Source organism: Bos indicus x Bos taurus, chromosome 5 (genome assembly GCF_003369695.1).
Source record: "Bos indicus x Bos taurus breed Angus x Brahman F1 hybrid chromosome 5, Bos_hybrid_MaternalHap_v2.0, whole genome shotgun sequence".
In the NCBI taxonomy this organism is placed as follows: Eukaryota; Metazoa; Chordata; class Mammalia; order Artiodactyla; family Bovidae; genus Bos; species Bos indicus x Bos taurus.
The window spans coordinates 76,160,380-76,232,468 of NC_040080.1; the positions used below are offsets into that span (position 1 = coordinate 76,160,380).

At 40.0% G+C, this 72,089-nt stretch overlaps 1 protein-coding gene across 1 annotated transcript; it reads left to right on the plus strand.

Annotated features, from left to right (window-relative positions):
* Window positions 1-3,987: 3,987 nt before the first annotated feature.
* On the plus strand, window positions 3,988-28,635 carry YEATS4 (YEATS domain containing 4). The gene is made up of 7 exons (XM_027542522.1): window positions 3,988-4,300; window positions 7,753-7,872; window positions 10,239-10,305; window positions 10,408-10,502; window positions 14,894-14,986; window positions 15,076-15,163; window positions 27,982-28,635. The coding sequence occupies exons 1-7, from the start codon at window positions 4,250-4,252 to the stop codon at window positions 28,149-28,151; spliced, it is 684 nt and encodes a 227-aa protein (XP_027398323.1). The 5' UTR covers window positions 3,988-4,249; the 3' UTR covers window positions 28,152-28,635.
* Window positions 28,636-72,089: the final 43,454 nt, after the last annotated feature.

Here is a 72,089-nt window from a genome sequence, read left to right on the forward strand (position 1 = left end):
CCAGAGAAAGCCCCTGAGCAGCTCCAAGACCCAGCGCAGCCAATGAAGAAATTTAATTAAATTTAAAAACGAATCCTAGGAAGTTCCCTGGTGGCCTGTTAGGTCGGTACTTTCAGTGCCATTGCCTGGATTCAATCCCTGGTCTGGAAACTGAGGTCTCAGAAGCTATGAGATATGACCGAAAAAAGAAAAAATTTATATTTTCTCCCATGGTTTAAAGTGTCAGACTTGTATTGTTCCTGATGCTGCTTCCTACAGTGGAAGTTAAGGATTAAGTTCTATTTCCTCCTTCTGTATCTCATCACACATGGCACCTTTCCCTAAAACCCATCCTTCCAATGTAATTACATATACTTTTTAAGATCAATACTCAGTATTTACATAGCAATGGCACCCCACTCCAGTACTCTTGCTTGGAAAATCCCATGGATGGAGGAGCCTGGTAGGCTGCAGTCCATGGGGTTGCTAAGAGTCGGACACAACTGAGGGACTTCACTTTCACTTTTCACTTTCATGCATTGGAGAAGGAAATGGCAACCCACTCCAGTGTCCTTGCCTGGAGAATCCCAGACACAGGGTAGCCTGGTGGGCTGCCGTCTATGGGATCGCACAGAGTCAGACACGACTGAAGCGACTTAGCAGTAGCAGCAGTAAATACAATTACTTTCTTCTCTTATGCAAGATTTTATTTTCCCTAGAGCCAGTAACTACATAATTGTTATACTAGCTTACCTTTATTTGTATCTATCATTAGTTCAATTCCCAAACTCTAGGTCTCTTTTTTCTTTATTGAGGTATGGCTCATGTACAATACTACTAAGTTTGAGGTGTACGACATAGTGATTCACATTTTTATAGGTTATATTTCATTTAATTATAAAATATTGGGTATATTCCCTGTATGGTACAATATATCCTTGTAACTTATTTATTTTGGACTGTGCTGCATGGCTTGTGAGATCTTAGTTCCCAAAGCAGGGATCAAACACAGGCACCCTGCTGTAGAAGTGATGAGTCCTAGCCACTGGACGGCCAAGGAAGTCTCAGTTTATTTTATATATGCTAGTTTGTACCTCGAAATCCCCACTGCTCTACGTCTTCCATTTAAATCTCCTCTCAGGTCTTCAGAGGCAGTGAGAACTTCATTAGTCTAACCTTGCTCTGAGGTTTTTTTTTTCCATTTCTGTTATATTTTTAATTTCCAACAACTCCTTTTCATTTTTGAATACTCTTTTCTCCTTGTTTTGTGTCATGCTTGCTATTTCTTATTCTGTATATAGTATTAATATATTTACTATATAGTAATAATATGTAATAAATATATTTACTCTATTTTGGATATAGTATGATAAAGGCTTCCCTGGGAGCTCAGCTGGTAAAGAATCCACCTGCAATGCAGGAGACCCTGGTTCGATTCCTGAGTGAGGATGATCCCCTGGAGAAGGGATAGGCCACCCACTGCAGTATTCTTGGGCTTCCTTGGTGGCCTGGATGGTAAAGAATCTGCCTGCAATGTGGAAGACCTGGGTTCAATCCCTGGGTTAGGAAGATCCCCTGGAGGAGGGTATGGCAGCCCACTCCAGTATACTTGCCTGGAGAATCCCCATGGACAGAGGAGCCTAGTGGGCCACAGTCCATGGGGTCAAAGAGTTGGACATGACTGAGCAACTAAGCACAGCACACAGCATATTAATAATAAGAGTGTGATTGATTTTGATTTTAGTTGACTTCTCTGTTTCCTCTAATCTGCCATTTTGCTTGTTTACTTTGGATTATATCTTTCATACTAGAGGAGTTTCTCTGTTATTTGGCAATCCTTGGTTATCTACTTAAATTTATGATTGGGAAACTTTAAAAGTCCTTTGAGGTTCTGAGGGCCTATGTGGATTTGACCATATGTACTTCACTGAAGGATGACCTGGTGGGTTGAGTCAGTTTCACTGAGGCTCCTTAGATCTCTCCTCTTAGACTGGACACATCCCCCAGGGCAGCCTCTCCCTATTCTCTACTAGAAAAAAAAAGGCCTGGTTGCCAGTATTTTAGAGTTAAGTGACAGATGAAGTCTTGGTACTGCCTATTTTCTGTAGGATATTTCTCAGGTCAAGAAGCAACATATAGAACTGGACATGGAACAATGGACTAGTTCAAAATTGGGAAAGGAGTACATCAAGGCTGTATATTGTCACCCTGCTTATTTAACTTATAGGCAGAATACATCATATGAAATGCCAGATTGGATGAAACTCAAGCTGAAATCAAGATTGCAGGGAGATACATCAATAACCTCAGATATGCAGATGATACTACCCTTAAGGCAGAAAGTGAAGAGGAACTAAAGAGTTTCTTGATGAAGGTTAAAGAAGAGAGTGAAAGAGAAGGCTTAAAACTCAACATTCAAAAAACTAAAAACATGGCATCCGGTCTATCACTTCATGGCAAATAGATGGGGAAAAAATGGAAACAGTAACAGACTTTGTTTTCTTGGACTCCAAAATCATTGTGGATGGTGACTGCAGCCACGAATTAAAGATGCTTGCTCCTTGGAAGAACAGCTAGGACAAAGCTAGACAGCATATTAAAAAGCAGAGACAAAACTTTGCTGACAAAGGTACGCCTAGTCAAAGCTATGGTTTTTCCAGTAGTCATGTACAGATGTGAGAGTTGGACCATAAAGAAATCTAAGCACCGAAGAACTGATGCTTTTCAACTGTGGTGCTGGAGAAGACTCTTGAGAGTCCCTTCAACAGCAGGGAAATCAAACCAGTCAATCCTATAGGAAATCAACCCTGAATATTCATTGGAAGGACTGATGCGGAAGCTGAAGCCCAATACTTTGGCCACATGATGCAAAGAACTGACTCACTGGAAAAGACCCTGATGCTGGGAAAGATTGAGGGCAGGAGGAAAAGAGGGCAACAGAGGACGAGATGGTTGGATGGCATCATCGATTCAATGGACAGACGTTTGAGCAAACTCCAGGAAATAGTGAAGGACAGGGAAACCTGGTGTATGCCACCCCATGCCATGGCATAGAGTCAGTCATGACTGAGCGACTGAACAACAAACAACAAAACTTGCCCAGTAGTTAGTACCACAGGAGGGACAAAGGAGGGGAGGTCTGTTGTCACGTTAGGGATCTTAGAATCGAAACTGAGCAGAAGAAGGAAGGAAAGAGATGAAGAAGGCAGTAAATAAATTATAATAAACAATAAAAATAAATAAATTTAAATAAATAATAAATAAAATATAATAAAAAATAAATTATCGATGCAACCATGGAAGTCTGAGACTGCTCAGTTCAGTCGCTCAGTCGTGTCCGACTCTTTGCGACCCCAAGAACTGCAGCACGCCAGGCCTCCCTGTCCATCACCAACTCCTGGAGTTTACTCAAACTGATATCCATTGAGTCGGTGATGCCATCCAACCATCTCATCCTCTGTCGTCCCCTGAGACGCTTGCTGCTGCTGCCAAGTCGCTTCAGTCGCGTCCGACTCTGTGCGACCCCATAGACGGCAGCCCACCAGGCTCCCCGGTCCCTGGATTCTCCAGGCAAGAACACTGGAGTGGGTTGCCATTTCCTTCTCCAATGCATGAAAGTGAAAAGTGAAAGTGAAGTCGCTGAGTTGTGTCCGACTCTTAGCGACCCCATGGACTGCAGCCCACCAGGCTCCTCCGTCCATGGGATTTTCCAAGCAAGAGTACCATTGGAGTGGGGTGCCATTGCCTTCTCCCCTGAGACGGCTAGTTGAACGCAAAGAAAAGTGGTGAGTAGACGAGATTTCATGAACATAATTTCAGAACTGTAATGCTTTGGCGATGGCAATATATCACCTCCAACAGCCAGTTTTTCTGTCATTGCGAAGCCAAGTGGTCTGGGCCGGCGACATGTTGACTGGAAATTCCCGGCTTCCTCTGACACTGGCAACAGGGATTGGTCCAGCGACACCCCACAGCAACGGCCCTGCGCGTGCGCAGTGTAAGAGAGCTTGTCGCGCCTGCGCACAACGTCGCCGCTGCGCCCACTCCAGATCCGACTTCACCGAGAGCGGAGCTGAATGGGTTTCCGGGACGCCGTCAGCGGCGAGGAGTTGGCGCTTCCTAGGCGACCGGAGTCCCGCTGACTCGTCCTCCTTCCACTAGAAACCCTCCTCCTGGGCCCGCGCGGGAGGAGTGGGGTCTCTGAGGGAGCGGCGAGCCCGCCGGCCCCGGTCTCTTTCCCTGGCGGCGGCGGCTTCTACCGTAAGACAATATGTTCAAGAGAATGGCCGAATTTGGGCCTGACTCCGGCGGGAGAGTGAAGGTCAGTGCGCGGCCGGTGCCTCCCCTCACGGACTATCTTTCTAGTCCCGGCTCTTTCTAGCGCGGCCTGGGGAGGGTCAGCTTGTTCCCTCTCGCTCCTTCTTGCCTCAGGCTGAAACCGGGGTTTTTAGGAGGACGGCGACTCAGAGCCCCAAAGGGAAAATCGTGGTTTCATTGGGCCCCAACTTCAGGTGTAACCCCCTTCCTTCCATCCCAGCCAAAATAAACTGACATAATCCTTGGTGCCTGGGGGAGAGATGGACGTCGTCGCCAAGGAAGAAGCCACTTGGAGGGCTGGCAGATCCTGGCTTGGTGTTCATCCGCTGCCAACCCAGGTCACCTGTAAATCGGGGTCGGGGGGGCACCCACCTATTGTGGGATAACAACAGCCGATTCCGTGCTAAGGAAGCACGTGGGTGAATGCTTTATCGGATTCTCTCAGCCCCTATTGCAGCCTTAAAAAGCAATGTTACTCCCAGTATTTACAAGTGTGATAACGATAGAGCTGGCGGATAGAAAAGTTCCGAAGACTTCCCCAAGTTAGTAGTGTTCATAAAGCTTCAAGGCTACGGCCAGGATACTAATTAATCAAGCAAAGAAGATGCCTGGCACATAGGCAACATTAAGTACGTTAGTTTCTTAGTTGGTAATTAAAGTTATAATCGAGCTTAACATGATGTTTGACACCGTGACAAATTTCCCTCCCACTTTAATGTGTTACCTGGCACATTAACTTTTTATGTCATGACTGGCTGGTTCCTGATATAACATTGGTTTTTACCCCCTTCAGATTTTTATTTACCACAGAAAGAAAAATTTTTTCAAAAAGAAACCACCCAATTTTTGCACCAATCTAGTTGCTCTAGGTTTTAAGAATCCTTCTCCATATCATATTGTTCATATAAATTTATGCTGTATATGCAGTTGTCATACACAGTGCTTTAATGTTTCTTATAATGTGAGAGCTCTTTGAAAGTTTCAAAAGCTACTGAAATTAAATGGAAGGGGAAAGAGATGGCCAGGTAAAATTTATAGTAGCAGGAGTTTCATAAACATATTTTCTCTCTGCTTTGGGGCCAGATTTTGGAATGATAAGAAAGTACTACAGAAAGGAGGATTATAAAAAGATTGAAAAATAATAATAAAAAATAAGGGAAAAAAGAGAAAACAGAAAAGAGGATTATAAAATTAGCTTTCAGAGAACTTACAGAGCTTTCTCAATTTGTAATCATGTTAGGTTCTAAAAGTCTTTTTAAGTCCAAAATGAAGTAAGGAGATTAGACTTGTAGTCCTCAAATGCTTTTCCACCAAAAATGGATGTGAGTTAGTCATTTAAAACTTAAAATTAGGGACTTGTTTCTTCTCCTTGCTGATTATCACCTGATCTTGTAAGCACCTTTTTCCAATTTAGATAAATTTCATCCTAGTAGAAAGTCCACTGGCAAATGAAAGCCCTTTAAATATTTTAAGAACTCTACAAGTTCCTGTCAGCACTGGCGCTGTGGAATCTGTTACCTACTCACCTTGTCAGTGCTCCTTTGTGTTTATTCGTTCAGTCCTTAAAGGTGAGGCCCTATCTTTGTGTGCCCCAAAAGTGCACTTGCTGTGAGTTTTTTTTAATTCCCATACAAACTGCTTGCCTTCTGAATTAATTTTAGGCTAATAGGTATTGAATTTATTTGAGGATTACCTAGTCACAATGAAGTCTTTCTCTTTATGACCAACCTACTGTATAGCAGGTGCCACTTTTGCAGCCTGCATAGGAGGGGAGTTTGGGGGAGAATGGATATATGTGTATGTATGGCTGAGTCCCTTTGCTGTTCACCTGAAACTATCACAACATTGTTAATCGGCTATACAATACAGAATAACAAGTTTGAAAAAAAAAAACGAAAGAAAAAGGTTTTCTATTTGTTCAGCGCTCTTCCTCTTCTTATTACTTCTTGATTACATTGGCCCAACACTTTTTACATATGATATATCTTGGTCTTGACCTTCAGGTACATTCCTACTATTCAACAGTTAGTCTCAAATTCATGTGCAACATTCAGCATTTTCTCCTGAAATTTTTTTCTCTCTCCTTTTCATCAGAATCTGCCTTTATAGTTCTAAGATGTGCGCAGAAACATGTACATGTATCACAGAACTGTGCACAAATGTAGCAAACATGCCATCAGTCAAGTGTTTATCAAGCTTGAGTCCTCCAAGTGCCTCTGCCATTATCTGAATTCAAATGTAATATTTAACTTGTTTGTTTAAATCTAATTTTTAAAGTCCCTTCCTAAGCATTATTCTTGAAATTGTGATTTGAATTGCTAGTTGTAGTTTTGGTTTTTCTAATATAGATTAAGCACAAGTAATAAAAAGAAAATGCTTCCCTTATTCTACCAAAAAATTCTCTTCCAAACTGCCTTTAATTGTTGTACTGTGCTTTGGAAAACCCTGCTGTAAGCTGATTAATAAGGACATTACCATCAGGTGATGACAATCAAAGTTAGTGACTATTAATTGCTGGTTGTTCTTTAAAGTTTGTAAATAAAGAAACTTTTCTGTTTCTTTATTAAAAAAAAAGCAAAAATAGAAAGTCTCAAAGTAATATGAATTAAATAGATGTTTTCAAAGTGGGAACATTGTAATTACTGTGATGTTTAGTTCAGTTCAATTCAGTCACTCAGTCCTGTCTGACTCTTTGAGACCCCACGAATTACAGCACACCAGGCCTCCCTGTCCATCACCAACTCCCGGAGTTCACTCAGACTCAAGTCCATTGAGTCCGTGATGCCATCCAGCCATCCATCCTCTGTTGTCCCCTTCTCCTCCTGCCCCCAATCCCTCCCAGCATCAAAGTCTTTTCCAATGAGTCAACTCTTCGCATGAGGTGGCCAAAGTACTGGAGTTTCAGCTTTAGCATGATTCCTTCCAAAGAAATCCCAGGGCTGATCTCCTTCAGAATGGACTGGTTGGATCTCTTTGCAGTCCAAGGGACTCTGAAGAGTCTTCTCCAACACCACAGTTCAAAAGCATCAATTCTTCGGTTCTCAGCTTTCTTCACAGTCCAACTCTCACATCCATACATGACCACAGGAAAAACCATAGCCTTGACTAGACGAACCTTTGTTGGCAAAGTAATGTGCTATCTAGGTTGGTCATAACTTTCCTTCCAAGGAGTAAGTGTCTTTTAATTTCATGCCTGCAGTCACCATCTGCAGTGATTTTGGAGCCCAGAAAAATAAAGTCTGACACTGTTTCCACTATTTCCCCATCTATTTCCCATGAAGTGATGGGACCAGATGAGGCTAATTGTCTGGAATTGATTTTTAAGGGAAATCCATGGTATATGCAAACCTAGGTTGTTAGGCTGCCTGCCATTTCTTTAATCAGGCTTTCAAAGCTTTCCTTCTGTTTATTTGGGTAATGATACATTAATTTATGTTGAAATTGTTTTTCTTTTAGGGTGTTACTATCGTTAAACCAATAGTTTATGGTAATGTTGCTCGATATTTTGGAAAGAAAAGAGAAGAAGATGGGCACACCCATCAGTGGACAGTATATGTAAAACCATATAGAAATGAGGTAAATATTTATTTTTCCTAAAACCTTTTTGAAGCTATGGTTTGTTTTGCTTGAAGATAAATTGTACTATCATTTTATAGTAACTGATAATAAAATTTTCCCATTGTAGGATAACCAGGGTCCTACTGTGTAGTGCATGGAACTCTGCTGAATGTTATTGGGAGGGGAGTTTGAGGAGAATGGGTACATGTATATGTATGGCTGAGTCCTTTCACTGTTCACCTGAAACTGTCATAGTATTGCTAGTCAGCTTTACTGCAGTAGAGAATAAAAAGTTTTTTTTAAAAAAAAGGTAAAAAAAATTGCCCATTGTAGAATGTTACCCCAAAAGTTGAAAGAATAAAGTAAGAGCTGTCATCTTTGTATACTTGTTAGTAGAACTCAGTTTTCCAAAACTGTTTTCTAATTAAAATTAAGTTATGAGCTTCCCTGCTGGCTCAGTGGTTAAGAATTCACCTGCTAATGCAGAGGAGGTGGGTTCAGTCCCTGGGTCAGGAAGATTCCGTGGGAAGGAATTGGCAACCCACTCCAGTATTCTTGCCTAGGAAAGCCCATGGATAGAGGAGCCTGGCAGGCTGTGGTCTGTAGGGTCGCAAAAGAGCTGGACACAACTTAGCGATTAAATAACAACAATGGTAGCAAGAACTGTCCTGTAAACATAGTATACATAGTATGTCTTCTAATCACCACCTCTTAAGGTAGCCTAGTGTATAATCACATGTTTCAGGAATGACAAATTTAAGTTGTAATTTGATAATCAGAGAAGGTGAAAGACAAAACTGCTACATAATCTGGCTGCTGGTAGTTTGGTTTTGTGGCTGAATCTCTAATGCCTGGAATGTAGTCACTACATAGTAGGTATTCAGTAGGTACTGAATGAATAAATATTCCTCTGTTTAAAACCCTTCATTCTGTATGTCAGCTGTTACTGATCCAATATAGTGGAAGCAATAACGCAAGTGAGAATTTATATTATCATTGTAATCATTTGTTACCATCTGGAAACATCTGAAAAAGCATTTAGAGGCATCATGAAGAGATGTTAACTTCTGAAAAGTTGAAAATGGTGCCAAAAACCACAGGATAGATTCATAGCTTGATAATGATAAAGATATCCTGCTTCAAATATTTTTACCACATGTAATCGAGAAGAATTTTGGACTTATACTTTATCAAGGAGAGGGCACATTTTGTGAAGTAATCTAGTAACTATTCAAAATAACTTTATAGAGTCAGTTTTAAGGGTAGTCTTCCCATGTAACCCCACACTGTGTTCAGTCATGTTTAATAAATTAAGAGATGACCAATTTAGAAGTAAACAAAACACAATATGCCACACATTAAACTGCCATGTAGGACCGTTTATAGTGACTCAGCTCAGTGCGTGCATGCTAACTTGATTCTGTCGTGTCCGACTCTTTGCAGCCCTATGGACTGTAGCTGTCCAGGCTCCTCTGTCTGTGGGATTCTTCAGGCAAGAATACCAGAGTGGGTCGCCATGTCCTTCTCCAGGGGATCTTCCGCATAAGGATCGAACCCACATCTCTTATCTCCTGCACTGGCAGGCAGGTTCTTTACCACTAGCGCCACCAGGGACGCCCACATAGAACTCAGTGCAGCCACAATTTAAAGGTGACTAGTTGAATGTAGGCTGCTGGAGCTGAAATTGAGCAAAATACAGCACAGCAAGTAGTAATGCCACCCAAAGTTATCTTAATTTCAAGGGCAAAGAAGATTCTAGTTGACCTTTGATTTCTATGTATCTTTTCTTGGTATATTTCACCAAAAGACTGAATTAAAATGGTGAAACCAATTAAGCTTGATAATGTTTCTTCTTCAGCATTTATACTATCATGTATTAAACAAAATTAAAAGACAAAAAACTTTGAAAGTCCACACAAAAACTTGTGTGTAAATATTCAGTGACATTATTCATAATTGCCCAAATGTCTCCAAACTGATAAGTGAATAAATAAAATATGGTGTATTCATACAGTGAAATATTATTAAGCAATAAAATGAAGTAATGATACATTCTACTACCACATGGAAAAATGTATTTGTTTTTATGGAAAAATCAGAATCGATTTTGGATGTTGTCAGCAGAGATATATCAAACAATACTCAGAGGTACATAAACATAAGATTTGCAACACAAGTGAATAGAGACATATATATTTATATATATGATGAATTATGAAAGAATCTGGCACAAGCTTCCTTTGTTTAAAATAAAAAACAAACCTCCAGGTTGTAATTCATATTTCTTAGGCATTTCTTGTCTATAAAATTAGTACATATGTTCAATATATTTCCCTCCTAATTTTTATATGTAGATGGCAGAACTAATTAATTCTCTGTTTTAGGATATGTCAGCATATGTGAAGAAAATCCAATTTAAATTACATGAAAGCTATGGCAATCCTTTAAGAGGTACAGTAGTTCTGTGATTCATAACATACAAAATATAAAAGAACTAGGGAACTGTATCAGCAATTTAAAATTCCTAATTGTTTTCTTTTTTCTTTCTTTTAGTTGTTACTAAGCCTCCATATGAGATTACTGAAACAGGATGGGGTGAATTTGAAATAATCATCAAAATATTTTTCATTGATCCTAATGAAAGACCTGTGAGTAATGTTACTCTTTGTAGATATAAAATGGATTTTTTTTAGTAATTGTGAAAATGTAATAGTACATTAGACAACATATACAAGCTGTATGTTGACGTTTTTTTATTCAGGTATAGTTTATATAAGTTTTTGTCTTGCTATATCTTGCCATGCATTAATGTTTTTCTTTTTTAAAGTGCCTTTCAAAAATCTTTTATTTTCTAAGTATAAAAAGAAGGAATACAATACAAACAGTTATTTGAAAGAAATCATGGAAATTATATGATTACTACAGCAAAAAAATGTCTAAAATTCATTAGTATTTTTTGGTTATTAGTAATAAACAAATTGAGTCCATACAGTCTCTGAAATGGGAGTGTCCAGTTTTTTTAGTTAAAAACCCTAGAATGCCTTTTTACTTTTCATACTGTCATCAGTACTAGCAGCTTTATCTTATTCAAGATTCCTTATTATAACTACTGACTTTTTCATCATTTGCTCTCTTCTTCCGATTGTTGCTAGCTAATGTAAAAAGTCCCAAAAGTTTTCACTTTTAGCCCTCAGCAACTTGGTGAGGTTGGTGAGATCCTTTTTTTTAGAGATGAGGATACTAAGGCTCAGAGATAAAGTCTTGTGCTCAAAAATACAGTTAATTGTGGTAGAGCTAGTTTTTGAACCTGTATATTTGCATTCAGATGTCATACTCTTTCCTTTACTCTTTTGACTAAAACCACTAAGCCTGTTGTATTGTTAAACACAAAGAGTTACAACTCAGGCTATTTCATTGCACATTTGTATGGTCAGTGTTTAACTCCACTTTCAGGGTTTTAACATTCATCATCATCAATTTTCTTCTTGACAGATTGAGTTCATTCCTTCAGCACCAAACATTTACACTTTAATTATCTGATTACATTTGTAAAACTGTGCTTGTAAAGGAGTTGAATAGCACCTGGGCCAGTGATAGAATTAGTTCCTAACTAACTATGCCAGAAGTGCCTGAGGTATTTTTTTAGAAGTTCAGACACCTAGTCCCCATTCTCTGGATGGTGATCCATAGGTTTGGAGAGAGGCCAGCACCCCCAGGTAATTTTGATGCACAGTAAGATTTAGGACCAGTTGACGTAGACCACTCCAGAGAAGTTTCCTTTAGCCCCTCCAGCATAGTAAGAAAAGAAGACTAGCTTCCATCATGAAGTGAAACATCCTGTTCAGATTTGGAGAAGTTCTGGTTTTCAGAAAGTTCTACTTTAAATTAAGCTTCCTTGAACTTTTTCCTGATAACTATTCATAGATTAGTTTGTTTTTATTTTTCTCCTGAAGAGCCATCTAAATGGTTAGTTAAATATCTTCCATGTGGTAATGTTTTGGCATCTCCTACCAGTCTTGTCTTTCTGAGATACTCTCACAGATGCTCTATTTGGCAAAAAATTATTAAATATATTTGCAAGATACTTCTCAGAGGGCAGGATACAAAGATCAGACACTACCTATCCTTGATCAAAATAGTCTATTTGGGAATATAGAGCACAGAATATGGCAGATACTGAGATAGGGGAGAGGGAGAAATTGTTAATGTTATTAGAGCTGAGGTTCTTGTTAACTTTGTAAGGTTGCTTTGAATTCATTTTATTTTGAAAATGTGCTGCTTTACCTGTCTGCCGCCTCATCTGTCTCCCCCATCTCACCTCCCTGTCCCTCCTTGGAAAATACATCTCTGAAAGAAATCATTATATCATGTAACCTCATTATGAGACAGTCCTCAAAGTCTACTCTTGGGAAGGGAAGGTAATACATTCTTTTGCACTTCTGCAGTGATTGATGTATTGATAGGTTTTCATGTAGATCTACATGAACCTGAATATTATCCACTCCAAACTATTCTCGTGTTCTTTCAGTGTAATGAAACTATTATAGTTTTTCAGTTGACTCTTATAGAAAATAAGTCATATGAAGATTTATTTAAATTATAAAAGAAAGACATGGGTAACTTGTGATTTGCTTCCATTATCTGGTAAGCTATTACAGGTCAAGCCACTATGTAAAAGGAATGATTGTTTGTAAAAGTAAAATACTAATATTGGAGTTTTATTCCTAGAAATATTGCCAGCAGGTATAGGCATTTTCATTGCTCTAAGAATCTTCAAGCATCAGTGTTAATTAGAGACATATGTCTTGAAATTTTTCATTGTCTGTATCTGCATGCTGCTAAGTTGCTTCAGTCGTGCCCGACTCTGTGTGACCCCATAGACAGCAGCCCACCAGGTTCCCCCGTCCCTGGGATTCTCCAGGCAAGAACACTGGAGTGGGTTGCCATTTCCTTCTCCAATGCATGAAAGTGAAAAGTGAAGTCGCTCAGTCATATCCGACTCTTCACAACACCATGGACTGCAGCCTACCAGGCTCCTCCGTCCATGGGATTTTCCAGGCAAGAGTACTGGAGTGGGGTGCCATCGCCTTCTCCGTGGTATCTGCATGAATGCCTTGCAAAATCTGAATAAGTTTGGGAAAGGACAGTTTTATGATGTAGTTTTCAATACTGCTCAAATTATAAAACACATAATATATAGTTTTTAAAAAGATTAAAAAATAAAATGTGCAAGCTTCCTGTATTAGGTTTCTATGGCTGCCATAACAGTATCACAAACTGAATGGGTGAAAACAACCGTTTATTCTCTTGGTTCTGGAGACTAGAAGTCCAGTTTGAAAGTGTTGGCCATGCTCTCTCCAAAGCCTCTAGGGGAGGATCTTTTCTTGCCTCCTCTAATTTGTGGTAGCCCCAGGCGTTCCTTGGCTGTGGCAGCATAACTCCAGTCTCTGCCTCCACTGTCACATGGCTGTCTCTCCCTCCCCATCTCTGCGTCTCTTCCCTTTTTATGAGGATATCAGTCATATTGGGCTAGGGGGCGCCCCCCGCCCCCCACTGTGACTTCATCTTAACTTGATACATCTACGAAGACTCTGTTTGCAAATATGGTCACATTCACAGGTACTGAGGATAAGTATAGATTCTTCACTATCTTTGGGGGGATATAATTTAACCCCATAACATAGAAGTTACCCCATTTCTGACCCCTTCTTCAGGAAAATGACAGTTACTGTTTTCAGTTCCTCTAGGAATTAACTCCCTTGTATCTGATGTATTTAAATCCCTAAGTTTGGATTTTTCAATTTTAGATAGTGCCTCCCAGCTCCTGAGGATGACACATGATCCTTTATCTTCATATTTCTTTCTTTTTTTCATTTTGCTGGAGGAATTTCTTCAGAAAGGATGCTTAAGAAATAAATTTTCAGAGTAAATGCTCTCTAAAAATATCTTTATTTTTACTTCATACTTGATTGATTGGGTGAAGAATTCTAGGATCCACAGGAGGATATGCTATCTTGTCTGTAAGTAAAAGGAGAAGAAGGAAGATTAACCAACCCAGCCACCCAAAGCATTCTTGATTTCTACACCTGCCATCTTTGAGCTTCCAGTCTCTCTTGGGCTCCACTGGGGCCACCGTCTCTCACCTCTGATGTAGTTTTCTTCCCTAAGTTTTTTGGTTATGGATTTCCCTATTATGGTTTATTTATTGTTGTAGTCTCATCTGCTTTCTGTCATCCTAGAAATTGTCAAATTATCTTTAAATATGATGCCTGCTTTTTATGATGATTTTAGCTGACTTTTTGGGAAAATTCTTCAAGTCCTCTCAGTTGCTTCTCCAACTTCAGCATGAACCCTTGATGTTTTACCTGCTAGAATTTGTTTTGTTCAAATAATCATACCTTGTGCTGCAAAGCTTTTCCATTGATGTCTTATTATATGTTTCCAAGTATTTTGAAGAGAGGTTGCTCTTGCCGAAGTGAATTATCAGTGGCTAACTTTTCGTTTATTATGCTACTTATGTTATAATCTTATAATTAATATTACACCAGAGAAATTAACTTGTCCTCTAAAACTTGAGTATTTTAGTATTGATCGTTCCTTTTGAAATCAAATCTTTTTTCTTCACAGTGAATTTGTAAACCTTATCTGTCACAGTTAAGCAAATTTCATATGTATAAGTAAAAGACTTTTTGTCTTAGTGATTTCCCAGTTTAATTTGCATAGCTGTATCTTGTATTGTTTTTATATATAGTCACTCTCTGGAATGGTTTGTAGCCAGTCTTTACTTACCCTCTTTGTAGCATACATATTGAATAGATAATGGATAGATGTTAATACCTAATAGGAAAATAAAAGTACAGTCAGAGTTTGGATGATCTGCCACTGTAAGTTGTAGTTGTGACAGGATCCTGAATTTGATAGGTTTACTGCTTTACTTTAGTAGTTATTTCTGTAACTGTAAATCAGTTAGAGAAAGGATAATCTCACATGATGATGATAAAAACCATCCACGGATGTCGTATCTGTTTTTGTTTCACAGGTAACACTGTATCATTTATTAAAGCTGTTTCAGTCAGACACCAATGCAATGCTGGGGAAAAAAACAGTGGTTTCAGAGTTTTATGATGAAATGGTAAGATTTTATAATGAGAGTTTTTAAAGCATTTTCAATTTGTAGATTTTGAAGTTACAGGGCTTTTTTTTTCCATTCTGTCCCATTAGATATTTCAAGACCCAACAGCAATGATGCAACAATTATTGACAACATCTCGTCAGCTTACCTTAGGAGCCTATAAGCATGAAACAGAATGTAAGTGCCATGAGTTTATAATTAATCTTGAGTGATAATACTTTGGAAGGAATGATGCTAAAGCTGAAACTCCAGTACTTTGGCCACCTCATGCGAAGAGTTGACTCATTGGAAAAGACTCTGATGCTGGGAGGGATTGGGGGCAGGAGGAGAAGGGGATGACAGAGGATGAGATGGCTAGATGGCATCACCAACTCGATGGACGTGAGTTTGGGTGAACTCTGGGAGTTGGTGATGGACAGGGAGGCCTGGCGTGCTGCGATTCATGGGGTCACAAAGAGTTGGACACACTGAGCGATTGAACTGAACTGAAAAATGTATTCAGTGATGGTGAAAGGATTGTATGATAAGTGACTATTAAATTTTTTTATTATGTATAGGTAAAATTTTTAGGAGGAAACAAAATATGTATTACTAAAGAACAAATAAGAAGGATGTTTTAAATAGTTCTCAGAATAGGCCAACTTTCAAAAAGGTAAAAGACAGCTGCTCACACACTCTGAAATATTGTTTGTCTTTTATTCACTAATTCCATTTAAGTGTAGCTTGTCATTAATCTCGCTTAACCTATCACTCAATCATTTTCTGTATGTACTAGTCTTTGCTAACGATTGGTGTGAAGAACCTTGCAGAACATTATACTTTAGTGTACTGTGGTTAGCGTCTCTTTCTCTCTACACAGCATTTCATGCAGCTGTATCAATCATTTGCATTTGTCATTCAAGATGAAACCTGTTTACCAACCCCATGTTGACATTTATTCAGGTGTTCCTTTGATCTTTCATTTATTTGTTTCCAATATATATTGAGCATCTGTACTATGCCAAGCATTGTTCTAGGTTCAGAAGATAAAGCAGTGTCTAAACCAGACAAAAGCCCTATCCTCATGGAGCTTACATTCTAGTGGAAGGAAGAGAAATATTCAATAAATAGAACAATAAAACATTAGGTAGTGATTGGATGGCATGGAGAAACCTAGAGCAGGTGAGGGAGTGCTTCTGGTGCAAGGAGATTGTTAGAGTTTTAAGTATCAGGTCAGAGAATGCTTCCTGAAATTGTGGCATTCGAGCAAATAACAAAAGGAGTGGGGAAATGAGCCATGCAGCTGCATGAGGGAGGGATGTTATGTGTAGAGAGGCAGCAAGGGCAGGAGCCCTGAGGTAAGAGCAGGCTTGGCGTATCCAAGGAACAACAGAAAAGCCAGTGTGACTGGAGTAGAGGGAACACGGAGTGGGAGACGAGGCCAAAGAAGTAAGTTAATAGAGGACCAGGTCAAACAGGGTCTTAGGGGTAACTTATAAGGACTTTAGATTTTTAAACGGAAGGAGATGTGAAGTTTTTTTGTGGGTTTTGAGCAGCAGAGTGACATTATAAGAGTAACATTTACAAAAGGTCAATCACCCTGGTTGCTATGTTGAGTGTAGACTATAAAGCAGAAAGAGTAGAAGCAGAGTAGTTAGGAGGTTGTTGCAATTGTCCAGATGTGATAGAGTTGTGAGTAGTACCAATGGGACAGCAATGGAGGTTCTGTTTTAAAGATACATACAATAGGATTGCTGATGGTTTAGTAAGATGTGAGAGAAGGAGGTGTGTTAATACAAAGCATGACTCTTAAGGTTTGGAGCCCAAAGAAGGAAACAAACAAACAAAAAATTATTGTTGCTTTTCATAGAGATAGGAAGTCTGGGAGGGGCAGCTTTGAGGGGAACGATTAGGAGTAAGTTTGGACATGATGGGTGTGAAATGCCTGTAAGACATTTAAGTGGAGATGTTGAGAAGGGAATTGTACTCAAAGTCTGGTATTCAAGGAAGGGTCTGGGCATATAGGTGGATTTATAAATTGTGAGGCCATATGGTATCATCAATAGGGTAAGTGAAGATAAACAGAGGTTCAAGGACTGAGCCCTAGGCTTTCCCAAAATTTAGAGATTAAGGAGATGAACGGCTAAGGAAATTAGTTAAAAAAAAAAAGATAAACATGAGTGTGGAGGGAGTAAAGCTAGGTGCACATAATACCCTAGAGCCAAGTGAAGAAGGTTCATCAGGAAGTAGTTGTTAGCTGTGTACCTCTTATACACCAAGTAAGATAAGAGCCAAGAAATAGGCGATGGCAACGTGAAATTCCTTTTCACGGACCTCAGCGGGGCAGTTGAAGGAGAATAGTAAGGACAGAACATCAGTTGAAGTGGATCCAGAGAGAATGAGATGAGACACTGGAGACAGGTGCTATGGATAAGCCTGTCTTAGAGTTTGACCTGTAAAGGGAAAGTAGCTCTTGAAGCAGTAGGAACAGCAGGATTTGGGGTCCAGAGGCCAGTGTTTTCCGGGGGAAGTAGACCAGTAAGTGTAGGTGTAGGCTGAAAGAAGTGATCCAGTGCTGGGGAAAGAGATGGCTGTTTAACCATTAATGGTTATAGGAGTGTTTTGTTTGTGTTTTCATGAAACCCATGACTGGGAGTTAAATGATCTGAATACTGATTAAAATTGCCACTTGGTAGTCGTTATGGCAACCCACTCCAGTGTTCTTGCCTGGAGAATCCCAGAGACGGGGAAGCCTGGGCTGCCGTCTATGGGGTCGCAGAGTCGGACACGACTGAAGCGACTTAGCAGCAGCAGCAGCAGCAGCAGCAGCAGCAGTCATTTAAAATTTCAAATCACACTCATTAAAAGGATTTATGCTTCATTTTCTACATCTGAAAATATGGCCTACTTTTTTGTGAACATAAAACAGAAATGTATATGATCACTTCGAAAAGGTAAAAAGCACAGTAATATGCTGTTTTAATTTGTTAATGGTCATTTTCTCTTCATTATAAATCTTTCTCCCATTTCATATTCATAGAGGAAAATTCTCTTTTAAAATTCAAGTGCCTGCATTTCCGTGTTTTCAACAAGACTAATATCATTAATTCATATGTGTGTAACGGTAAAAACAAATGTGTTTTATAAAAAGACTTTTCCACAAACTACTTTTGCTATATTAAAGCTTATATGTGGAGCTTTATAACCTTGGAAAGTTTCTTTTTTTAATTTATTTAGTTTATTTTTTCAAGGTGGGTGGGTGGCTGACATTATCACCGCTCACCCTGAACGCTTGCTTCGCCAACTGGCGTGCCCTGAAACCCCCCAGGCATGATCCACTCCAACCCCCATCTCCCTGCACGCCTGGCTTTTGTGCAGAGCCCCTGACTCGCGCACATGTTAGACTCCTTGGTCCATGTTTCAAATTTATTTTTGGCTGCACTGGGTCTTTGTTGCTGCAGGAAGTCCTTCTCTAATTCCAGCAAGTGGAGGTTACTTTTCATTGCAGTGCATGGACTTCCCATTGCAGTGACTTCTCTTGTTGGGGAGCAGAGGCTGTAGAGCACAGCCTCAGTAGCTGTGGAGCATGTGCTTAGTTGCCCCACTGCATGTGGACTCTTCCCATACTAGGGGTCTACATGTGTCCCCTGCATCGGCAGCTGAATTAACCACTGGGCCACCAGGGAAGCCCCAACCTTGGGCAGTTTTTATTAGTAAACTGCACTTTTTGTATTATCTTGAGGTTATTTTCTTTTTTTTTAAATACAAATTTATTTATTTTAATTGGAGGCTAATTACAATATTGTATTGGTTTTGCCATACATCAACATGAATCCACCACAGGTGTACACGTGTTCCCCATCCTGAAACCCCTCCCACCTCCCTCCCCGTACCATCCCTCTGGGTCATCCCAGTGCACCAGCCCCAAGCATCCTGTATCCTGCATCGAACCTGGACTGGCGATTCGTTTCATATATGATATTATACATGTTTCAGTGCCATTTTCCCAAATCATCCCACCCTCTCCCTCTTCCACAGAGTCCAAAAGACTGTTCTATACATCTGTGTCTCTTTTGCTGTCTCGCATACAGGGTTATTGTTACCATCTTTCTAAATTCCATATATATGTGTTAGTATAGTGTATTGGTGTTTTTCTTTCTGCCTTCACTCTGTATTATAGGCTCCAGTTTCATCCACCTCATCAGAACTGATTCAAATGTATTCTTTTTAATGGCTGAATAATACTCCATTGTGTATATGTACCACAGCTTTCTTATCCATTCATCTGCTGATGGACATCTAGGTTGCTTCCATGTCCTGGCTATTACAAACAGTGCTGTGATGAACATTGGGGTACATGTGTCTCTTTCAATTCTGGTTTCCTTGGTGTGTATGCCCAGTAGTGGGATTGCTGGGTCATAAGGCAGTTCTATTTCCAGTTTTTTAAGGAATCTCCACACTCTTCTCCATAGTGGCTGTACTAGTTTGCATTCCCACCAACAGTGTAGGAGGGTTCCCTTTTCTTCACACCCTCTCCAGCATTTATTGCTTGTAGACTTTTGGATAGCAGCCATTCTGACTGGCGTGAAATGGTACCTCATTGTGGTTTTGATTTGCATTTCTCTCATAATGAGTGATGTTGAGCATCTTTTCATGTGTTTGTTAGCCATCTGTATGTCTTCTTTGGAGAAATGTCTATTTAGTTCTTTGGCCCATTTTTTGATTGGGTCATTTATTTTTCTGGAATTGAGCTGCAGGAGTTGCTTGTATATTTTTGAGATTAGTTGTTTGTCAGTTGCTTCATTTGCTATTATTTTCTCCCATTCTGAAGGCTGTCTTTTCACCTATCTTGAGGTTATTTTCTTAACAGCATCAAGTCTATAAGGAATAAAAAGATAATTCTGTAAATGGTATTGGCACAGTTGATAACTTTTGAGAAGAAAACTTAATTTAGATCATTGCTTCATGGCACTTAATCAATTCCATTTTAATTAATGGTAGTTAATTGTTTTTTGAGTTTTTTTTCCATACCATATGCATATGGCCAAGCAAGGATCACACCCGTGCCCCTTGTATTGGAAGTGCAGAGTCTTAACAATTGGACCACCAAGGAAGTCCCTAAATTTTTTTTTATATCAATTAACCTGTTTAAAAAATTAGAGAAATGACTGTCTATCCTGGCTATGGAAGACTTTGTAAATTTGAAGTGTTAGAAGAAATTACATTGAAAGACAAAAAGATTTTTTTGCAAAAGATATGTAACTTATGCATTTCAAAAGGGCAAAAAAACAAAAAATAGATTTTTGGAAAATATGACAAAGGATTAAAAGCTGTAAAACTCTAAAATAAAAATAGAATATAGTTTTAAACTTCAGATTATAAATGGACAACGGAGTGGACAGACAGAAGAAAGATGGTTAGTAAATAAAAAGTAAAATATTTGACCCTGCTAGTAATTTTTAAAATGCAAACCAGTAATAATGGATGGCTATATTTGTATCAAATATGCAAAAGAAATCTATCATAGTTGTACCTAGTAAGGATGTGGTGAACACTGTTCTCATGAATTGTTTATGTGAATAGGCCTTTTAGGAAAGCAATTTGGTAATATTAATCAAAGGTGTAAAAAAAGATAGATGCACTTTTACCAGTTTGAGAACATTATACTCAATATTTGGTAATAATATCAGATTTGTTGAGTACTTACCATTTATACTTTTCTAATCTGTACATGTATAAGCTCATTTATATCTATAATAACTTTTTTAGGTAATCCGTTTAGAAAAGGAAACTGAGGCACACATTGGTAAGAAACTTGCCCAATTAATATGAGTTAGTGGTACAGCCCAGTCTCCTAGGCAGTCCTCAGAACTTAGGGTCTAAAAGCATTGTAGATAAGAGTAATAGGATAGAGGTTGCTCATTATAAAGCACATTAAAAGTTTATAAATATATTTGCGAAGAGTTGACTCATTGGAAAAGACTCTGATGCTGGGAGGGATTGGGGACAGGAGGAGAAGGGGACGACAGAGGATGAGATGGCTGGATGGCATCACTGACTCAATGGATGTGAGTCTGGGTGAACTCTGGGAGTTGGTGATGGACAGGGAGGCCTGGTGTGCTACGACTCATGGGGTCGCAAAGACTTGGACACGACTAAGCAACTGAACTGAACTGAAACCTGCAGAAATTGACTTAAGCACTAATGGTCTAGCTTTTAATAGAAGTTGCTTCTACAAGGAATGACTAAACTGATATTGGATACTTAATAGAGCTTACATGTACTAGATAAGTGCTTTACATTTCTAAAGTGAAGTGAAAGTTGCTCAGTCATGTCTGACTCTGCAACCTCATGGACTATATAGTCCATGCAATTCTCCAGGCCAGAATAATGGAGTGGGTAGCCTTTCCCTTCTCCAGGGGATCTTCCCAACCTAGGGATTGAATCCAGGTCTCCTCCATTGCAAGCAGATTCTTTACCAGCTGAGCCACAAAGGAAGACCTTAGGAATTCCCTTGATAGCCCTCAGAGAGAGGTACTACTGTTAACCCCATTTTGCATAGAGAGTTTTGATCTTGCCCCAAATCACTCAGCAGAGCCAGGATTTAAACCCACACGGAGTCTGTGCTGTTAACCAATAAGTTGTTTCTCTTTGTAAAAAGCCTGTGCTTCTAACTGGTGCATTACATTTGCTTTGCAAAACTAATAATTCTTCTTTGGATTAGTTTACTGTAAATTGAGGCTTCATTTGGAATTTAAAATAGAAATTTTATATATATTTATATATGCTATAGCCCATGGAATTTCAAAGAGTTGGACACGACTGAACACACACACACACGTACATACATACGCACACGTGTACATACATACATACACACACGGACACACATATATGCACATGTATATCTTAAATGTATGTGTAAACATTTAATATATAGGAAGCAGAAAACTAGAACAGGCTAAAACAAGTTTTTAAATGTTTTCTTCTAGGATCTCCTCATTAATTAACCCATTTCTCCAATATATGGTACCCTTGGCAGTTTTACGATTTGTCACAAATACAGTATGGTGACTAAATCAAAGAACAAAGATCTATATCTATAATGAATGCTGTCCTCTAACAGATGAGTTAAATTAAGTCTTCCTGACTAGATTTAAAACTACCTGTTACTGTCATAAAGTCCTTGTTGTTTCCCAAATCTTTCTGTACTGTTTCCAAAGCCTGCTGTATCCCACTTCATCTAATTCTTATTTTATTCTTTAAAACTCAGTTCAGATTTTACTTCTGCCAAGAAGCATTCCTTGATACACACACACACACACACACACACACACACACACACACACACACACACACACACACACACACACACACACACACACGTACTCTTTCCCCTTGTTAATGAATCCTGTCTGCTTTATAGCTCCCTAATTACCTCATGACACTGTAATGCATTTTCTTTCTTGTCTATTTCCTACGTCTGTGTCCCAGCCTCTGTCAATGTGCCTTTTACTCTGCTGTTGTTTAGTCGCTCGGTCGTGTCCAACTCTTTGTGGTTCCATGGACTTTAGCCCGCCAGGCTTCTCTGGAAATCCATGTATGTGCTCAGTCACTTCAGTTGTGTCTGATTCTTTGCAGTCCCATGGACTAGCCCACCAGGTTTTTCTGTCCACACGGGTTCTCTAGACAGGAATACTAGAGTGAATTGCCATGCCCTCCCCAGAGGATCTTCCCAACACAGGGATAGAACCCAGATCTCCCTCATTGCAGGCAGATTCTTTGCCGTCTGAGCCACCAGGGAAGCTCAGAAGTCCATGGGATTTCACAGGCAAGAATATTGGAGTGGATTGCCATTTCCTTCTCGAAGGGATCTTCCCAGTCCAGGGATTGAACCTACCTGTCTTACATCTGCTGCATTGCAGACAGAGCCTTTACCATTGAGCCACCAGGAAAGCTTGCTTTCACTCTGTGTATGTCTTTTAATTGATATGAAGAGAGAAGGGGAGCAAGGGGGTAAAAATTTCTGCATTGTCAACCAAGTCTAAAGACAAGCCATGAAAAGAAATATTGTACTTCTATTACAGATGACTTGTTTCTTTTGTATATAAAGAGCTCCTGCACATCATTTTAAAAGGCCAATAACCAGTAATTAAAAAGCTTCAGAGCAAAAGAAACCAACCACAAAATTAAAAGGAAACCTACTGAATGGGAGAAAATATTTGCAAATCATGTATCTGATAAAGAGTTAATTTCCAAAATATATACAGAACTCATACAGCTCAATGACCAAACAAAGCATACAATTCAGTTAAAACTGGACAGAAGAGCTAAATAGATATTTTTTCAAAGAAGACATGCAGATGGCTAACAGATATCAAAAATACGTTCAATATCACTTATCATCCGGGAAATGCAAATCAAAACCACAAAGTATTATTTGATGCCTGTTAGAATGGCTGATCGGAGAAGACACTGGCACCCCACTCCAGTACTCTTGCCTGGAAAATCCATGGACGGAGGAGCCTGGTAGGCTGCAGTCCATGGGGTCGAGAAGAGTCAGACACCACTGAGCGACTTCACTTTCACTTTTCACTTTCATGCATTGGAGAAGGAAATGGCAACCCACTCCAGTGTTCTTGCCTGGAGAATCCCAGGGACGGGGGAGCCTGGTGGGCTGCCGTCTGTGGGGTCACACAGAGTTGAACATGACTGAAACGACTTAGCAGCAGCAGCAGAATGGCTGATATCAAGAAGACTAGAAATAACAAGTGTTGGCAAGGATGTGGAGAAAAGAAAACCATTACTCAATGTTGACTGGTGTAGCCACTATGGAAAACAGTGTGGAGTTTTGTCAAAAAAATAAAAGTAGAACTACCATATGATCCATCAATTCCACTCCTGGATATGGCTCTGAAGGAAAACAAAAACACTAACTTGAAAAGATAATATACACCCCATTTTCATTACAGCTGCTGCTGCTGCTGCTAAGTCACTGCAGTTGTGTCTGACTCTCTGTGACCCCAGAGACGGCACCCCACCAGGCTCCACCATCCTTGGGATTCTCCAGGCAAGAATACTGGAGTGGGTTGCCATTTCCTTCTCCAATGAATGAAAGTGAAAAGTGAAAGTGAAGTCGCTCAGTCATGTCTGACTCCTAGCAACCCCATGGACTGCAGCCCACCAGGCTTCTAGGTCCATGGGATTCTCCAGGCAAGAGTACTGGAGTGGGTTGACATTGCCTTCTCTGGTTCATTTCAGCATTATTTACAATAACCAAGATAGGAAAACAACGTAAGTGTCCATCAATAGACGACTGGATAAAGAAGTGTTTTTTATACACACACATACATACATACATATGTACACATGCACACACAAACATAATGGAATAATATTCAGCCATTAAAAAGAAATCTTTCCATTTGTATCAACATGGATGGACCACAAGGGCATTATGCTAAGTGAAATGAATCAGAAAAAAACAAATACAGTGTAATCTTATTTATGTGTAGACGCTTAAAAACAAAAGCTCAAAAATAACAGAGAACAGATTAGTGGTTGCCAGAGGTTGGGGTTGTGGCAGGCGTGGCCAAAAAGGTGCAAACTTCTAGTTATAAATAAGAGGTGATATGATTTACAGGATAGTGACTATAGTTAATAATATTATATTGCATGTTTGAGAGTTGCTGAGAGTAGATTTTAAAATTTGTCCTTACAAGAAAAAAATTCATAACTATATATGGTTCAGTTCAGTTCAGTCGCTCAGTCGTGTCCGACTCCCCGAGACCCCATGAACTGCAGCACACCAGGCCTCCCTGTCCATCACCAACTCCCAGAGTCCACCCAAACCCATGTCAACTGAGTCGGTGATGCCATCCAGCCATCTCTTCCTCTGTCTTCCCCTTCTCCTTCTGCCCTCAATCTTTCCCAGCATCAGGGTCTTTTCAAATGAGTCATTTCTTTGCATCAGGTGGCCAAAATGTTGGAGTTTCAGCTTTAGCATCAGGCCTTCCAACGAACACCCAGGGCTGATCTCCTTCAGAATGGACTGGTTGGATCTCCTTGCAGTCCAAGGGACTCTCAAGAGTCTTCTCCAACACCACAGTTCAAAAGCATCAATTCTTCAACGCTCAGCTTTCTTTATAGTCCAACTCTCACATCCAAACATGACCACTGGAAAAACCATAGCCTTGACTAGACGGACCTTTGTTGACAAAGTAATGTCTCTGCTTTTCAATATGCTATCTATGTTGATCATAGCTTTTCTTCCAAGGAGTGAGCGTCTTTTAATTTCATGGCTGTGGTCACCATCTGCAGTGATTTTGGAGCCCAAAAAAATAAAGTCTGACACTGTTTCCACTGTTTCCCCATCTATTTCCCATGAAGTGATGGGACCAGATGCCATGATCTTCGTTTTCTGAATGTTGAGCTTTAAGCCAACTTTTTCACTCTCCTCTTTCACTTTCATCAAGAGGCTCATCTTCACTTTTGGCCATAAGGGTGATGTCATCTGCATATCTGAGGTTATTGATATTTCTCCCAGCAGTCTTGATTCCAGCTTGTGCTTCATCCAGCCCAGCGCTTCTCATGATGTATTCTGCATATAAGTTAAATAAGCAGGGTGACAATATACAGCCTTGATGTACTCCTTTTCCTATTTGGAACCAGTCTGTTGTTCCATGTCCAGTTCTAACTGTTGCTTCCTGACCTGCGTATAGGTTTCTCAAGCTGCAGGTCAGGTGGTCTGGTATTCCCATGTCTTTCAGAATTTTCCACAGTGTATTGTGATCCACACAGTCAAAGGAGAAAAAAGCAGAATAGATGTTTTTAAAACTGGAACTCTTGCTTTTTTTCGATGATCCAGCGGATGTTGGCAATTTGATCTCTGGTTCCTCTGCCTTTTCTAAAACCAGCTTGAACATCAGGAAGTTCACGGTTCACATATTGCTGAAGCCTGGCTTGGAGAATTTTGAGCATTACTTTGATAGTGTGTGAGATGAGTGCAATTGTGTGGTAGTTTGAGCATTCTTTGGGATTGCCTTTCTTTGGGATTGGAATGAAAGCTGACCTTTTCCAGTCCTGTGGCCACTGCTGAGTTTTCCAAATTTGCTGGCATATTGAGTGCAGCACTTTCACAGCATCATCTTTCAGGATTTGAAATAGCTCCACTGGAATTCCATCATCTCCACTAGCTTTGTTCATAGTGATGCTTTCTAAGGCCCACTTGACTTCACATTCCAGGATGTCTGGCTCTTTGTGAGTCATCACACCATCATGATTATCTGGGTCGTCAAGATCTTTTTTGTATATACGATAACAGATGTTAACTTCAGACCTACTGTGTTGATCATTATGCAGTATATACAAGTATTGACTCATATGTTGTACACCTGAAACTCATATGTTGTATGTCAATTATACCTCAATTTTTTAAAAGGCAGGGGCCAGTCAAGGGAAAGGATAAATAGGCAATTCATAGAAAGAAAGGGAGAAATATCCCCTAACCATATTAAAAGATTATCAATCTCAGAAGTAATAGAAGTGCAAATTAAAACTATTCTGAAATATAATTTTTAACCTTCCAGATTATTTAAGACCAAAAAGTTGATGCAGTAGGGAAACAGACATACTATGCTAATGAGATTATAAATTAATAATAGAACCTCTGAAAGTCACTTGGCATTCTTCCAAAATTACAAGCACAGTTATTCTTCAACCTACCAATTACTATTTACAGGAATTTATCACACGATTTTCCACCTTTTAATTTTGTATCGGGTGTATGTACCACCTATTTTCAAAAATAATTTTAAAAATAAAAGCAATGGAAAATTACAAAGAAAAATGTGGATTGTTTTGGCAATGTAAAAGTTTAGCTCTGTTACAAAATGTATCACAAAAAGAAAGTCACCAGCAGTGGGCAAAATAAGAACACATGTGTTTTAACATGCTGGATGCTTTTTACATGTATTACTTAATCCTAAATCCTCTGTGAAATACAAAGTTTTAACTATATTATATAGAAAGAAGAAATTAAGTGAGAGATCAGCATTCAGCTAGTAAGGGACAAAAGGTGTATTTGAACTCAAGTCTTTCTGATTTTAAAGGGTTTTACTTTTTTTTCCTTCAATCCATACTGCTTCCAACTAGTGATCATTTTACATTAACAAAAGTACAACTGTGCCTTAACAGTCATCAGCAGCAATTACCTGAAATGTCTACAAGGTGGAAATGTTGGGTGATAGTAGACATTTTTTTCTCTATAAACATGGTACTACACTATCCAAGTGGAATATTTAAATATAGTCTATTTTGCAGTAATGATATTTTTCTTTAGTTATTTGTTACATAGCCAGCTAGAATGTTTTAAATATTTAATGTTCCTCTGTTATAATAGTACTTAATATGTTTTTATGTGCCAAATGATATTCATTTTAAATCTTTTAAGCAAATAATATCTCAGGTGTTTGCAATTATAATCTGTATTTTAGAAATGAGGAAATGAGCATGGAGATTAAAACAATAGCTTATTCAGAGTGGTACAATTAGTAGAGCTAGAATTCAAGCCTAGATAGTTACTACTCTGTTTTGAAAAAAGAAACAGGTTTACCAGTGTGATTTTGTTTATGTAACTTTTACCTACACATAAACTTAAGAATCCTCTTTTTAGTGAAATTTTATTAGTTGGAAGTCTCTTGGACTATATACTCCCTAATTTCCAGATTAATATGTAAATAGAGAAAAACAAGGACATTATGTCTTAAAATCTTAAGTGTGAATTAAAATACTAGTGGCCCGAATTTTATTCTTTGTGATAGAAAACATCTTAGATCCTCTCTTGAGAGTTCAAACTTTCTCACCCACCCTTCTGTGTTTAAAGTTACATATCTTAAGTTGTTTGCATTTCATCATGGAAACATTGACCTTAACGGAATGTCACGTTTATTACTCTGTGACATATCTCGGACATATGAGAAAAATGGAATAAATTAGTAACAGTCTGTTTTCTTTAGTTGCAGAACTTGAAGTGAAAACCAGAGAAAAATTAGAAGCTGCAAAAAAAAAAACAAGCTTTGAAATTGCAGAGCTTAAAGAGAGATTAAAAGCAAGTCGTGAAACCATAAATTGTTTAAAAAATGAAATCAGGAAATTGGAAGAAGATGATCAGACAAAAGAAATATAAACAGTTCTGAAGACAACTTGATAGTAAGCTAAGCTGAAAATAAGGTGGGCTTTAAAGGAGAGATGGACTACAGATGCCATGTGTTTCTAAGAGGAAGTTTGTATATAGTTGTCGACCATAGATTTTTCAGCAATGGGGTCAAAGTATTTGTACTTTACCAGCAATCTTTAATGTGAAATATATGTGTATAATAAGAATGAATGGTGTATAGGTATTTTACCAACCCATTTTGGAGTAGTTCTGTGATGTTAAGCACAATTTTAAAACATTTTTATTGCATTGTATGTATAGCTTATCCTTTTGACAGGCATTGAAATTTCATTATAAAGTATAACTTATACAAATTTTGTACTTCCCCTAGTAGTTAGAATTAGTCGTAAAATTAACATGTATATTAAATTTTTACCTCCCCCATCCCAGCTCTTTTGTATCTGATGTGCCCAGTGTCCAGTAAGCACTGAATAAATGTAGTCTGCATATGCTATTTCCGCCTCTTGGGTTTCTTTGTCTTGAAGCCCGTGGAACTCTCTCATTACGATTAATGTATCTCCATAGTATTGTGACCATGTATCTCTGATTTGCAGTCATTGTAACATACCAAAGCTCTCAGATGGCCAAGATCATATCTGAAGTATTGTTCTGCCTAACTACCGCAGTGTCATTAGTTTTCACATAGAATAATATTCAATCCCTTGTGCATGTTCCAAAGACACACAGGATGCATCTATGCAGCAATTTCGTACACTACCCCTGCTTTCTCTACCTTCTCTCTCAGGCTGTCTTGTTCAAATCCACATGGTGAGTCCTCTACTTTTTTTTTTTCCCCTGACTGTGCTGGGTGTTAGTTTTAGCATAAGGGATCTAGTTTCCTGACCGCGGATCAAACCCAAGGCCCCTACCCTGGAAGCACAGAGTCTTAGCCACTGGACCACCAGGGACATCCCAGCCCTGTACTTCTGAGTCATCTAATTTGAACACTAGTGGTACTTAATTTTTAAGGCCTTTTTGGCTAACCCATCTTGGCAACCTAGGAACAACAGTAAGTAGGAAAGTATTTTGGAAAACATGATACTAATATGTTACAAGTTCCTAAAAATGGAAGCTATGCCTGTGCCTAATGCAGATTCTTTACCTTCTGGAGAGTGATAACTAGGCACTAGTACTTTAAGATACTTTTAATCTATCTGCCTTGGTGGACTGGTTACTTTTTTACCTTATTGCTTTATTTTTTTAGGTTGTGATATTTATAAACATTATGGAGGTATGCAAAACTCTCTGTGGTCTGAAATTTCTGCCAGGGGATCTGGTTGGGGGTGTTGAAGATGGCACTTCTAGTTATGCCAGGCATCATTCAACTTTACCCTACTGCTAGCCCAGTGCCCACAGTGTGGGGTAGGCTTGGGGATAGATCAGAAAAAACAACGGGAAAGTCCCATTCTACTTGAACCCTGACATGGGAGATCATCCCTCCATTATTCCATTAGATTAGCCCCTAAGAATGTATTCATAAAGCTAAAGTTCATAGAGGTAATTCGGACTTTATGCATGGATGAATACAAGAGTTTAAAATACATAATCATGAGTCGATCTAGCCCTTTGTCAGGTCTTATTTCTGTTTTGGCTTAAAGTAAGATCTTCCATAAGTATGCAAAGAATCCTTATAATCAAAATAACAAGAACAACCCAGTTTTTGAATGAACAAAGGATTAAATTGACATTTATCCAAAGAAATACAAATGGCTAGTAAGTACATGCGGAGAAGGCAATGGCACCCCACTCCAGTACTCTTGCCTGGAAAATCCCATGGACAGAGGAGCCTGGTAGGCTGCAGTCCATGGGGTCACTAAGAGTCGGACATGACTGAGCGACTTCACTTTCACTTTTCACTTTCATGCATTGGAGAAGGAAATGGCAACCCACTCCAGTGTTCTTGCCTGGAGAATCCCAGGGACAGGGGAGCCTGGTGGGCTGCCGTCTATGGGGTCACACAGAGTCGGACACGACTGAAGCGACTTAGCAGTAAGTACATGAAGGGATGCCCAGCATCTTTGGTCATTACGTAAATGCAAAGCCAAACCGCAACAAGAGACCATTTTACACCCACCAGGATGCCTGTAATTTTAAACAAAACCAAAAGCAAGTTGGTGAGGATATGAAGAAATTATGAAACTCATACATTGCTGACAGTAATGTAAAATGGTGCAGCCACTTTGAAAAATAGTTTGGCTATATCTCAAGGAGTTAAGACTGGTTACTCTAATGACCCAGCAATTACACTCCTAGATGTGTACCAAAGAGAAATGAAAACTTGAATGTACATGTGTGTTCATGGCAGAATTCTTTATGATAGTCAAATAGGAAGCAACACATACATTCATTAACTGATGAATGAATGAGTAAAAATAGTATATCTAAACCATGGAATAGTATTCATTCAGAAGAAGGAAATAAGTACTGACTGTGCTACAGAATGAACGAATCTTGAAAACATATGCCAAGTGAAAGAAGCCAGACAGAAGCCACATACTCTATGATTCCACTGATATGAAATGTCCAGAGTAGGCAAATCTGTTAAACAAAAAACAGTTGATTTGATGTTGCCAGGTGATGTGAAGGGGATTTCCAATTTGGGGTGATGAAGTTTTCTGGAATTAGTGATGATGATTGCACAATCTTGTGCATATATTAAATCCTCAATTGTACATTTTTACAATGATTTCAGTGAGTACTATGTGAATTTTATTTCAAAATATTTTTTAAACATTTAAGTAGCAAATTCTGTTTAGAATGATAAAAACTAAAAATATTCTACCATGTCTTGATTTCTACTTCCTCATTCTTCTACAAATAGAAGAGAATATTTACCAAAGATTAAAGTGAAAGTCATTCAGTCATGTCCAACTCTTTGCAACCCCATGGACTATACAGTCTATGGAATTCTCCAGGCCAGAATACTGGAGTGGGTAGCCTTTCCCTTCTCCAGGGGATATTCCCAACCCAGGGATCAAACCCAGGTCTCCCACATTGCAGGTGGATTCTTTACCAACTGAGCCACAAGGGAAGTCCCCAAACAGTGGAGTGGGTAGTCTATCCCTTCTCCAGGGGATCTTCCCAACCCAGGAATCGAACCAGTGTCTCCTGCCTTGAAGGCAGATTCTTTACCAACCAAGGTATCAGGGAAGCCCACCAAAGATTAATTCATTGAGATAAACATGAAGAATACTTAAAGGAAACTCATCTAATTAGGCAGCTCACTTCTTTAAAGATCAAAGTATAAGTCTCATTGTTCTAAGAAATGTGGTAGGCGCTGCTATCCATATTTTATAGGTAGGAGATTAAGGGACTGTAGCTAGATGCTGAGTCGACAATGAGACCATCTTTCTGCCTCAATAATACTTCTCATATTCAGTCTCAGCATTTTTAATTGCTTGAGGCTCATGTCTAATATTCCTCAAATCTCCTTTCTTTACTAAATGGAGTAATTTAAGACTTTATGAACATCAGGTGGCATGAATGTGAAACTGAGATAAGAAACAGGTAAGAAAATTCTGGTGTTTAAAATTAGTAACGTAAGAAAATCTAAGAAATCCCTTAGAAGAAATGGAGTAGCCATCATGGTCAACAAAAGAGTCCTAAATACAGTACTTGGATGAATCTCAAAAATGACAGATTGATCTCTGTTCGTTTCCAAGGCAAATCATTCAGTATCACAGTAATCCAAGTCTATGCCCCAACCAGTAACGCTGAAGAAGCTGAAGTTGAACGGTTCTATGAAGACCTACAAGACCTTTTAGAACTAACACCCAAAAATGAACACCCCTTTTCATTATAGGGGACTGGAATGCAAAAGTAGGAAGTCAAGAAACACCTGGGGTAACAGGCAAATTTGGCCTTGGAATATGGAATGAAGCAGGGCAAAGGCTAATAGAGTTTTGCCAAGAAAATGCACTGGTCATAACAAACACCCTCATCCAACAACAAAAGAGAAGACTCTACACATGGACATCACCAGATGGTCAACACCGAAATCAGATTGATTATATAGTTTGCAGCCAAAGATGGAGAAGCTCTATACAGTCAGAAAAAACAAGACCCGTAGCTGACTGTGGCTCAGATCATGAACTTATTGCCAAATTCAGACTGAAATTGAAGAAAGTAGGGAAAACCACTAGACCATTCTGGTATGACCTAAATAAAATCATATGATTATACAATGGAAGTGAGAAATAGATTTAAGGGACTAGATCTGATAGAGTGCCTGATGAACTATGGATGGAGGTTCGTGACATTGTACAGGAGACAGGGATCAAGACCATCCCTTTGGAAAAGAAATGCAAAAAAGCAAAATAGCTGTCTGGGGAGGCCTTACAAATAGCTGTGAAAAGAAGAAAAGTGAAAAGCAAAGGAGAAAAGGAAGTATATAAGCATCTGAATGCAGAGTTCCAAAGAATAGCAAGGAGAGATAAGAAAACCTTCCTCAGTGATCAATGCAAAGAAATAGAGGAAAACAACAGATGGGAAAGACTAGAGATCTCTTCAAGAAAATTAGAGATACCAAGGGAACATTTCATGCAAAGATGGGCTTGATAAAGGACAGAAATGTCCTTCTAACAGGAGCAGAAGCTATTAAGAAGAGGTGGCAAGAATACACAGAAGAATTGTACAAAAAAAATCTTGACAATCCAGATAATCACTATGGTGAGATCACTCACCTAGAGCCAGACATCCTGGAATGTGAAGTCAAGTGGGCCTTAGAAAGCATCACTATGAACAAAGCTAGTGGAGGTGATGGAATTCCAGTTGAGCTATTTCAAATCCTAAAGATGATGCTGTGAAAGTGCTGCACTCTGGGTTTCAAAACCCGGTGGCCGCCCAGGCAGAAAACAAGGGAGGAGGGCACCCTGCTGCCCTTTCATGGCAGCATCTGTGGCTGTCCTGCTGAGGGGGCCTTTCCATGGGGACCGTGTGCAGTACAAGTTTGGTGTTTTGGAACCGAATAATTAGAACGTGTAAAAATTGTAAATGATGTGGTGGTTTGATTCAAACAAAACAAAACAAAAAAAAAAAAAAAGAAAGTGCTGCACTCAATATGCCAGCAAATTTGGAAAACTCAGCAGTGGCCACAGGACTGGAAAAGGTCAGCTTTCATTCCAATCCCAAAGAAAGGCAATCCCAAAGAATGCTCAAACTACCACACAATTGCAGTCATCTCACACACTATCAAAGTAATGCTCAAAATTCTCCAAGCCAGGCTTCAGCAATACGTGAACTGTGAACTTCCAGATTTTCAGGCTGGTGTTAGAAAAGGCAGAGGAACCAGAGATCAAATTGCCAACATCCGCTGGATCATCGAAAAAGGAAGAGAGTTACAGAAAAACATCTACTTCTGCTTTATTGACTATACCAAAGCCTTTGACTGTGTGGATCATAATCAACTGTGGAAAATTCTGAAAGACATGGGAATACCAGACCACCTGACCTGCCTCTCGAGAAATCTGTATGCAGGTCAGGAAGCAACAGTTAGAACTGGACATGGAACAACAAACTGGTTCCAAATAGGAAAAGGAGTACGTCAAGGCTGTATATTGTCACCCTGTTTATTTAACTTATATGCAGAGTACATCATGAGAAATGCTGGGCTGGATGAAGCACAAGCTGGAATCAAGACTGCTGGGAGAAATATCAATAACCTCAGATATGCAGATGACATCACCCTTATGGTAGAAAGTGAAGAGGAACTAAAAAGCCTCTTGATGAAAGTGAAAGAGGAGAGTGAAAAAGTTGGCTTAAAGCTCAACATTCAGAAAAAGAAGATCATGCCATCTGGCCTCATCACTTCATGGGAAATAGATGGGGAAACAGTGGAAACAGTGTCAGACTTTATTTTTTTGGTCTCCAAATCACTGCAGATGGTAATTGTAGCCATGAAATTAAAAGACGCTTACTCCTTGGAAGGAAAGTTATGACCAGTCTTGATAGCATATTCAAAAGCAGAGACATTACTTTGCCAACAAAGGTCCGTCTAGTCAAGGGTATGGGTTTTCCAGTAGTCATGTATGGATGTGAGATTTGGACTGTGAAGAAAGCTGAGCACCGAGGAATTGATGCTTTTGAACTGTGGTGTTGGAGAAGACTCTTGAGAGTCCCTTGGACTGCAAGGAGATCCAACCAGTCCATTCTGAAGGAGATCAGCCCTGGGATTTCTTTGGAAGGAATGATGCTAAAGCTGAAACTCCAGTACTTTGGCCACCTCATGCGAAGAGTTGACTCATTGGAAAAGACTCTGATGCTGGGAGGGATTGGGGGCAGGAGGAGAAGGGACGACAGAGGATGAGATGGCTGAATGGCATCACCAAGTCAATGGACATGAGTTTGGGTGAACTCCGGAAGTTGGTGATGGACAGGGAGGCCTGGCGTGCTGCAGTTCATGGGCTTGCAAACAGTCAGACACAACTGAGCGACTGAACTGAACTGAACTAAAGAAAATCTAAGAAAATTATGGTGTTAAGTCCTGTTTGATGGAATATCAAAGAGGTATTTGAAATCTCTAGTGAGGACATTTCAGGTACTTACTTCTTAGCATTACCCCAAATGTCCCCAGCTGATTTTTGTCTTTGGTTCAAAAAAATGAAAAAAAAGTTGTAGACTTCAAGTTCTTAAGGTTGAAACCAGAGAAAATGAGATTATACAGGGACTAGCTAGAAAAACGGAGAAGGCAACGGCACTCCACTCCAGTACTCTTGCCTGGAAAATCTCACGGATGGAGGAGCCTGGTAGGCTGTAGTCCATGGGGTCGCTAAGAGTCAGACATGACTGAGCAACTTCACTTTCACTTTTCACTTTCATGCATTGGAGAAGGCAATGGCAACCCACTCAGTGTTCTTGCCTGGAGAATCCCAGGGATGGGGGAGCCTGGTGGGCTGCCGTCTGTGGGGTCGCACAGAGTCGGACACGACTGAAGCAACTTAGCAGCAGCAGCAGTAGCTAGAAAAAACATGAGTAAAAAAAAAAAAGAAAAAACATGAGTAAATATTTTCCTGGAAAGAACTTGTAAAACACAATCGGAAACCTGAAATCCTGAAGTTCTGGATCTCAAATGAGTTTAGGAATCTCTTGGCATGTGCTTTGAATCTGGGGAAATGGGAGATGGTAGAGGGGAATAGGGCACATAGGTAAAGCAAGATAGACCATATGTTGATCATTTCTGAGGTTGCACAATGGGACATGGGAATTACTCCCTCTACTTTTATAAGTGCTTAAAATTTTCCATAATAATGGGGACTTCTTTAATGTTAGGGGGAAAAAAGTTAAAAAAATTTTTTTCTTCTCCTTAAAGTCAAGAACTGATAAAGAATAGTCATTTTAATCACAGTGCACTTTCTCAGAAGATATAGCTTCCAATCACATTGTTTGCATGTTTACCTCTATTTTAATTTTAATAATTCTAGAAAATTTTTTACTCTTGATCTCTAAATAAAAGTCTGGAAGGATGGGTGGGAAGTAAGGAAGAAGGAAAAAAGAAAAGAAGGAGATAGAAAGAAACCCCCCAACAGAGATTTTTAAGTACAGAGTCCCAAGTTTTATTCCCAGAAATTTGATTGACTACATCTAGAACCCATTCTAGACGTAGCAATTTGTACTTATACAAAACATCCAAGTGATTTGAGAAACTGTCATAGTAGTATAACTTCCCAGGTGGCTCAGTGGTAAAGAATCCACCTGCCAATGTAGGAAACACAGAAGACTCTGGGTCAGGAAGATCCCCTGGAGGAGGAAATGGCAACCCACTCCAGTATTCTTGCCCAGGAAATCTCATGGACAGAGGAGCCTGGCGGGCTAGTCCATGGAGTCTCAAAGAGTTGGACAGAGCTGAGCACACACATTCATTCATAGTGATTTGGCTTGATAAACTGGTACACACAGTACTTCTAGATGGGGGATAAAACAAAAATAGTTAAAAGGAAAACAGTTATATATGTGTCTAATTCCTTAATGATAAAAACATTCTTAGAAATCATTAAGGAAGACAAATAAACCACTGGCAAAAGGAACAAATATAAAAACAGATAGTGCACTAAAGAGGACGTGAAAGTGGCCTATACTTATACCTGCTCTCACTAAGTCCTACTAGATTTTTTGGGGGGGGGGGTGCTGCACCATGTGGCATGGGATCTTTATTCCAAGACCAGCAATCAAACCTGAGTCCCCTGCATTGAAAAGCACAGTTTTAATTGCTGGACTGCCAGGGAAGTTCCCTTGATCCCACTAAGTCTTAAGAATATGCACATTTAAATAGCAAGTTTTCTCATCCATTTAGAATGAGAAAAATGTCTACGATAAGTGTTGATAATCAGAGAAGACGATCACTGATGATACCAAAGGAGAGACCAGACATGGAAGCCAGTTCACAGATGAAGATGGTTGATCTTTTATCTGAATTCAAATTTATCTAGACATTTTACTTTTTACTTGCTAAATCTGACATCTCCATCTATATAAGATGAGAAAGATTTTTTTAAAAAACAAAAAGACTGCCCAGTGCTAGCTAGAGAGTGAGGAAGCATCTGCTTTCGTACAATGGTGAGATTATAAATTGGTTCAACATTTTGGAGAATAATTTGGCACTGTCTACTAAAATACTCTTTGAGCCAGCAATCTTACTTTTAAAATTTACATTTGTACACCTAACTTTTTATTGAAGCAGTTAGTTTTAAGAAGGTATTATTTAGAAACATTTACCCAAATATGCAAGATATATAAAAGGATGTTCACTGCAGTATTGTTTACATATCCAAAAATTGGAAACAAGGTAAATGCCCATCAATAGGAATGGCATAAATTATGATATCGTGATATGATGGACTCCCCTGTAGCTGTCAAAATGGATAAAGCACATGTGTATTCTGTGACATGAAAAAATACCTGGATTATAGTGGTTGGTTAGCAAAAATTCATGTCGATGTATGGCGAAAACCGCCACAATATTGTAAAGTAATTAACCTCCAATTAAAATTAATAATTAAATTAATTTAAATAAATTAAGTAATTTAAAAGAAAAAAGAAAACAAACAAAAAGACAATTTGCAAAACAGTGTTCATGATTCCATTTTTTGTAAATAATATTACATTAGTGTATAGAGAGAAAGCTTGACTTGGAGGAGACGGTAGGAAAAGGAATGGGATTGTCACTATCTACATTATGTGTGTGCATGTTAGAATTTTTTACAATAAGAGTGCATTTTATTTGCATTAAAGAGAATTTTAAAGTAGTTCAAAACTTATATGAAAAGGAAAAATTGATGTGTTTTTTAAATTTTTATTGGAGTATAGTTGATTTACAATGTGTTACTTTCTGCTATACAAAAACCATTATCTTTTCATTATCAGAACATTGCTTTCTATGAACCAGATTATTATGAAATGTCATGTGACAGAGAAATGAAATGTGACCTGTGAATGAAGCAAGAAGCTCTTGGGGCAGGGCTTCTGGAACTTTGCTGAAGGAGCTTATGGGTAAGGTCCTTGCTCTTCACTACATCATCCAGTAAATGAGATAAATAATATTGTGATCCTGATGTAAAAATAGGCAGTGGGGTTTATCTGTCTTCTGTCCCAGCCTGGACTCTCTGATCTGGATTTTTAATTTCTTTAGTTATATTTAAAATGTATTTATTTATTTAATTTATTTGGCTCACTGGATCTTAATTGCAGCATGCAAACTCTTAGTTGTGGCTTGTGGAATCTAATTCCCTGACCAGGGATTGAACCCAGTCCCCCTGCATTGAGAGCATGGAGTCTTAGCCACTGGACCACCAGGGAAGTCCTTCTTTAGTTATATTTAATTAAAACAGTTTTTAATGACTTAACTACCTAGATTCCAGTAGCCTGTGTAATATGCCCCATGACATCCCTAACTCTGGGTAGCCTCCCCCACCCCAATGTGTTTACTTTCTCACTTTCACTTTCTACCCTCCCTAGCTTACCTGCTCTCTGTTCTCCACCAGGCTTCATTGCTCTTCAGTAATTCCTTATCTACCCCTAGTGAATTCCTCATCCATGCTGTTTGAAAATTTTTGGTCAACTGGATCACCACTCCGCTTATTCACCAAATTAATAGAGTCCTAAAACTGGAAAGGTAGCTTAGAAAACATCTAATTCAATTCCCTCATTTGGTGAAAGAGAAAAACTGGCTTAAAACTCAACATTCAGAAAAAGAAGATCATGGCATCCAGTCCTATCACTTCATGACAAATAAATGGGGAAACAATGCAACAGTAACAGACTTTAATGTTTTAGGCTCCAAAATCACTGCAGATGGTGACTGCAGCCATGAAATTAAAAGACGCTCCTTGGAAGAAAAGCTATGACCAACCTAGACAGCATATTAAAAAGCAGAGACATTACTTTGCCAACAAAGGTCTGTCTAGTCAAAGCTATGGTTTTTCCAGTAGTCCTGTATGGATGTGTAAAGCAAGCTGAGCAACTGAAGAATTGACGCTTTTGAACTGTGGTGTTGAAGAAGTCTCTTGAGAGTCCCTTGGACAGCAAGAAGATCAAACTAGTCCATCCTAAAGGAAATCAGTCCTGAATATTCATTGGAAGGACTGATGCTGAAGCTGAAGCTTCAATACTTTGACCACCTGATGCGGAGAGCTGACTATTTGGAAAAGATCCTGATGCTGGCAAAGAGTGAAGGTAGGAGGAGAAGGGGACGATAGAGGATACGATGGTTGGATGGTATCACCAATTCGATGGACATGAGTTTAAGTAAGCTCTGGGAGTTGGTGATGGACAGGGAAGCCTGGTGTGCTGCAGTCCATGGAGTCTCAAAGAGTCAGATACTACTGAGTGACTGAGCTGAACTGCAAGTCTTGCATATATTAAATGACTTGCAAAGTCACACAGTCCACTGGGGCCAGAGGTAGAATTTGAACTCAGTATCCATTGACTGAGGAGTCATGGTACATCACTGTATAGCTCCACTAAGGCTTAGAGGGGAGGGTATGAATTGATAGTTTACTTGGAGAGAAGTTTCTCAAGAAAGAAGGAATCTAAGTTGCAGTATACACTGATACTGATACAGTCAAAGCCCTATCATCAATTTTTTGGTTTATTCCCCTTCCAGTTTATCTGGCCAAATCATGATCTCGAAATTAATGAGAATTGTCACCCCTACTTAGTTTAATAATATGCATGAATTGAAACCACAAGTCTATTTACTCTTATTGTGCACATCAGCAGATGACCTCAATTCTTATGTCATCGAGATCATGGATGCCATTCAAACGGATCCCATAAACTTCTAGCCATACAAAATTTCTCTTTGTTATCACCAAATCCTCCTTTCTTTCATCTCCCTAATGTTCTTCTCATCTGTAGTTGTGGTTTCAATTTGTACTATGTACTACTGCAAATTTACAATTAGGGGAAAATCACTTCACTTTCCTGAGCCTCAGTTTACTTCAGTGTGAATATGACTGGACTACTCACCTCATGCAATTAAGTGAAATAGCACATATAAATATACTTTGAATGGTGGGAATAAAGACCATAATAATGTTAGTAGCTGCTCATAGAAATCCTCAACAAAATACTAGCAAACTAAATCCAGCAACATATAGAAAGAATTAAGTGATCTCATGATCAAGTGGAATTTATTCCAGGAATACAAAGCTGGCTCAGCATATAAAAATCAATCTGTGGCCGTCAGGGGACCAGTCTGGGTGTCTCGCAGGCCCCAGAGGGTGCAAAGTTGGGGCAGCGATTGAGGAGCAGGCACAGGGCCAGCCTGGAGTGTACCCCTGGAGGACTGGGGCTCCCCGGAACCACCTAGTGGAGACACGTGGGTGCCTTGGGGCCGATCCCCTGCAACAGCCACAGATATGTGGGTGTACTGGGAGGGAAGGAACTGAATGTAGTGTGAATGGGGGTCCCCCCAACTCCCGGTTGGGGCAGCCAGTCTGTAGCCAGATAGGGTCTGGACTTTGCAGAAGGGGATGGGTGGGAATTGACAAGCAAAGCTGGGGACTGGGAGGGTTGGAAGGGCAGGTGGTGAGCAAAGGGGCTGTACCCTGGCTGAGGTGGCCTCCCCAGAAGCTGCAGATCAGAGTCAAGAAATGAGTAGATCACTGTCTCATCAAATAGCACAAAAGGTACATCCTGCACAGGCACTGCATGGGAAAGCTAGAAGATGGAACGGAGTTTGACAGCACCCTGCCCTGGAACCAACCATTTGTCTTCTCTCTGGGCACAGGCCAGCTCATCAAGGGCTGGGACCAGGGGCTGCTAGGGATGTGTGAGGGGAAAAGCAGAAGCTGGTGATTCCATCAGAGCTGGGTTATGGAGCACAGGGAGCTCCCCCAAAGATTCCAAGTGGTGCAGCCTTGGTGTTCTAGGTGGAGCTGCTCAAAATCCAGCAATGTTCAGAACTGTAGCCAAACTGGAGAGGGGAGATGGAGAGGCCCCCATCAGGGACCAGGCTGTTTAAAGAAAGAAAAAAACCTTAACCCCCTCCTCCCCAAAAACAGTCTGTGAAATACACTGTTACGGGCTGAATGGTATATGAACTCAAAGTTCATATATTGAAGTCTTAACCCCTAGGACTTGTATTTGGAGATCAGGTCTTTGAATGGGGTAATTAAATTAAAATGAGTTCATTAGGGCGGGTCTAGTCCAATATGACTGGGTTCTTGTAAAAAGAGATTAGGAAGACCATGGGAAGACACAGGGAGAAGATGGCCATCTGCAAGCCAGGGAGGGAGAAAGGCCTCAGAAGAAACCAACCCTGTCAACAGCTTGATCTCAGGTGTCTAGCCTCCAGAAGTATGAGAAAAATTTCTGTTTTTTAAGTCACTCAGTCCATGGTAATTTGTTATGGCAGCCCTAGCCAACTAATATATACACCATATTAATAGAATAAAAGACAAAAGCCACATATGATCATCTGTATAGATGCAGAAAGAGATTTGACAAAATACAATACCTTCCTAAGATAAAAACTTTCAGCAAACTAGGGATATAAGGAAACTTCCTCAACCTGATAAAGGGCATTTATGAAAAACCCACAGTTAATATCATACATCACTGTGAAAGACTGGATGCTTTCCCCATAAGATCAGAAACAAAACAATGATGTTTGCTTTCACCATATCCATTCAACATTGTACTACTGGAGATTCTAGCTGAGGCAGTTAGGTAAGAAAATGAAAGAAAAGGCATCTAGATGAGAAAGGAAGAGGTAAAGCTACCTCTATTTGCAGATAACATGTTCTCGTACCTAGAAAATCCTAAGAAATACACATATATACACGGTATTAGAGCTAATAGATGAGTTTAGCAAGGTTGCAAGACACAAGATCAATATACAAAAATCAGTTATATTTCGATATACTAGTGATGAACTGAAAATAAAATTAAGAAAACAATTCCATTTATAATAGCATCAAAAAGATTGAAATACTTAGGAATATGACACCTAAAGCTTAACTAACTAAAGAAAAAAAAATAGATCAATTGGACTGTATCATTAAAAACTTTTATACTTTAAAGGACACTATCAAGAAAATAAAAAGACAACTCTTTTCTGGGAGAAAATACTTGCGAACTATATATCTGAAAAAGACACCAATTAAAAATTGGGGAAAATATTTGAATAGGCATTTCTCTAAAGAAGAAATAAAGGTGGCCAATAAGTACATGAAAAGGTGTGCTTTTTGGGGTAATATATATTAATCATTTATCATTAGGGAAATCAGAACCAAAATGATGTATCAGTTCATAGTCACTAGAATCACTGTAATAAAAAATCAGGCAATAACAAGTGTTTGCAAAGGTGTGAAGAAATTGAAACTCTCATGTACTGTTGATGAGAATGTTAAATGGTACAGCTGCTAAGGAAAACAGTTTGGGGGTTCCAGAAAATTAAACATAGTGTTCTAGCAGTTCCACTCCTTGGTATATGCTGCTGCTGCTAAGTCGCTTCAGTCGTGTCCGACTCTGTGCGACCTCATAGACGGCAGCCCACCAGGCTCCCCCGTCCCTGGGATTCTCCAGGCAAGAACACTGGAGTGGGTTGCCATTTCCTTCTCCAATGCATGAAAGTGAAAAGTGAAAGTGAAGTCGCTCAGTCATGTCCAACTCCTAGCGACCCCATGGACTGCAGCCCACCAGGCCCCTCCATCCATGGGATTTTCCAGGCAAGAGTACCAGAGTGGGTTGCCATTGCCTTCTCCGTCCTTGGTATACACCTAAAAGAATTGTAAATACAGGTCCACACAAAAACTTGAACCTGACTATTTATAGCAGCATGATTCATAATAGCCAAAAGTGGAAACATCCCAAATGTCTATCAGCTGATGAATGAATAAATCAAACATGGTATATCGATATAATGGGTTATTATTCAGAATAAAAATGAATAAAATGCTGAAACCTTCTATAGTATGGATGAACCTTGTTACATTATGCTAAATGAAAGATGTCAGGCACAAAGGCCACATATTGTATCATCCCACTTATATGGAATGTCCAAAATAGGCAAATCCACAGAAGTAGAAAGTGATTAGGGGTTACCAGGGGAAGGCGTATGGGAGGTGGGGAGTGGTGGAGAAAGGATTTCTTTCGGGGATGATGAAACTGTTCTGGTATTAGATGATGGTGATGGTTGTACAAACTTGTGAATAAAAGTTACTGACCTGTACACTTTATGGTATGTGAATTATATCTCAATTTAAAAAACTAATAATGCTAAGTGTTACCATTTACTGAATGCTTCATGGCCCCACACTTAGCTAAGACAACCTAGTGAGCACATGTCTTTCTTCCTATTTAACAAATAAGAAAACCTAAGTTTCAGGAGATTAAGTGTTTTGCCAAGGAAGCACCTGAGCTGAGACATCTGAGCTGAGACTCAGGTCTAATTCCGAAGACCCAGCATTTAATCACTCCCAACACCAGGCTGCCCTGATCAAAGATTAATAGTTCCCATTACAGAACTCTGCTCAAGTGGCAGCCTGGAGGGGCAGGGAGTTTGGAGGAGAATAGATACATGTGTGAGTGTGGCTGAGTCCCTTCACTGTCCACCTGAAACTATCACAACATTGTTAATTTGCTACATACCCCAATACAAAATAAAAAGTTAAAAAATAATTATAAGGAAAGAATAAAATCTGTGACTAACCAAAAAAAAAAAATAGTTCCTGTTACATATCTGATAATACTCAAAGAGAATATTTATATGTGTGCATATACATAAACATTACTTCAATATATATGTGTCATACCAATATATAGAAAATATGCAATAATATAGATGTAGTATATATATGCAATAACATGTATACTATTATTATACTATATAATACAAAGTATATATTGATATGTAGTATATAATATATGTTCTATAATATTTATTACCCACAAATTAATCTTAAAAAATCAAGTCAATGCAATAGAAAAATGGGTAAAAAATATGATCAAGTAATTCACAAAAGGAAAAGTGCAAATGGTGTGAACTCAGTAGTATTCAGAGAAATACAGATTAATATAAGACTGTCCTCATTTATTATAATGACAACATTTAAAGATTTTTCATATACAATGTCACGGAGAGTGAAGGGAAATTGGTATTCATACATTGTTCAGTTCAGTTCAGTTCAGGACCACCCTGTCCAATCTTCTAGAACAGGGCTCCACAATGTTTTCTGAAAAAGACTAGATGTAAATATTTCAGGCTTTGCAGGCTATATACCCTCTGTCACTGCTGCTCAGCTCTGCTGTTGTAGCATGAAAGCATTTATTTTGAAACAGATGAACACTGTCTTCCAATGAAAATGTGTTTAATGACATTGAAATTTGAATGTCATATAAATTTTATATCACATAATTCTGTCCTTTTTTTTCAGACATTGAAAAATGTGAAAAAAACATCCTTAGTTCACAGGCCATACGAAAAGAGGCAGAAGACCAGATGCAGCCACAGGGCCGCAGTTTGCTGATCCTTTTAATATTTGCAAGATGAGGAATATACAAGAGTTGCCAACCCCAAGAGGGAGCTCTAGGATTTGTTCTGTGAATTCAGAGTAAAAACCTGAGATTGGGCCTTTGTAAGTGTCCCCAGTTAACTAAGTTAGTCCAAGTTACTCTATACAGTACAGATTTGCTGAAGAATTGTGAATCAAAAGCACATGAACTTATTCCTTCCATTTAATTTCACCAATGCTTGTCACCTTGCTGTTCCATGAGTGGCTACAAAAGTATTAAATCATGAGGAATTCATTTCCTAACCTCCTAAACTCACTGTCATTTAGAGTTTTCCTTCACTCTGATGTCCATCATCAGAACCTTGGGGCCATAGCCAGCTGGGAGATTTTCAGAGTTTATCTTGTCCAGTAGAATTGACCACTTTATTTTCTTTCATGATTTTGACTATGTTGTTTCTTTCTTTTCACCAATCCTTTCAGCAGTGTTCTTCAGTCTCTTTTAGTGTTTCCTCTTACTGTGTTTATTCTGTATTTTCTATTTTCTGTGGTTCTGTCTTAAACTAGCAATTTTTTTTTTCTCACTTACCCATAGCTTCAAACACTTTTAATGCTGAGTGTCTTAAGCCTGGATTTCTAGTCCAAATTCTCATGCTGAACTCCAGACTTTACATTCATTTCCTAAAGTATATTTGGGTGTTCTGTGAACATCTCTTTTGAGCATGTCCAAAAGTGAAGTTATCATCTTCCATCCCTATCTTTACCCCGTCATGAACTCCCTGCTTTCATAGATTGCATCAGTACCAGTCTAGTTTCCCAAGTTGTTAAGGGTAGACAGGCTTTTCCCATGGTAGGTTCCTCTGGTGAGTACTGCAATCTCCACTCACAGAGGTGAGTCCTGTGGCCCTTGCCCATGGCTAGAAAGGATTGGATTTATCTGACTCAGATTATCTCCTGGGATTATCTTCAACCATTACTGGTGCTTGAACTATAGCTCGTGCGTCTATGTGCATGGAGAGGAATTTGAAAGTTGGTCTATAGACAGAAGTTGAAGTTGATACACAAAGAAAAGCAGAAAGAGTAGGAGAAGTGGCTTAGATAATCTTGATTTGATCAAGACCCATTCCAAAGAAAAAGAAATGCAAAAAGGCAAAACAGTTGTCTGAGGAGGCCTTACAAATAGCTGAGTAAAGAAGAGAAGCGAAAGGCAAAGGAGAAAAGGAAAGATCTACCCATTTGAATGCAGAGTTCCAAAGAATAGCAAGGAGAGATAAGAAAGCCTTCCTTAGTGATCAGTGTAAAGAAATAGAGGAAAACAATAGCATGGGAAAGACTAGAGATCTCTTCAAGAAAATTAGAGATACCAAGGAAACATTTCAGGCAAAGATGGGCACAATAAAGGACGAAAATGGTATGGACCTAACAGAAGCAGAAGATTAAAAAGAAATGGTAAGAATACACAGAAGAACTATACAAAAAAGATCTTCATGACCCAGATAATCACGATGGTATGATCATTTACCTAGAGCCAGACACCCTGGAATGTGAAGTCAAGTGGGCCTTAGGAAGCATCACTACAAACAAAGCTAGTGGAGGTGATGGAATTCCAGTTGAACTATTCAAATTCTGAAAGATGATGCTGTGAAAGTGCTGTACTCAATATGCCAGCAAATTTGGAAAACTCAGCAGTGGCCACAGGACTGGAAAAGGCCAGTTTTCATTCCAATCCCAAAGAAGGCAATGGCAAAGAATATTCAAACTACCACACAATTGCACTCATCTCACAAGCTAGTAAGGTAATGCTCAAAATTCTCCAAGCCAGGCTTCAACAGTATGTGAACTGTGAACTTCCAGATGTTCAAGCTGGATTTACAATAGGCAGAGGAACCAGAGATCAAATTGCCAACATCTGCTGGATCATCAAAAAAGCAAGAGAGTTCCAGAAAAACATCTACTTCTGTTTTATTGACTATGCCAAATCCTTTGACTGTGTGGATCACAACAAACTGGAAAATTCTTCAAGAGACAGGAATACCAGAGCACCTGACCTGCCTCCTGAGAAATATGTATGCAAGTCAAGAAGCAACAGTTAGAACTGGACATGGAGTACGTCAAGGCTGTATATTGTCACCCTGCTTATTTAACTTATATGCAGAGTACATCATGAGAAACACTAGGCTGGATGAAGCACAAACTGGAATCAAGACTGCCAGGAGAAATATCAATAACCACAAATATGCAGATGATTCCACCCTTATGTCAAAAGTGAAGAGGCACTAAAGAGCCTCTTGATGAAGGTGAAGAGGAGAGTGAAAAAGTTGGCTTTAAGCTCAGAATTCAGAAAACTAAGATCATAGATAGCATCTGGTCCCATCACTTCATGGCAAATAGAAGGGGAAACAATGGAAACAGTGACAGACTCCTTTTTTGGGCTCCAAAATCACTGCAGATGGTGACTGCAGCCATGAAATTAAGACACTTGCTCCTTGGAAGAAAAGCTAATACCAACCTAGACAGCATATTAAAAAGCAGAGACGTTACTTTGCCGACAATGGTCTCTCTAGTCAAAGCTATAGTTTTTCCAGTAGTCATGTATGTTTGTGAGAGTTGGACTATAAAGAAAGCTCAGTGCGGAAGAATTGATGCTTTGAACTGTGGTGTTGGAGAAGGCTCTTGAGAGTCCCTTGGACTGCAAGGAGATCCAACCAGTCCTTCCTAAAGGAAACCAGTCCTGAATATTCATTGGAAGGACTGATGCTGAAGCTGAGACTCCAATACTTTGGCCACCTGATGCGAAGAACTGACTCATTTGAAAGACCCTGATGCTGGGCAAGATTGAAGACAGGAGGAGAAGGGGACAACAGAGGAAGAGATGGTTGGATGGCATCCCCAACTCAATGACATGAGTTTGAGTAAGCTCGGGAATTGGTCATGGACAGAGAAGCCTGGCGTACTGTAGTCCAGGGGGTTGCAGAGTCAGACCTGACTGAGCGACTGAACTGAACTGAACTGAATCTTGATTTTGCAATTAATTCCTATGTTAAATTCCCTCTATTGAGTTATCTGAGGTGACTTTGGTGCTCCTGGCTGTACCTTGAAACTAATGTAAATGTCTCTGCAAATAAGCACATAGAACTCTAAATCATTTACTTTGACAGCTACCCATGTTTCATTTTTTGAATGTTCAATTTTTTGCTATTACAATTAGTGCTATAATGAACATCTTTGCATATATATGTATTTCTATAAGACAAAGTAAAATTGTTAGAAGTAACATTGCTAGGTCCAATTTTTAAATTTTAATATTAATTTTATGTTTTAATTTTAAATTTCAATATTTTGAAATTCTACTGATAGTACCAAATTTCTCCCCAAAGTTTATCAACAAGTTTATATACTTAAAACAACTGTGTATTAGGGTGTTTCCCTATCTTTTGATCAACTCTTTGCCAATCATAGGTGAAAAATATTTCATTGTTTTGAATTGCACATCTTTAAATTCTGAGTGAGATTGAATATCTTTCTATATACTTACTGGCCATTTGAGGGGTTTTTTTTGGTGAACTGCCTTGCAAGTGGTTTTATTTTTTTGTTTTTTTATCTTAATATTGTATAGCGTGAACTTTATCTAGAACAATAATAAATAAATAATAATAAAAAGTAAAGTCCTTGCTTATGGACTTGACTATTATCCCATTCTTTGACTGAGCCATATTTTTCTTTTTTGGCCACACTGCACAGCTTCAGGGATCTTAGTTTCCTGACCAGGGATTGAACCCAGGCCCTGGCAGTGAAAGCATTGAGTCCTAACCACAGGACCACCTGGGCCCTCCTGGGGACCATATTCTTTTCTTACTGGATATTTAGATTGTTTTCAATTTTTTTCTTAACACATAAATTCTTAGATGAGGAATTATCAGGACATAAGGGTGTGTATGTATAAGACTTTTGATACACATTGCCAGGTTGCCCAATGAAAAATTCTTCCCGGTTTGCATTTGCACCAGGAGTCTATGAGGGTGACCATTTCCCCATACAAAAGAACTCAACTGAAAGGTAACTTCTAGAGTTTGTATCAATAACTCCACATGCAAGATGATCCCCTGACCTGCAACCCAAGTGATCTCCAGAATTTCAGGTTTGAGGCATCTCAGGTCTCCAGCATAGCAGATTTCTTTGTCCATCACTGTGATGTTAAAACCACAGACCAGGCCCTTTTGATATCTTTCCATTCATTCCACAACTATTTATTGAGCATCTGTTGTGTGCCAGGAAGCTTTTTCTTGCTCTAGAGATCTCCTATCAGAAACAGTGAGAACCACAGTCACACATAATTAGAAATACCATAATATTTAGAAACAGCTTGGGTTTTGAAGAAAGCCCAATTACAGACTGTCTGAATTGGGGCAGTTTGCTTAATTTCCTTGAGCCTCAGTGTTCTCTTGCATAATTGAAATTATAAAACCAATATCAGAGGAATGATTTAAAGGGCCTGATTGCTCAGCACATTTGTTATCACAAGGATTAAAATCATGGGCTCTAAAGTCGGACTACGAGGTTTGAATCATGGTTCCATTGCTTACTGGCTTTGTGACCACAGGCAAATTGTTTAACTTCCCTGTATCTAACTTTTGTGAAAGTGTTAGTTCCTCGGTTGTGTCCCACTCTTTGTAACCCCATGGACTGTGTGTAGCCTGACAGGCTTCTCTGTTCAAGGAATTCTCCAGGCAAGAATACTGAAGTGGGTTGCCATTTCCTTCTCCAGGGGATCTTCCTGACCCAGGGATCAAACCCATGTCTTACTTTACTCATGATTCAGGTGGGCATGATTATGCTTACCTCATAGTGTTATTGAGAAGATCAAATGAAATGATTTATGTAAAGTACTTGGCACAGAACCTAGAACCTAGTAAGTGGTTGATTGATATATTAATGTTTTAAAAACAGCTTTATTGAAGCATAATTTACATGTTGTTATGGGATGAATTGTGTCCCCATTACATCACCCCGTAATTTCATAGGTTAAGTCCTAATCCCCAGTACCTCAGAATGGAACTGTATTTGGAGATAAGGTCTTTAAAGGTGTAATTAGATTAAAATGAGGTATTACTGTAGACCCTAACCCACATGACTGGTGTCATTATAAGAAGAGGATGTTGGATACAGGCATATAGAGGGAAGATGGTACAAAGATAAAGGGAGAAGATGGCCATCTGCAAGTCAAGGAGAGAGACTCGGAGCAGCTTCTTTCCTTACAGCCCTGCCAAGAAATCCACTCCGCTGACACCTTGTTGTCAGACTTCCAGCTTCCAGAACTATCAGAAAATAGATGTCTATTGTTTAAGCCACCCAGCCTGTGGTATTCTTGCCTTAGCAAACTAAGACACATGCCATAACATTCACCTATTTTAGTGTCTAATTCAGTGATTTTTAGTAAATTAACAGAGTTGTGATGAGTATTTTCATCACTCCTAAAAGAAACCTTGTCCCTACTCGCAGTCACTCCCCATTCCCACGTTTGGCCCCATGTAACTGCTAATTTCCTCTCTGTCTCTATAGATTTGCCTTTTCTGGACATCTCATATAAATAATCTCCAATGATTAAGAAATGTTTTATATTAAGAGTCAGCCCATTCTATACTTAACCTGTTTATTATATCTTCTTATATTGAACCCAGATCTGCCCCGTAAACTCTATACAATAACATATTCCTGTTACAGTTTATTTGCAATATAAGTAGGACAAAAATTATTGCATGTACCCCAGAATAGTTAGAATAGGACTGAAATACTCAGTCAAAATGAGCATTGTAATCATGACTTAAGAAATGATCGCTTTGTTCTTAGTAATCAATAGGGAAAAAGATTGACCAACTATGAGGGAGAATGCTCTTTTGAGCCGCAGGAGGACAGAGACAGCCTGAGGAGGATTTCAGTAAAACTGCCAGTGTGAAACCGTTTGTCTTTGGTGAGACTTAAACTAAAAAGCTAGTCCCCAGAGCGACTGGGCATATCTGATAACTAACCAGGACGTTCCATCAAGACCAGATGTGGGGGCCTCACTAGATGGCAGAGCATCCAAACTGCCAAAGATAATGTCGAGCTTCCACAAACATGGGGCTTTTACCATGCCCCTTCTGTTGAAAAAATCCATTTAGATGAAATCTGTCTATCTAGGGTGTTCTGTGAAGTCTTTGCTTTTCTCACCCGGAAGGGTTGGTCTGCTGTTAACCTTACCATCCCATAGTAACTACAAACTAAGACTATACACAGCTGTACATATGCGTGCATTTGGAACCATTGATTCAAGAGTATTTATTGTGTGTGCCATGTGGTACTGTTCTAAGCACTTGGGAATATATCAACGAATAAACAAAGGTCCTTCTGCTAGTGACATTAGCATTCTAAAAGAGAAAGTCAGAAAATAAACACTAAGCACAGTAATGATAAATAAGTTAACTAGAGCTGTAAGTCAGGTGTTAAGTTAGAAAAAATCAGGGCAAGGTAAGGGGGTTGGGAGTGTTGGGGGTGCATGCGGATAAGGTGGCAATTTTTTTTTTTTGCTTTTGAAAAAACTACTTTATTGAGGTATAATTAACATACAAAAAGCTAATCATATTTAAGTATGAAACTTGATGAGTCTGGAGATATGTATAGATCAATGAAACTATCACTGCTTTCAATATCATAAACGTATCTATCACCTCCAAAAGTTTCTTCCTGCCCTCTTTCTTTTTTCTTTCCTCTCCTTTTTCCTTTCTTTCTTGTGGTGAGGTGGCCATTTTAAATAGGTGATCTGTGTAGGCCTTGTTGAGAAGGTGGCATTAGAGCCAGGCATAGAGGAGGAGATGGATTTAGTTAGCAAATGTCTCTGGAAATAGTGGTCCAGGCAGAAGGAACAGCTATGGTAAACTCCCTAAAGCAAAAACATTCCTGGTGTGTTCAAGGCGACCCCAGAGGTCACTGTGGCTGGAGCCGATGGAGCAAGGGGAAAGGAGTGGAAGATGAGGTTAGGTGGATAATAGGGAGCCAAGCCATGTAGGGTCTTGGTGTCCCTTACAAGGTCTTTAGTTGTTATTCCAAGGGACATGAAGACCAGACAAGCAACCTGATCTGACTTATTTTTTGAAAAGACCCCTCTGACTGGACTGCAGGGGAGAAAGGAGAGAAGCAGGAACATTGATTAGGGGCTTATTTTAGAATCCAGACAAGAGATGATGGTGGTTGGGTTTGGTGGCTGAGGATGTGCTATGCTTGTCCAACTGGAGATTTATTTTATTCAGCAAACATTCATAGATACTGGCTGTATGCCAGAATGCTGTGGTGACCAGCCTAGTAACAGTCCCTCCCCTACTACTGTAAACATCTAATGGTAATCGTTAACATGGACAGAGGGCTTGCTGCAAGTCAGCTTGGCTCTAAGCTCTTGAGAGGTATTTTCTCAGTTAATATGGACGTACCTCGAGAGCTCAGGTGCCACTGTTGTCCCCATTTAAAGGTGAGGAAAGTCAAACACCAAGAGGATAAGTGAGTAGCCCGAACTTGCACAATCAGGCAAGATAAGAATTCAAACTCATGGTGTTGGGCTGCAGACTGCCTCCCTTAGAGATGGTGGGCATGATGGGGATGTTATATAAAAGGGTGATAGGGACATACGAAAGGATGAAAGGAGAAAGTGACACTGAAGCTGATTCATTTTGTTAGAGGTGGGATGCATTATAAAGTTAGGTAAATGGAGTTTTCCATTATCAATCTTCTTTTCCAGCTATTCCTACACATTAACAAACAAGTTATCTATACAGTTTCTTTAATACCTTATGCAGATGTGATCCCTGCTATGCAATCTCATTTAAATCAGTAGTGCTCAGAGACTTCCCTGGTGGTCCAGTGGTTGAGAATCCACCTTCCAGTGCAAGGAACACGGGTTCAATCCCTGGTCTGGGATCTAGGATCCCACATGCTGCAGTGAACTAAGCCAAAATACTGCAATTAGAGAGAAGCCCGAGCAGTGCAATGAAGATCCCAAGGGCCGCAACTAAGACCCACAGCCAAATAAATTAATTAAAACAACAACAACAACCAAAGGACTCGTTTCCCATCCAATTCACATCTGAGCATGAAGTTCTTCTCATGAGTGTCCCCCAAAGAGAGTCACTTCACAAGTCAAACTACTGGAGCCCATGCACCTAGAGCCCATACTCCACAACAAGAGAAGCCACTGCAATTAGAAGGCCTCGCACTGCAGCTAGAGAGAAGTCGCTCTCCTCAACTAGAGAAAGCCTGCGTGCAGCGACGACCCAGCAAAACCAACCCCCTTCCCCCACCACAAAAAAGAAAATACCATTGTTGTTTAGATTTTTGTTTTTTGACTTGTGAAGTGATCCCGGAATTCCTCTCCACTGTACCTATCCTTTATTTTGGGGGGCTCCAAAGTCACTGCAGATGGTGATTGCAGCCATGAAATTAAAAGACGCTTACTCCTTGGAAGGAAATTTATGACCAACCTAGATAGCATATTCAAAAGCAGAGACATTACTTTGCCAACAAAGGTTCGTCTAGTCAAGGCTATGGTTTTTCCAGTAGTCATGTATGGATGTGTGAGTTGGACTGTGAAGAAAGCTGAGCACCGAAGAATTGATGCTTTTGAACTGTGGTGTTGGAGAAGACTCTTGAGAGTCCCTTGGACTGCAAGGAGATCCAACCAGTCCATCCTAAAGGAGATCAGTCCTGGGTGTTCATTGGAAGGAATGATGCTGAAGCTGAAACGCCAAAACTTTGGCCACCTCATGCGAAGAGTTGACTCATTGGAAAAGACTCTGATGCTGGGAGGGATTGGGGGCAGGAGGAGAAGGGGACGACAGAGGATGAGATGGCTGGATGGCATCACTGACTCGATGGACATGAGTTTGAGTGAACTCCCAGAGTTGGTGATGGACAAGGAGGCCTGGTGTGCTGTGATTCATAGGGTTACAAAGAGTCGGACACGACTGAGCAACTGACCTGAACTGAACTGTACCTGTCCAATGTAACATGGAAGTCTGGTATATTCTGATAAACAGTGCATTTTTGATTGTCCTACAAATTGAACAAATGATTTAGTCTTAAGTGATACTGGAATAGAAAAAGATTCAAATGTTTGAGTTCCACAAACTCAATCCACTTCTGTCCAGAACTTTCTATTTGGTTTACTTCGAAATAAGATAGGAATGTCTTGGCACATGATGTCTAAAAGTAGGAGAATGCACTGACTTCTTGAGCAGATAATGCCCCAGATTTCCAGGGTCAGAGCTAGCTTGGGCCACTGAGAAGTGACCAGACTTTGAAGCCAGACTAGCTTGGGATTAACCAGGGTGATGCAGTTGATTGCTCTTCAGCGTCACTGGGAATGAATTTACGTGACTTTCTTTCTCAGGGACAATGTTGCCATAAACTGTTTTGTGAGATATCAACAACTTGTCAAGGAATAAAGGTCTTTGACTAAGTATTGTAGCTCTTAGAAGGGCAAAATTTTGGGAAATCCCACCCAGATTCCTGCAGGACGCAGACAGATGTCCATGAAGAGCATAAGCAGAGCGATTCAAAACCCATAGAATCATGCATGGTTCAAGCCCGCATCACGTGCACAAGGAGTGGTACTTTGCCCTCAGAGCCAGGGGCCCTGAAGGCAGTAAGGGAGGGACAGGAGAACTTGTTTCCCCAGCTGGTCTTTGTACCCCTCTATTCCAGGATTTCTAAGTGGACAAAAGTCCAGTGTACTCAGCGGTTCCAAACCAACACTTAGTGTCACAAAAATATATAAAGCTAGTAATGAACCCAGTGACAGTGATGGTTTCAAAGCAAAATTGGGAGTGAAGTGGCCTCAGTGCTTGGTAAAAGGTGGTATATCTATAAAAGCCAAGATCTCATGTGTTGGGGGGACAAGTGGAGGAACAGCGCGGGGGCCAGGAGATGGCCATAGATGAAACAGACTGTGAGGGGAAAGATGTCTGAAAGTCAGTGCAGGAAGGGAGGGGTGAGAGAGGGGAGGGGGACTGGCTGGGGGCCCCAGGCGGGAGCAGCAGCCCTCCTCTCAATGTCATGTGCATCCCTGCCTGGAGGTGGCACCTCTCACTCTCACTTCCAGCAAAGATTAAGAAGCCTTGAAATACATTTTTGGAAGGTCAGTTCACATCTGTTTTCTATTTGTCATGTTCTGTCAGCACTTCTGTGAGAACAGAGCCATTACACCAGCCTTAGAAGCCAAAGGCAGTCCGATCCTCTAGTCCTGGCACCTTCCAGGCCTCAGTCAGTCCCCCCAGCAGTGAAAGAAGAGCGTATCCAGTTTCCATGCTTTCTTAAGGATGCCCCCATTAAGCCTCACCTGTACACTGTGCTTCAAAGAGCAAACAGGGACAAAGAATTCAACTGGGTAATCAGCTGTTCTCCTGCCAGTAAAACAACATAACAACAAACAATTTAAGGTTTTTCAATCCTCTGGTGTGTTTAATTTGCTATCTAGCAAGCAATAGAAGAAAAAAAAAGAAGAAATTCTCTGGATTGTCATATTTACAGTCTTCTAGCTAGGGAACTGGAGTTTGCCGGAGAGGCTTATTGCAAAGTGATTTCTGATCCCAGAGAAAGACCCAGAATGCAGTAACACTCACAGTGGCCTTGTGATGTTTATCAGAGTGGTGAAGATTTCCAAATGGTGCTTATCAGTGTGTGGAGGCACTTATCACAAGTAAGGAAAGATTTCTATTGATGTGGTTCAAAGGGCAGCTCGATACGCACTATGGGTCACGTTCCCTGCCCACCTCCCTGCAACCCTCCCACCACCATCAGATGACCTAGGCGGGCTTCACCAAAAGGTCTGGATTCAATATCACAAGGTACCTATGACAGTCCACTCCCCTCTCAGGGCTATGTGTAGTGACCGACTTCCATTGCTTAATTTTGATGGTAAGAATACACTCGGTGGGAGATGGAAGGTTAGATCCTAGTTTGATCAGGGCTGAATTATCAGATCTTGGCTGAATACCTTCGAAGCTTTGGAGCAGATGAGAAAGGATGACCAACTACTAAAGTATAAAGGCTGTGTGGGTGGGAGGCTAAAACTTCTGTGACTAAATTCTTTGCTTTTCAAGTCCAATTACTGTGTTCTCCACTAGGAATTCTGTGATGTTTTAGGACTAGCTTTAAAGAGGGGAACTATTTCATTTTATCAATCATTGTCCATGTGCTGTGTTTCTAGGACTGTTTATTTATTGGCGTCTCTGTAAAAATAACAGCAACCACTTGTTATTGTGGAAACAGTCCCAGTGCAAATCAGCAGGGCTTAGTTTGATGCTGGCATTTTTGTTGCATGCCTCCCCAGAAATACTTTACTTAATATTTTTGCAACAGGAAAAAAAAAATAGTAAAAGCTTTGAAGCCAGATGTCCCTTTTAAAAAGTGCTGATGGGGAATCTTTTCTCATATAGAAAGAGATGTCAGTTAAGATGGTCAAGTAAAGTCAGTTATGTTTAAAGTTTCTGACTTTTTGTTTATCTTAGTCAAATAAAGCTGTGTATTCTAGTGAAGAAATCAAAGGTCAGTCTGAAAACGTTTCTGGTGATTGTCTTGCATTAGGAAGCCATAGTAGCAGTGACTTCAGCCTTGGCAGGTGATAATGCTGTTCTAGTCCTATTTGGAGGATGGAAGACTTCCAAAATCTAAGTCAGTTTTGGACTATAGATACTCTGTTTGCAATTTGTATAAGGCAGTTTACTTGTTTTCTGATCTGCACCAAATCTTGATTGACAATTCTCTATCCCTCTTTTTCAGAGAAGTCAATGGCACCCCACTCCAGTACTCTTGCCTGGAAAATCCCATGGACAGAGGAGCCTGGTAGGCTGCAGTCCATGGGGTCGCTAAGAGTCGGACACGACTGAGCGACTTCACTTTCACTTTTCACTTTCATGCATTGGAGAAGGAAATGGCAACCCACTCCAGTGTTCTTGCCTGGAGAATCCCAGGGACAGAGGAGCCTGGTAGGAGGCCGTCTATGGGGTCGCACAGAGTTGGACATGACTGAAGCGACTTAGCAGCAGTAGCAGAAGCATCCCTCTTTTTAAAGTGTCAATAATAAATAACTGCTGATCTAAAATACATACCTATCAACAAAGTGATGTATGTGTTGGAGGGAGTCAACAACCAAGAATTAGAGTGACTTCAGTTGGTTTTTCCTCCACGTATTTCCCTTGGTAGAATCCATTCTTGAGCGACATTTAACTCTGGTTCATCTGTTTTATATCTAAGTACCACCCACATAATCTAAATATATTTGGGCTAACCCTTCAACCTTGCTACCTTAACAGCATCATTATTGCCAATAAGTTTTAAATATGGCTGACCTAAGTTTCACTTCCCTTGTAGCTCAGTCAGTAAAGAATCTGCCTGCAATGCAAGAGACCAGGGTTTGATCCCTGGGTCAGGAAGAGCCTCTGAAGGAGGAAATGGCCACCCACTCCAGTATTCTTGCCTGGAGAATTCCATGGACAGAGAAGCCTGGTGGGCTACAGTCCATGGGATCTCAAGAGTCAGACATAACCTCGTGACTGAACTCAACTAAGTTTCACTGCAAACATTTCTCCCACCTACCTCTCTAACTATTCTTTTTTTTGGTGCTCAATTCAAGTATCGTATCCTGTGAGGCCTCACTTTCCCATTCTTAGTCATCCCTCCATGAATAAATCCCTCCTTCCTTTGCGTGTACCTCGACTGTGCTCATCAGACTTGAGAAATCCATCAGGGCTGGGGCTGTATCTTGTATTTGTATGCCAGCATCTGGCTCAGTGTCTGCTGTTATAGAAAACTTGTCTGAATGTTTGTTGATTGAAATGGTGCCATGTGCCAAATACTCCAATGGGATGAAAGATGCTCTCAAGGAGCATACAAGACAGTGCATCAGAGAAGACCTGGCCATAAATACAAAGTAATAACGTGTGTGACAAGTGGCATTATCAGTGAAACGTATGAGATGGGCCTGGAAAGGTGTGGGGAGAACCTTACAAACAATGGACCTGCATCAGCAAAGGGAGAAAGCATGAGGTACCTTCAAGCTGTCTGGTGAATTTCAGGTTGTCCAGGTGACGTTAGGTAGGTGTCAGGAAGCGGTTGGGAGGTAAGGTTGAGTTTAAATTAAATTAAATTTAATTCAAACCTAATTGAGTTTGAATGGTTGAAAGTCATGTTTTAGATTTTCTTTTTCAAAAGATGGCAAACTACTATAAGTTTCTGATCTACCAAGCATGGTTGTGGGCAGGATGGACTGTCATTGCTTTGAGATTTAAATATAACTGGATTGCGAACTACTAAAAGTTTCTGAAAAGCATGGTGTGGGGAGGATGGACTGTCATTGCTTTGAGATTTAAATATAACTGGATTGCTGAGAAGAATGTGGACAGGAACCTTGACTAACTGCATGTTTCATTCTTTCAGCTACAGAATGCAGAACAGTAGAAGGGCATAGTCACAGCACTGTTTCAGAAGGATGATTTTGCCAGGGTGTAGGAATGAGATAGGAATGAGCGGCAGGAGGCAGGGAGGCCAGTTGGAAGGCCAGAAGTTTTGAGGACCTGAAGAAATGCTTTGGATGTCAAAGGAAAGGGGTGGAGTGATTTGCAAACTGCATTGCCGTGAAAACTCCATCAATAGTTAATTAAGCACCTGGGTAGTTGGAAGGAGGGGTGGAAGGCAAGATAATGAATTGTGTTTCAGATGTATTAAAACTGAGATGCTGAAAATACATCCTGGGGATGTTTCCAGCAGATCATTGGAGATCTGTGAAAAGAATATGAGAAAGAGATGTTAGAGAGATATTTGGCAGCTCTTCACATTAAAGGGATAGATGACAAAAGTCACATGACTTGATGAGCCCTTGGAGATGAAGGGGACCCGGATAGAAAATAATAGGAATTTTAGGAAAAGCTTTCACGTAGTGGGTGGAAATAAAATGGCCAGCAAAACTGGCATTATGGAGCTAATAGAACCAGGAGCTTATGTGCTAAGAAAGCCAAACTGGATGTGGTCTCTTGAGAGGATAGAGAGATGTAGAAACTTCAAGGACAATGAGGATGGAGCATCCACTGCTGTATCTCATCACTAGCAGATCACCAGGAAAATCCCTTCCTTTCAAGAGGGAACTTCCAGGTGAAAGACAGGGACAAAATCAAACTCCAGCAAGGGACTGCAAACTCAAATGCTTATAAGGACCTGGCAGGTGATATACTGTGTGTACTAAGTCACTTCAGTCATGTCAGACTCCGCAACCCCATAAACTGTAGCCTGCCAGGCTCTCCTGTCCATGGAATTCTCCAGGCAAGAATATGGGAGTGGGTACCCTTTCCTTTCTCCAGGGGATCTTCCTGACCCAGGGATCGATTCCAGTTCTCCTGCATTTCAGGTGGATTCTTTACCATCTGAGCCACCAGATAAGCCCTGGCAGGTAAGCAAAGAGAGTCAGAGGAGACTATGATGACCTACTGATCACATGCCCCATCCACAGCAGCTGTACCTAGACAATTGTTGCCACGTGGAAAGGCTGGCCCAGGGCAGCCAGCTGTCTGATCTTTACAGAGAAGACCAAAAGCCTTATTTTTTTTTAATTAAATTTTCCAAATGGAAAAACTCTGTGGGAGTCAAGTGGAATTTTTCTATCAATTGCATCTGGTTTCTGAGCCACCAGTTCTAGCAACCTCTACTAGGTTTGAAGACACTGACCACAGGACAGGAGTCTTCTGTATATAAGGCAGTGCAAGAGTAACCAGTCTGATGGGTGACTTAGAGACTGGAGTGCTAGCTGGTGTCAAAGGGACGATTAAAGATTCTGGAGCAAGAAGTCCAAGGAGCAGGTCAGAGGCATGAGATCTTTAGGCAAAACAGACACCTTTTCCTTTCAGGTGACAGCGATGAAGAGAGTGAAAACAGAGAAATGTTAAATGTTGTGAATGGAGGTTGAGGCAAATGAGGGAAGATTAAAAATTTTGAACTTCATGTCATATATGGACTCTAAGAAATAGAGATTTACCTGTTGAGGATGAGGGAAGTGAAGACCACACTTGGGCCTTGGGAGAGTGGGGAGTGTTCGTGATAGTCCCTGGTGTCAGGCTTCACCAAGTGACTAATTAAACAAATAAAGACCTGGTTGAGATTGATCACATACATCTACAGGAACCTTCCATTTAATAAGATGTTTCAAGTGGCTTCTGCATTCTGGATGCTGAGATAAGCCCTGGGGATTTCCAGTCAGATTAAGGGGGTAGAGGAAGAAATACATTATTACCACAAGGCTATCAATGTCATACAAGTGATGCTATTGAGAGAAAAGGAGGAATGTCTTGGCAGGCTTTCTGAGGAGGGTGCATTTAAGTCTAAATTTGAAAGTAAGTTGTAGTTGCTGTGAAGACAATGGGGAAAGTCAAAAGAGACAGTACAGAAAACACAGGAGGTAACAACAGGCATGATGTACGCTGGGAACTCCAGCTAATTCCATGTTTCTGAAACACAGTGCCCTTTGCAGAGTGAGAGGAGATGAAATCGGTGAGTTAACATGAAGAAATATGAATGGTCATGGAACCTGGACTTGCCTATAGATGAGGAAAAGCCCTAGAAGAATGTCAAGCATGACAGTGACATCACCGACATGTTTGTTAGAAAGAGCATACTGGCTAGAAGCAAGAAGGTCAAGAAGGAGGCCAATTTTGATCTGCAGTTGAGTATGTGCAAAAAATACTCAGCCATGGAGGATATATCTTGATTGATTGAAGTTAATAATGACAATCTCTATCTCTCCATCCACTGATTTTTTTAAACTTTTTATTTTATATGAGAGTACAGCCAATTACTCCAATTGATGCTTTCAAACTGTGGTGCTAGAGAAGACTCTTGAGTGTCTCTTGGACAGCAAGGAGATCAAACCAGTTAATCCTAAAGGAAATCAACCCTAAATACTTATTGGAAGGACTGATGCTGAAACTGAAGCTCCAGTACTTTGGCCACTGCTGCAAAGAGCTGGCTCGTTGGAAAAGACCCTGATGCTGGGAAAGATTGAAGACAGGAGGAGAAGAGGGTGACAGAGGATGAGATGGTTGGATGGCATCACCAATTCAATTGACATAAGCTTGGGCAAGCTCCAGGAGAAGGTGAGGAAGAGGGAAGCCTGGTGTGCTGCTGTCCATGGGGTCCCAGAGAGTTGGACACGACTTGGTGACTGAACAACAGTCAGTTGACAGCGTTGTGATAGTTCAGGTGGATAGCAAAGAGTTTCAGCCATACATATACATGTATGTATATGTATGCTGCCCTTCCATCCGAGCTGCCACCTAACGTTGAGCAGAGTTCCCTGTGCTATATAGTAGGACCTTGTTGGTCATCTGTTTTAAACACAGCAGCATTCACTGATTGATCTAAGTTGGGATGTGCAACCCACTTTAGGTTAATAGGGTATAAAAGGATGCATACAAGGAGCCTCCAAGAAAGAATTGTTTGAAAAGAAGGAAATGCTTGAGAAGAAAGTTTCTATCGTCTCTTTCTTTCCTCTGTTTCTGGATGTTGCTCTGTGGAGATGTAATGACTGGAGCTGCAGCAATCATTTTGAGGTTGGTGTGGTCTAGTTTGATTGAAGAAAAACAGGAGCCAGCACTCCCTTCCTTTTCCCCTTCCACCTCGATGGACCACTCTGGGCACCATGATTCCAAATGGCTTGACCAAGGAACACACTGTTTTCTGGGGAAGCCAGAGCCAATTCCCTAAAGGACCACTTTGCATTTGCTATTTCTCTATCCCTGATCAACTTCCTTTTTATTCACTCACGCTGCTCTGGAATTGTATTCCCTTCTTTCCACTTAGTAAGCATATACCCTTTCCTCAACTTCAGTTTTCTAGGGTAAGACAAAGATTCTATTATTCAGAATCAGTTTTCTTATTGTAAATTTGAAATACATATATTGTATATTTGTGGATGCCACTTGAGTTTGAATTCTCTTTCAAACATAGGCAAGGATGCACCTGATTTTATTTTAAAGCTTTTTGTTTTAAGTAAATTATTATCTGTGAGGGACATTTATCAAAAATCTGCCTCTCCATTTTTTAAACACTCTTAAAGGAGGGGAAACAAGGTCTCAAGGGCAGTAAATGAACTCCTAGGATAAGTAAATATTTAACTGTCCTTGACTTTAAACATTAAATAGTCAGTTTGAACTCGACAATGATTTTTTTAAGTGGCATTACTTCTCAAGGCATCAAGCCTGTTTGGCAAGTTCCTTTAAAGAGGGTTGGAAAAATAAATGAAAGATACATAATTATCCTTTGTTTGATGTTTGGTTATCTTAATGTCATCTAATATTAATGAAAGCTATAGCAAGTGATTGCAATATCCAAATTATTTTCTTTTGACAGATGTGGATACTATATTATTTTTTAAGCATTATTCTGTTAATCACAGACAATTTTTGATGCAGTTAAATTGTCTTCTATTGAACATGTGTAGGAGTTATATATAATTAATAAAAATAGCCTTAAGGGGGGAAATGAGGCTTCAATGTCAGTGGCAGCATAATCATCTTGAATTCATAAATACCTCTACCTGTAGGGGTCTGGAATCATTAACCAGGATAAATGAAAGACATAATTGAGTATATTAACCTACAATAATTTTATCCAAGATAAGAAACAAAGTGTTAACCAAAATGTTAGCATACTGCTAAACTACGCAAAACAGAAACAAGTATTTTCTCAGAAGGAAAAACTGAGTCTGCTCTGGAAAGGACTGACAGAGTTGCACAAGTTGAAATAGACCCATCAAGAAAAACAAAACAGAAACAGGACATGATAAATCTAGCAAAGATTACATTCTTGATCATTTGAATTTGAATTTCAAATTACGCAACCATATTTTCTTGAGACTAGAAAAACTTTCAAAACTCCCCCAAAAGACATTGGTAAATAATAGCACTCATACTGAAATATGTACATGTGAAACACAGTCAACTCTTAACTGTCCTACTAATGGATAAGGGTACAGTAGACCCCAAATCAATCAGCAAATGTTTATTAAATGCTCCCTGTGGGAATTTGCCTAGAGATCAACTGCCTAGGCTCCTGCAGCCATGTTCCCTGATCAAACTGGAAATTGCCAGTTTGATCTATGATCTATTTTATAACTGTGTTTGCCTAATCACAAGGCCCTCTGGAGAAGAGAAATAGGGAAGGAATGATAAAGGAGATAGGATGGTTTAAGGGAGGAGAATTTTAAGAAGACAGTGACTTAAATATTGCCCCAGGAACAAGAGGAATAAGGAAAAGATGTTGGAATTACTTAGAAGCAATCACTGGTGTTCTTCAAAAGAGCAATTTCAGACACTTCAACTTCTGACCAAATGAAATCATTGAAACTGTAATTAATCTTGAACAGCTGGAAAATGGAAAAAAATATATGAAACAACTTGTTCTCAGACTTTGTACAACAGGCATTGTGGGACTGTGACCCCTGAGAAAAGATGGCCCTAAGATGGCCCTCAGAGAAGGCAATGGCACCCGACTCCAGTACTCTTGCCTGGAAAATCCCATGGATGGAGGAGCCTGGTGGGCTGTAGTCCATGGGGTCGCTGAGTCGGACACGATTGAGCGACTTCACTTTCAATTTTCACTTCCCACTTCCATGCATTGGAGAAGGAAATGGCAACCCACTCCAGTGTTCTTGCCCGGAGAATCCCAGAGACAGGAGAGCCTGGTGGGCTGCCGTCTATGGGGTCGCACAGAGTCGGACACGACTGAAGCGACGCAGCAGCAGCAGCAAGATGGCCCTGACTTTCTGCCCTGAGACACATGCCTGGCCATCGAGTAGGGAACCCATATAAACCACAATGATTGTCTTGAATTGAGGAGGCAAAGGTCGGAGTTCAGGATACCTAAAGCTGATGGAAGCTGTAGGGCAGAGTTGCAGGGAGGAGGAAGCTACCTAGAAAGAAAGTTCCAGAAATCTGTTTAGGCTCATTTTGAATCTTTGCTGAATACAGTGAAACTCCATAGTTTGGTAAAGAGGTTTAGGAGCTGTGAGCTGAACAGTTTCTGAGCTTACACAAGGAAAACTGCTCAAGTTCTGACTAGCCAGAGAAGAGTGTTCTCGATGATCACTAGGAACATTCAATAGTGACTAGAGAAAGGCCATGCTTTAGGAGTCTTAGTAAACTAGTCCTGGAAGAAAGGCTACTTTATATCTGCCCTAAAAAGGCTTAAAAGCAAGCCCCCAAAGGATCAAGTACCCTTTACTACCTGTCAGAATAAAACACAAATCTTTAAGGAAAAGCAACAAAATCTAGACACTCAACAGTGTAAAATGCACAATATCCAGTAAGATATTACTAAACATGCCAAGAAGCAGAAATATGTGACCTATAACCAGGAGAAAAATTGCTCAAAAGAAACAGACCCAGGAATGATAGAGATGCATAGAATTCACAGACAAGAATGTTAAAGCAGCTATTATGTTTGACTATTTAAATGAAAACATGGTCAGTGAGGAGAGGAATGGAGGACATTCAACAAAAGAGAAATGAAGTTTCAACAAAGTGGTAGAAAGGGATATCAGACCGAAAAAAGGGAAGGGATGAGGAGGGCAAGATGAAGATAGTGGGCAAACACGGATTATTTAAGAAGTCTGATTTCTTAAGTATGTATGTATGACAAAGACTGAAAGGGCAGCAAGACCTGTCAAAGGCTTGGGTTGTTGGCTTATTTATTTATTTTCTCCGAGGGAAAAAAAATAAGAAGCTAAAAATGCAAACTAAAGAAAACAAAGTTGTTGGGGGAAAAAAATGTTTAATTGTTAGAAAGAAGAACTTCAGTGAGGTTAATGGCCTTAGGAAGCTTTAGGAGAGAAAACTCTTACCTCTAAGGAGAGCAGGAATGATTTTTTTTCCTGAGGTAATGGAAAGAAGGTGAATATAAAACAGAAATAGAAAGTTCTAGGGGATTAAACAAGGTAATTAAGAGTGAACAGTAAGCAAAACCACTCACTAAGAGGCTGTCGGATTGGGGAATCCAATGAGTGAGAAAATGAGAAGAGGGAGCTTGAACCAGTGACTGTGGAAAGCAAGCCTCAGAGAAAATATCAGATAAATAAAAGAATTTCAAAGGTTTACACCTTTGTAAATGTTACACCCCATAACAGCCCCATTTCCCCAAGCACTGTGAATTGATTGGATGCCAGTAAGAAGGAAATTCTAAAATGCAAAGGAGGGATTTGAGTTCAAATGCTAAAAGAAAGATGATTTCCATTTTTCTTTTAGTATATAAATCCTAGTGAAAACTTTCTGAGAATAATAATGTGGAGAGGGTTAGAATTGTGAAGAGACTGTGGAGTGGAAAAGAAGAAGGAAAATGAGAAGTGGGAAAAACTTCGGATGAATAAAGCAAGGGTAGAATGGCTGTGAACATCAGACTATTACATTTTTACTTCCGAAAGTACATTTTGGGTAATAACTATGCATAAGTGGTATTTGGTTGCAATAAAAACTACAAAGTCAGTTACATTTCTGTCTTGTGTGGTGACCAGGCCAGGAGTCAGACAACATAATGTTGTGTCTGGTCTTTGACACTGACCATCTCTATGTGCTAGTCATCTCATCTCTCTGTGTCAGTTTCTACATCTGTAAAATGGGCAGAATGCCAGTTATGCCTATTTCAGATGAACTTGCATGAATCGGATTTGAGTATATATGAAAACACTTTGTATGCTGTTAAACGCTATGAAACATAAGTACAGACTTTTTCTGTGCTTTCTACCCAGCTCACAGACTTTTCTTTCTCTTTGTCATTGTTCAATCACTCAGTCATGTCCAACTCTTTGTTACCCCATGGACTGCAACATGCCAGGCTTTCCTGTCCTTCACTATCTCTTGGAGTTTGCTCAAACTCATGTCCATTCAGTCGATGGTGCCATCCAACCATCTCACCCTCTCTTGCCCACTTCTTTTCCTGCCCTCAAACTTTCCCAGCATTTCAGGGTCTTTTCCAGTGAATCGGCGCTTTGCATCAGGGGGCCAAAGTATTGGAGCTTCAGTTCAGCATCAGTCCTTCCAATGAATATTCAGGACTGATTTCCTTTAGGATTGACTGGTTTGCTTTCCCTGCTGTCCAAGGGACTCTCAAGAGTCGTCTCTAGCACCACAGTTTGCAAGCATCACCTAACCATCCAGCAGGATGATTCCACTCCCCATGTTGGATTTGTCACATCACTCCACGCACTACCTACAATTGATCGGATCAGGATTGAACACTGAATCCTAGATGGACCCATTAGATTCTCTCTTCTGAGAATTTAGAATTGGAACCAAGATTATCCAATTAGAAATGGTCATCTGAACAGAAATGTCAACTCGGGCATACTAGGTTGGCCATAGGCTGCCTGCTGAGAGTATGGAGATGTAGAGAAAGCTTGCCTAGAGAGAGAATAAGGCTTATAGGAAGGGAGAAACTGCAATGAGAAGAGAGAGGTTAATACTTCTGATAGCTGTACAGCTCTGGGATCTTCCTCCTGCGGCCTGACTATTTTACTGTTTCTGTAAAACACTCCTGTGTCCTACAGATAAAATCTTTTTTTTTTTTTTTTTACATAATACGGCTCAAGCGTTTTTGTTTTTGTTTTTTTTGTAATTTGCAACTGAAGAATCTTAGCTAAAGCAACATAGTGGATTGAATAGCTCCCCCCTCCAAAAAAAAGTCACACCTACCCAGAACTTCAGAACGTGTCCTTATATGGAAATAGGATCTTTGAAGATATAATTAGTTAAGATGAGGTTTTTGTGCTAGATAATAGTGGTGACCGGGGTTTTCATGAGAATACAAGAGGACACAAGAAATGCACACAGAGAAGTCCATGTTGAGATGAAGATGGGCAGAGACTAGAGTTATGCTGCCACAGGCCAAGGAATGCCTGAGACCACCAAAAGGTTGGAGAAACAAAAGAAATTCTTCCTGAGATCCTTCAAAGGGAGTGTGGCCCTGCTGACACCTTGATTTCAGACTTCTGGCCTCCAGAAGGGTGAGAGAATAAATGTTTTTTCTAATTTATTTGTTTTTTAATTGAAGGATAATTGCTTTACAGAATTTTGTTGTTCTCTGTCACACCTCGACATGAGGGAACTCAAACAGGGGCTCTGTATCAACCTAGAGGGGTGGGATGGGGAGGGAGATGGGAAGGAGGTTCAAGACGGAGGGGACATATGTATACCTATGGCTGATTCATGTTGAGAATAAATTCATGTTGGCTTAAAGCCACTCAGTTTATGCTGCTTTTTACAGCAGTCCCAGAAAACTGGTACAAGTATTATAGGATGGGGTGTTCAAGCTCTGTTATAGAAAGGTCCAGGCTCTATACTAAGAAGAAACCCTTGAATCTCTTAAGTGCCTTTTAAGCCCACAGCCCCTTTCTGAGAAATAGGCCGTTTGCGGTTTGTTCTGCATAAAGCTGTTCTATTTCTTGCCAGGTGAAACAAACCCTACTACTCTGGCTACACTTGGTTGGAGCCAAAGTCCCATGGGAATGGGCTAGCCAGAAGGAGGCCAAAAAGAGCTTGGTGTCCAACTGCCTAGGAAGGACACTGTGTATTGGACAGTGACAAATGGACTCAACCAGGAAATGTAAATACTAGCTAAAGAGTAGGCAATAATCCAATCCATGCTGAGCCTTTGTTTTATTTCTCCATGAGCCTATAGATCATCCCTGTCTGGGAAGCTCTGTGACCAAGAATGGCTGCCCAGGTGACAGGGGGCTCCTCATGCTGTTCCAGGAGTCCCAGCACTGAACCTCCATCATCAGAGACCATTTGGGCATGCTTCCTATTTCAACCTGTCTTAGTCTGCTCAGGCTGCCATGACAAAAAGCTATAGACTATGTGACCTCAACATCAAAAATTTATTTCTCACAATTCTGGAGACTGGGAAATCCAAGACCAAGGTGTGGACCTATTAAATTCCTAATGAGGGCTCTCTTCCTGGCTTGCACAGGACCACTTCCTTTGCTGTGTTCTCACAAACACTTTCCTTGGTGGGTGCACAGAGAGAAAGAGAGAGATCTCTATCCTTCTTTTTTTCTTTTTAAAATTGTATTTATCTTCGGCTGTGCTGGGTCTTCGTTGCTGCACAGGCTTTTCCCTAGCTGTAGTGACTGAGGGCTACCCCCAGTTGTGGTGCCCGGGATTCTCACTGAGGTGGCTTCTCTTGTTGCAGAGCAAAAGATCTAGAGCACAGGCTCAGTCGTTGTGCACGCGCTTAGTTGCTCCATGGCATGTAGGATTCTCCCCGATCAGGGATCAGACCTGTGTCCCCTGCATTGGCAGGTGGAGTCTTTACCACTGAGCCAGCAGGGAAGCTCCTCTGTCCCTCTCAGTATGTTGTTCTTGTTTAGTTACTAAGTCGTGTCTGACTCTTTGTGACCCCATGGACCCCATGTGACCCCGCCAGGATCCTCTGTCCATGGGATTTCCCAGGCAAGAATACTGGAGTGGGTTGTCATTTCCTTCTCCAGGGGATCTTCCCTGGAGAATCTTCCCAACCCAGGGATGGAACTTGCATTTCCTGCATTGGCAGGTGGATTCTTTACCACTGAGCCACCTGGGAAGCCCTCTTCTTATAAGACCACCAATTCTGTCAGATTAGGACCCCAACCTATGACCTCATTTAACCTTAATTATCTCCTAAAAGCCCTATCTCCAAGTATAATCAAACTGGGAGCTTAGGGCTTCAACATATGGATGGGAGTAAACACTAAGCTTACAGTACTCAAGAATGAATATGATGATCGTGAAGATTTAATATTCATTTTGGAGGAAGGGGGTGCAAATTAAAAATGTGTCCCAAACTTTGCCACTGCTTCTCCTCCTTCACTCCTTGGTGATGTCACACAAAATCCCCAGTTCCCTGAGGTCTCCCTTCCAGAATGTCTGCTGGAGAGCTTGTTTCATGGGACTGGCCCCGTCCTGCTGGAAGGCAAAAATGTGTTCTCGAAGTGTACACACAGAGTCACTGATTTTTCTCCTTACAGTTTTGTTAGAGTCTTTTTACCAAACAGCTGGTTCATTCTTGATTCCAATGCAAAAGTTACACTGAAAGACAATCTAGGATAATTTCTGTCACCTTGCCAAGTCACAAAGTGCTTCTAAATTATAAATTACTATACACACATGTATATGTACATATACATATATACACATTTAAAAATATATATTTATATTATACATATATTTATAGATATATTTTATGTGTATTACACACACACATATATGTATGTCAATTATACTTCCTATGTATCTGGTATTGTACTAAGTGATTTGCATATTTCAACACATTTTATCCTTACAACAATTTCAGGCTGTATTAGTATTTAATAGTCCAGAAAATAAAAGCACAAAGAGGTTAAATAAGTTTCCCAGGCCCATACGGCTGGTACTAATGCTAGGACTTGACCCACACAGACTGGTTTCAGAGTTCACGCCCTTAACTACTATACTTTGTAGCCAAATTGATAAGCCATAGTCTCAGCTATAAGAAACTGCTAGTGTATTTATTGGGGCAAATGATGAGCAAGAGGCATAGGAAGATTGGAATCAGAAAATTATTTTAGGAAACACATCATTTTGAATGAACCATCTCTCAGCCTACTATTTCTATATAGACTCTGATGGCCATGTAGTAACTGCCAGTCCCAGAAGTAAACACAACTTGCCTTGGAATAAGATGATATCAGTGAAGGGCTCTGTGTGTTAACTTTATCTGTTTCTGGACAGTGGGCCATAAACCATCTGGTATATGTGGAGAGAGGCATAAAGTCTTTCTCATCACAGTCTGTGTGTCCTGAGTAAAAAGTTGGTTGCTCTAAAGTCTTATCCCCAGGGCAGAAAGGAAAGAAGATTGTGCTCCTTCCCATAGCTCATACTAATCAAGTGCCCCTGTGTGCTCCAACAAGAGGTTCTTCTTAGTTGGATGAATGGATGTGTAGAGAGGCAGGAGGCCAGGACTTATGGGCTCAAGAATGTGTAAGATTTATTGGAGCTGCTGGTTAGAACACTGCTGTTTTCGTGAACTGGACCAAAAATGCTCTCACACCAAGCTTTCACCAATAAAATAAATAGCCTCAGGTGTCTATCGACCTAAGAGGACCTGCTTGTAGTTGATATAATTGCCAAACCACTCTCTGGGAACTTGACAGATGAGTCCTTTAGCTTTCAATCCAGGATGAGAATTTGCACCAAAAAACAAGACTAATGTTTTTTTGAAAGAAATATAAATACCCATTTTCTTAATCTTTCATTCATTCATTCAGCAAATATTTATCGAATACCTACTGTGTGATAAGCACTGTTCTTGGAGATTGAAATACATCAGTGAGCAAAACAAAGATTCATGCCTGCATGGGACTTGTACTCTAGTGTGGGGAGATAGATGAATAGCAGTAGACTTATTTATTAATAAGTAAATAATATGGTGTGGATGAAGAGGCTTTCAGTGTTATAGAAAAAGAAAGAAGAGCAGAATAAGAAGGATTGAAAGTGCAGAGGGATGGTTGCAATCTTAAATAGAATGGTTAAGGTAGACCATCTTAAGAAGGTAACATTTGAGCAGACTTGAAGGACTTGAAAGGAGTAGCCTTATGGACATCTGGGGAAAGAGCATAGCAGGCAAAGGGAACAGCAAAGCAGGAGTGTGCCCAGTATGTTTGAAGAATAGTAGGAAGCTAGGATGGTAGAGCAGTTGGTGAGGGGTGGTGTGGAGCAGGGGGGATGGACTGTGGAAGATGGAGAAAAGTAACAAGGACCTGATCATGTGACGGTGTGTAGGCCACTGTCAGGATACTTTTACACTGTAGGATTTTACTCTGAATGAGATGGAACTCTATTAGAAGAGTTTTGAGCAAAGAAGTGACATGCTCTCTCTTATGTTATAACCAGATCACTTTGACTGCTATGTTGCAAGTTGATTGTAAGAGTAGAAATGGGAAAACCAGGTAGAATGCAATTCAGTTATCAAGAAGAAAGGATGCTGGCAGGGACCAGATTGTAAGAGTGGAGGTGGTGAGAAATAGTAATATTTGGGGTAGAATTTAAGGGTAGAGACAGTTGGAATTGCTATGGATTAGATGTGGTAGAATGAAAAAGTTGGCTTAAAGCTCAACATTCAGACAATGAAGATCATGGCATCCGGTCCCATCACTTCATGGGAAATAGATGGGGAAACAGTGGAAACAGTGTCAGACTTAATTTTTCTGGGCTCCAAAATCACTGCAGATGGTGACTGCAGCCATGAAATTAAAAGACGCTTACTCCTTGGAAGGAAAGTTATGACCAACCTAGATAGCATATTCAAAAGCAGAGACATTACTTTGCCAACAAAGGTTCGTCTAGTCAAGGCTATGGTTTTTCCTGTGGTCATGTATGGATGTGAGAGTTGGACTGTGAAGAAGGCTGAGCACCGAAGAATTGATGCTTTTGAACTGTGGTGTTGGAGAAGACTCTTGAGAGTCCCTTGGACTGCAAGGAGATCCAACCAGTCCATTCTGAAGAAGATCAGCCCTGGGATTTCTTTGGAAGGAATGATGCTAAAACTGAAACTCCAGTACTTTGGCCACCTCATGTGAAGAGTTGACTCATTGGAAAAGACTCTGATGCTGGCGGGGGGATTAGGGGCAGGAGGAGAAGGGGACGACAGAGGATGAGATGGCTGGATGGCATCACTGAGTTGATGGACGTGAGTCTGGGTGAACTCTGGGAGTTGGTGATGGACAGGGAGGCCTGGTGTGCTGTGATTCATGGGGTCGCAAAGAGTCGGACATGACTGAGCAACTGAACTGAACTGAAGATGTGGTATGTAAGAAAGAAAGAAAAAGACAAGTCAGATGACTGCAACCATTAAGATGGAGAAGACTGCATATGGGGCAGGTTGTTGGATATATAATTGTGGAGGTCACAGGAAAAATGCTGGAGATAAATGGAAATAGATGTGGAGTTGCTAATCCACAGACATATTTAAAGTCAAAGGCTGGATTAGATCACAAAGGAAATGATATGTATAGAGAAGAGGTCCAAGGAGTAGGCCTTTACGCTTAATACTCCAACATTAAGGGATTGGGAGAAAAAGAGGGTTCAAAAAAGGAGAGCAAGATGGAATAACCAAGAGGTAGGAGGGTAACCTAAATGCGAAATTCTGGAAATCAAGTGAAGAAAATATGTCATGGAGTTGTCATGACATGAAGTATGTATGTCATAGCTGACATCAACTGTGTCAAATGCTGTTGAAAAGTCAAGTAAGATGAGGACTGGGAATGATCACTGGATTTACCAATATGGAGATCATTGGTGATTTTGCTAACAAACGTTTTACTGGAGTGATGAGAAAAATCTGGATTGGAATATGTGTACAAATAAATGGGTACATTTTATTATGTATAAATTATACCTCGATAAATTTGATTTAAAAGCTCAAGAACAGCCACTTCTTTCAGTGGCTAAGACTCTGAGTTCCCAATGCAGGGTGCCAGGGTTCGATCCCTGATCAGTGAAACCAGATCCTACAGGCCACAACTAAGAGTTCAGATGCCACAACTAAAAGATCTGATGTGCAGCAACTAAGATCTGGTGCAACCAAATAAATAAATAAATAATAAATATTTTAATTAAAAAATAAAAGCATAAAAAAATTAAAAATAAAAGCACAAGAAGAGAGGAAGTATGAAATAGGATAACCAAAACTTGGAATTACCACAAACATCCATCAAGATTAGAATGAGTAGATAAATTACAGCATAGTCATCCAAGGGAATATTATAGACTAAGAAGGGGTCTGCAAGCTACAGCCTGAGAGTCAAATCCAGCACAGGGTTTTTCTTTTTTTTTTTTTTAATCAAGTTGCACTGAGACAGAGACACAACCATTTGTTTACATAATATCCA

What these genes read in the sequence shown, in the direction of transcription:
- YEATS4 (XM_027542522.1), top strand. Translation starts at nt 4,250, where the DNA reads ATGTTCAAGAGAATGGCCGAATTTGGGCCTGACTCCGGCGGGAGAGTG. An exon ending in TAAAACCATATAGAAATGAG is followed by an intron (nt 7,873 to 10,238) that starts GTAAATATTTAT and finishes TCTCTGTTTTAG; the next exon opens with GATATGTCAGCATATGTGAA. An exon ending in TTGATCCTAATGAAAGACCT is followed by an intron (nt 10,503 to 14,893) that starts GTGAGTAATGTT and finishes TTTGTTTCACAG; the next exon opens with GTAACACTGTATCATTTATT.